The sequence below is a fragment of the Drosophila rhopaloa genome, unplaced genomic scaffold, assembly GCF_018152115.1.
Source record: "Drosophila rhopaloa isolate 14029-0021.01 unplaced genomic scaffold, ASM1815211v1 contig_160, whole genome shotgun sequence".
Lineage (NCBI taxonomy): Eukaryota > Metazoa > Arthropoda > Insecta > Diptera > Drosophilidae > Drosophila > Drosophila rhopaloa.
In genome coordinates, this window is record NW_025335040.1 from 513,312 (window position 1) to 585,400 (window position 72,089).

Genomic DNA, 72,089 nt, shown 5'->3' on the forward strand with positions numbered 1-72,089 from the left:
AGATCGCTCTCATGCTCAGTGCTCTCAATTTGGACACTCTCAATTTATCATTCGCGTTCTCTCTCCCAATCGAAGGTTTGATAAGCTTGATAAGTTTGAGTTTTAAGTTGACCTAAGCAGACCTATATCTCCCGGTTCGCGTTTACACTATTTTGATAAATAAAAATTATATTTTTTTCAAAGTGTTAAGTCCCGAATTTGTTATTATATATATTATTGATCTGGATCGCGTCCTGAGTTGATATAAGCATGTCCGTCTGTCCGTCTGTCTGTTTCTACGCGAACTAGTCCCTGAAACTTTGCACACACCCTTTTGTCCTTTGCACGCTGTATATAAGTCGGAATGGCCGAGATCGGCCGAAAATATGCTGCCATATAACTGAATGGTCGAAAATGCCATAACTTTGGTTTTTGTAAAGTTAGGAAGTTGGGATTTTCCATGGGTTTTATTTTTGGCCAATCAATTTGACCTACCAAATTTCATAAGGATCGGACGATTATATCCTTTAGCAGCCATATAACTGAACGATCAGAAATGCCATAACTTTGGTGTTTTTTAAGTAAGGAAGTTGGAATTTTTATGAGTATTAAGAATGCATCATATGAATAATTTTTGAGAATATAATTTACAGAATATTCTGCAACGCAAACGGCGTTTCCCGGCTCAAAAACGAACTCGTACAGTTCCTAAACAGCCACAATATCAATATCATGCTACTTTCTGAAACCCAACCAAAAAAAAAAAACTTCTTTCAAATCAAAGATATATTTTTAAACACCAAAAACCCACCCAAAGGAAAAAAAAAAAAAAAAAAAAAAAAAAAAAAAAAAAAAAAAAAAAAAAAAAAAAAAAAAAAAAAAAAAAAAAAAAAAAAAAACAAAAAAAAAAAAAAAAAAAAAAAAAAAAACCAACCAAACAAATAAAACCCCAAAAAAAAAAAAAACAAAAATAAAAAAAAAAAAAAATTTAAATAAAAAAAAAAAAAAAAAAAAAAAATTAAGGAAAAAAAAAAAAACCACCCTTAGGTTATGTAATAATAACGCTTTTAATTTTATAAGTTTATGTACGTGTCGTGTTTATTCTGCCAGTCGAATCTGCACTGCTGCAGCCGAAAGCCTGGCTTCATATTTTAATTCGGGTTTTACAAATGTAGTCGCTGAATAGGTAGCGCGACAGCTTAGCGAGATAAGGCAAATATAAAGAGGAGAGCGCAAGAGCGCTGCAGGTTCAGCCATACACCTATGCGCACTAGACTAGGCGCTGGCGGGCTGCTCCGAACATACTCCCCCCGTTGGAGGAAGTAGGGCTCCAACTAAATGGGAATCGATGGGCAGAACGGCTAACTTGGCGACGGCTCTCTTGACTAGACCCGTAGCTGTACGGACCATAGCTACTCTGACGACACCGTCCTCGCCTGGAACGACTCCTTGGATGCACCCCAGCTGCCATTTCAAGGGTGGAAGGTTGTCCTCCTTCAGCAACACGATGCTTCCGACCTTGATGTTGGATGTTTCGACGCGCCACTTACTCCTTTCTTGGAGCAAGGATAAATACTCGCTGCTCCACCGCTTCCAGAATTGCTGCTGCATCTGTGTCACCCTTTGCCATCTGCTGAGGCGGCCTTCTCGGAGATGCGTGATATCAGGCTCAGGAAACCTTGTGTAGCTGGAGCCTTTCAGGAAATGGGCCGGCGTTAGCACCTCAAGACTTTCAGCGTTTTCTGAAATTGGACAGAGTGGACGGGAGTTAAGGATGGCAGAAATCTCATAAGCGAGAGTTCTCAATTCATCGAGGCCCAAGATGGAAGCACCGACGACTCTATAAAAATGAAATTTGGCCGATTTAACAGCCGCCTCCCATAAACCACCGAAATGTGGGGCACGCGGAGGTATGAACTTCCAATCAATCCCATCAGCTAAGCAGGAGGAAGCTATCGCAGCCGTGTGGGGTTCGCTCAGAAATAGATTCTTCAGCTCGGTTAGCTCGCTCTTAGCGCCGACAAAATTCGTCGCATTGTCACTCCAAATAGTGCGCGGAGTGCCTCTCAGGCTGGTGAATCTTCTCAACGCTGCGATGAAAGAATCCGTTGTGAGATCCTGGACGACTTCCAAATGCGTGGCCTTCGTAGAGAAGCAGACAAAGACGGCGATGTAGCACTTGTGAGGCGCCTTGTTGCGGGCCTCTGCCTTATGATAAAATGGTCCACAATAATCCACTCCCGTGGTATGAAATGCTGGGTTAGGCTGAACTCGATTTGCTGGCAGGCTGCCCATAACGTGCTCCCAAGTGACAGGCTTCATCCGAAAACATCTGACGCATTTGTTGATGACGGTAGCCACGAACTTTCGTCCTCCTGCCTTGGTAACTGGATGATCCTTGGGTAACAATATCGGATGCTGAGTATCGTAGTCCAGGCTTGCATTCTGAAGTCTTCCACCAACGCGAAGTAGTCCATCGGAGCCGATTATTGGTCTCAGCGAAATCAGCTTGCTCTTCTGTGGACACGGCCTGTCCTGGCTAAGACATCCATACTCCTTGGCTAAGTGAACCTGTTGGATGCTCCTCAGAAGAAGTACGGTCCCCAAATTGAGCTCCTCAACGGTAACACGGTTCCTTGAAAGTGAAGATTTTGCTCTGCAACTCGAAATGAACCGATAAATATACGCAAATACACGCTGCAACTTATGAAAAGAGTTAAGGAATTTGCAGTTGATCGAAATGTCAGTGCAAACAGTTCCAACTAGCGCTGCGGAACGACGTTCTGGAAGATCCTTAACTGCATTTGGAAGAGAGGGCCATTTTGACGAGCTTTGCAGCAGGAATGGAGGCCCGTTAGCCCACAGGGAGTGCTCCAGCAATTCTCTCGGGGTACAGCCTCGCGATACGACATCCGCCGGATTTAAGCTTGTTGGAACATGGTGCCAAGTCATGCCTTTTGTCATCTCCTGAATTTTCGCGATTCTGTTGGATACAAATACGTTGAAATCCCTCGGAGGCTGCCGAATCCACGCCAGTACGATAGACGAGTCAGACCAGCAATGAAAGTCGCATTCGAAATCGATGGTTTCCTTGACGCTTACGATAAGCTCCGCCAATAAAAGCGCTGCCGACAACTCCAATCTTGGAATTGTCAAAGCCTTTAAATGGGCCACTCTCGACTTGGCGCAGAGCAAATGGACCTTTGCTTTTCCATTGGCCTCTGACCGCAAGTATAAACACGCTCCATAAGCCGCTATGCTAGCATCGCAGAATCCATGCAACTGGATGGAAGCCTGAGGTTGCATTACGAATCGTGAAAATTTCAAGTTTTGGACGATCGATAACTGAGAGGTAAACTTCCCCCATGACGAAAGAATAGGCTCTGGTAATGTGTCATCCCAATCCACGTTAGCATTCCATAGGGATTGCAAAAAGATCTTGGCCTTTGTGACAATCGGTGTTATTAAACCGAGCGGATCATAGAATTTGGCTATTGTTGAAAGTGCAATACGCTTGGTGACTCGATGATTTACAGATAATTGAGAAAAGTTGAACAGAAGTTGGTCAGAAGAAGGATCCCAGGCTAATCCCAGCGCCTTGGTAACAGCTGATCCGTCGTGAAATTGAATTAGCTTCTCCTTATCGCAGTCAGACTCTCCTTCGAGGGCGCGTCCATCATTAGAACACCATTTGCGGATTGGAAAATGGCCTCGCGACAATAGATTTTTCACCTGACGACGAATTTCCCTAACCTCTTCAATTGACTCGCCACCAGAAATTAAATCATCCACGTGGAAGTCCCTACGAACAATTTTTGCTCCAATTGGAAACGAATCCTCCTCATCATAAGAGAGCTGATGCATGGCTCTTATAGCCAAAAAGGCAGCTGGCTTGGTACCATAAGTCACCGTGTTCAGTTTGTAAACACTCAACTCATCCGTGGAATTCTCTCGCCAAACAATACACTGCAAAAAGTCATCCGGGTGCGACACACGCACGCAGCGGTACATCTTGCAGATGTCTCCACAGAGGGCAACTTTAAAAAATCGGAAGCGAAGTAGAATGTTAAAGATTTTTTGCTGAATTGTTGGCCCTGCAAGAAGCAAGTCGTTCAGAGAGCTGCCAGAAGTAGTTCTAGCAGACCCATCAAAGACGACCCGAAGCTTTGTGCTCGTACTTTCCTGCTTATGTACACAATGGTGTGGCAAGAAGAATTGTGGTACTGTTGGATCCTTTGGTGCGAGAGACATGTGGCCTAAGTTGATGTACTCCTGGAGAAAAGCCGAATACTGAGCTTTGAGAACAGGGTTTCTATCTAGCTTAGCTTCCAAACTCCTAAAACGACGACGAGCTAGGCAATAGGAATCACCTAAACTTTCGAATCCCGAAGTGGATAAGAGACGAACAGAGTATTGACCATTCCCAAGTCTAGTGCAGTTTTCCTTGAACAGTTGTTCGCATTGCAAGTCCTCAGGCAACAGTGCTGGCTTTGATGGATTACAATCCTCAATTTCCCAAAATCGCTTTACTATGGCAGCAAGTGCGTCATCCTCAGAATGATCCGTAGTATCCTTGACAATGGCGGCTAAGACAGACTTATGATTTGGAGTAGTCGACATCCCACCAGAAACGATCCAACCAAGTTTGGTGTTTTGGAGTGTTGGCAACATGCTATCCAAATGTATTTGCCCCATAGCAATTATTTCGAAAAACAGACCAGCGCCAATTAACAAGTCGATTCGTTGTGATTGGTTGAAATAAGGGTCAGCGAGCGAAATGTTTTGTGGAATCCTCCATCCTGATGTATTTATGTTGAAATTCGGCTGATAATCAGTGATACTGTGAGTCACAACAGCTGTGAATGACGCACGATAGCCTGCATCCCGTGATTGCGCAAAAATATCCACTGATTTATCAGAGTTCATAGAGGACTCACCGATCCCAGAAATGAGTGTATGCGAATGCCTATATTTCAAATTTAACTGGCTAGCTAGGCGCGTAGTTATGAAGTTTAATTGAGAAGCAGAATCTAAGATTGCTCGACAGGGCATAAATGAACCAACCCTATTTTTTACATAGACAATAGCAGTAGGCAGCAACACGTAATTTATTGGCACAGTATTTGAAGCATTTGGTGGAGGGTGCGATACCTGACGATCAAGTTGTGAGCATGACACCAGTGCTGATGAAGTAGATGGTGATGGCTGAGAGCTCGAGAGTGGGTCTGATGATGGAGGTGGTGCGGATGAGTCAGGGGTCATATGCAATAGTGAGTGGTGTTTCATGCGACAATATCTGCAATGAGTTGATTTACATTGCTGCAAACTATGCCCCTTGCGCAAACAGTTTAGACAAAGGTGCATTTTCTTGGCTTCTCCAAATCGAAGATGCGGGCTCAAATTTAAAAATCGAGAGCACTTTGGCAAATAATGATCTCTCGCATCGCAAAATAGGCATATTGGATGATTTAAGTTAGTAGAAGACGCAATGAGTGCACTTGGGTTATATTTATGCACATTTTTTCCCACCTGATGGCCTGGTGTTTGCGTTACCAAAGCTTGATCCAAATTTTCCATCATCCTGCACCTCCTCTCCAAAAACGACTCCATAGCAGTCCATGAAGATAACTCAGCGATTGGCAAATCCTCTTCCCATTTTTCCCGAGTCCGTTGATCCAGCTTGTGAACGACTATATGAATCAGTAATCCATCCAAAATTTGCTGTGTAGTGGCCAGCGTATGGATTGCCCGAAGATGTGCGTTTAAAGAATCGCTGAGCTCACGAAGACCCTTGGCAGATCCCTTCTCGACACCTTTAAAACCAAATATTGCCTGAACGTGTGGCTGAAAATGTAAAACTTTATTATCAAATCGATTTATGAGCAGATTCAAAGCCTTTTTATAATTGTCATTTGAAGGTTCGAGCGAGCGTATGGTCTCCAGAGCCACGCCGCCTAGACTAGACCGTAAATATTGCAGCTTTTCAATGTCGCTTAGCTCGTCATCATTTCCAATGACCGCGGTAAACTTTGCGAGAAAGTCCGGCCACTTAGCATAAGATCCGTGAAAACGAGCAATCTCCAGGTTGGGTAATCGAGGCTTCCGTGTCCGAAAAGAAAGATCAGCATGGTGGTTGATGACTATAGATGTGGAGTTGGCAGCTGTGCTACCCGACAATTGCAATTTGCGCTGGGCAGCTAAGCCTCTATTGAGCTTCGCCTTCACATCCATAAAAACCTCCGAAAATTCCCATCGCCTATCACTCGAAGTCTCCTTTAAATCCAGCCGTTCCAGCGATGTCTGTGCGGAGTCAAATGACGAATTTAAGGAATTGACCCAGTCCAATCGCGCGAGAAGATCAGCTTCATCCAACTGATCTATAGACTCAGTTGTTAAATACAATTTCATCGCGTTTGTTTGCCGCAGAATTGATTGCACTTTGGCGCGAAAAAATTCGAATCGCGTTTTCTGGAGCAGCCATTTCTTAGTCGCACACAAAAAAAAATAAAAGAAAAATGTCCGAACCGGTTAAGAGGGGTGAATAACCTTTTAACTTTTGCCGCGAAAAATGCGCGGCACCAAGCGTCGTCGAAAACGCAACGGAACTTTGTTGTTGTTGTTCCGCCTTATAACAGCGGACTTGAAATTATGTATATATATGCACTGCACTATGCACTTTTAGAATAGTTAAATGTTATTCTCCTTTTGTTTATAATTTGCAGCACAACACTGTTTTGATTTTTTCACAGCGCGAAATGTACGAAAAGATCAACCGCCTGCCGGCTTTTCACAGCGCGAAATGTAAAACTTAAACGGCCAGCTGTGTGCACTTGTATGTAAGTCCGTGTGTTTGTAATATATTGATTAAACGATATTAAACAATAATAAAACCGAGTTGCAGACGGCAAATAAAACAGCGATCACGTCGGGGTCACCAAAATGTTTGGGGGAAGACAACAAAAATGCCACCCTTAGGTTATGTAATAATAACGCTTTTAATTTTATAAGTTTATGTACGTGTCGTGTTTATTCTGCCAGTCGAATCTGCACTGCTGCAGCCGAAAGCCTGGCTTCATATTTTAATTCGGGTTTTACAAATGTAGTCGCTGAATAGGTAGCGCGACAGCTTAGCGAGATAAGGCAAATATAAAGAGGAGAGCGCAAGAGCGCTGCAGGTTCAGCCATACACCTATGCGCACTAGACTAGGTTGGCGGGCTGCTCCGAACATACTCCCCCGTTGGAGGAAGTAGGGCTCCAACTAAATGGGAATCGATGGGCAGAACGGCTAACTTGGCGACGGCTCTCTTGACTAGACCCGTAGCTGTACGGACCATAGCTACTCTGACGACACCGTCCTCGCCTGGAACGACTCCTTGGATGCACCCCAGCTGCCATTTCAAGGGTGGAAGGTTGTCCTCCTTCAGCAACACGATGCTTCCGACCTTGATGTTGGATGTTTCGACGCGCCACTTACTCCTTTCTTGGAGCAAGGATAAATACTCGCTGCTCCACCGCTTCCAGAATTGCTGCTGCATCTGTGTCACCCTTTGCCATCTGCTGAGGCGGCCTTCTCGGAGATGCGTGATATCAGGCTCAGGAAACCTTGTGTAGCTGGAGCCTTTCAGGAAATGGGCCGGCGTTAGCACCTCAAGACTTTCAGCGTTTTCTGAAATTGGACAAAGTGGACGGGAGTTAAGGATGGCAGAAATCTCATAAGCGAGAGTTCTTAATTTATCGAGGCCCAAGATGGAAGCACCGACGACTCTATAAAAATGAAATTTGGTCGATTTAACAGCCGCCTCTCATAAATCACCGAAATGTGGGGCACGCGGAGGTATGAACTTCCAATCAATCCCATCAGCTAAGCAGGAGGAAGCTATCGAAGCCGTTTGGGGTTCGCTCAGAAATAGATCCTTCAGCTCTGTTAGCTCGCTCTTAGCGCCGACAAAGTTCGTCGCATTGTCACTCCAAATAGTGCGCGGAGGGCCTCTCAGGCTGGTGAATCTTCTCAACGCTGCGATGAAAGAATCCGTTGTGAGATCCTGGACTACTTCCAAATGCGTGGCCTTCGTAGAGAAGCAGACAAAGACGGCGATGTAGCACTTGTGAGGCGCCTTGTTGCGGGCCTCTGCCTTATGATAAAATGGTCCACAATAATCCACTCCCGTGGTATGAAATGCTGGGTTAGGCTGAACTCGATTTGCTGGCAGGCTGCCCATAACGTGCTCCCAAGGGACAGGCTTCATCCGAAAACATCCGACGCATTTGTTGATGACGGTAGCTACGAACTTTCGTCCTCCAATTGGCCAATACCTTTGCCTTAATGTGGCAAGTAACGCTTGCGATCCTGTGTGCAAGTATTTTCTTTGAAAATATACGATTCTTGGTAACTGGTGATCCTAGGGTAACAATATCGGATGCTGAGTATCGTAGTCCAGGTTTGCATTCTGAAGTCTTCCACCAACGCGAAGTAATCCATCGGAGCCGATTATTGGTCTCAGCGAAATCAGCTTGCTCTTCTGTGGACACGGCCTGTCCTGGCTAAGACATCCATACTCCTTGGCTAAGTGAACCTGTTGGATGCTCCTCAGAAGAAGTACGGTCCCCGAATTGAGCTCCTCAACGGTAACACTGTTCCTTGAAGGTGAAGATTTTGCTCTGCAATTCGAAATGAACCGATAAATGTACGCAAATACACGCTGCAACTTATGAAAAGAGTTAAGGAATTTGCAGTTGATCGAAATGTCAGTGCAAACAGTTCCAACTAGCGCTGCGGAACGACGTTCTGGAAGATCCTTAACTGCATTTGGAAGAGAGGGCCATTTTGACGAGCTTTGCAGCAGGAATGGAGGCCCGTTAGCCCACAGGGAGTGCTCCAGCAATTCTCTCGGGGTACAGCCTCGCGATACGACATCCGCCGGATTTAAGCTTGTTGGAACATGGTGCCAAGTCATGCCTTTTGTCATCTCCTGAATTTTCGCGATTCTGTTGGATACAAATACGTTGAAATCCCTCGGAGGCTGCCGAATCCACGCCAGTACGATAGACGAGTCTGACCAGCAATGAAAGTCGCATTCGAAATCGATGGTTTCCTTGACGCTTACGATAAGCTCCGCCAATAAAAGCGCTGCCGACAACTCCAATCTTGGAATTGTCAAAGCCTTTAAAGGGGCCACTCTCGACTTGGCGCAGAGCAAATGGACCTTTGCTTCTCCATTGGCCTCCGACCGCAAGTATAAACACGCTCCATAAGCCGCTATGCTAGCATCGCAGAATCCATGCAACTGGATGGAAGCCTGAGGTTGCATTACGAATCGTGAAAATTTCTAGTTTTGGACGATCGATAACTGAGAGGTCAACTTCTTCCATGACGAAAGAATAGGCTCTGGTAATGTGTCATCCCAATCCACGTTAGCATTCCATAGGGATTGCAAAAAGATCTTGGCCTTTGTGACAATCGGTGTTATTAAACCGAGCGGATCATAGAATTTGGCTATTGTTGAAAGTGCAATACGCTTGGTGACTCTATGATTTACAGATAATTGAGAAAAGTTGAACAGAAGTTGGTCAGAAGAAGGATCCCGGGCTAGTCCCAGCGCCTTGGTAACAGCTGATCCGTCGTGAAATTGAATTAGCTTCTCCTTATCGCAGTCAGACTCTCCTTCGAAGGCGCGTCCATCATTAGAACACCATTTGCGGATTGGAAAATGGCCTCGCGACAATAGATCCTTCACCTGACGACGAATTTCCCTAACCTCTTCAATTGACTCGCCACCAGAGATTAAATCATCAAGTCCCTACGAACAATTTTTGATCCTATTGGAAACGAATCCTCCTCATCATAAGAGAGCTGATGCATGGCTCTTATAGCCAAAAAGGCAGCTGGCTTGGTACCATAAGTCACCGAGTTCAGTTTGTAAACCCTCAACTCATCCGTGGACTTCTCTCGCCAAACAATACACTGCAAAAAGCCATCCGGGTGCGACACACGCACGCAGCGGTACATCTTGCAGATGTCTCCACAGAGGGCAACTTTAAAAAATCGGAAGCGAAGTAGAATGTTAAAGATTTTTTGCTGAATTGTTGGCCCTGCAAGAAGCAAGTCGTTCAGAGAGCTGCCAGAAGTAGTTCTAGCAGACCCGTCAAAGACGACCCGAAGCTTTGTGCTCGTACTTTCCTGCTTATGTACACAATGGTGTGGCAAGAAGAATTGTGGTACTGTTGGATGCTTTGGTGCGAGAGACATGTGGCCTAAGTTTATGTAATCCTGGAGAAATGCCAAATACTGAGCTTTGAGAACAGGGTTTCTATCTAGCTTAGCTTCCAAACTCCTAAAACGACGACGAGCTAGGCAATAGGAATCACCTAAAGTTTCGAATCCCGAAGTGGATAAGAGACGAACAGAGTATTGACCATTCCCAAGTCTAGTGCAGTTTTCCTTGAACAATGGCGGCTAAGACAGACTTATGATTTGGAGTAGTCGCATTGCAAGTCCTCGGGCAACAGTGCTGGCTTTGATGGATTACAATCCTCAATTTCCCAAAATCGCTTTAATATGGCAGCAAGTGCGTCATCCTCAGCGGCTAAGACAGACTTATGATTTGGAGTAGTCGACTGCAGCTTTTCAATGTCGCTTAGCTCGTCATCATTTCCAATGACCGCGGTGAACGTTGCGAGAAAGTCCGGCCACTCAGCATAAGATCCATGAAAACGAGCAATCTCCAGGTTGGGTAATCGAGGCTTCCGTGTCCGAAAAGAAAAATCAGAATGGTGGTTGATGTCTTTTAGATAGATGTGGAGTTGGCAGCTGTGCTACCCGACAATTGCAATTTGCGCTGGGCCGCTAAGCCTCTATTGAGCTTCGCGTTCACATCCATAAAAACCTCCGAAAATTCCCATCGCCTATCACTCGAAGTCTCCTTTAAATCCAGCCGTTCCAGCGATGTCTGTGCGGAGTCAAATGTCGAATTTAAGGAATTGACCCAGTCCAATCGCGCGAGAAGATCAGCTTCATCCAACTGATCTATAGACTCAGTTGTTAAATACAATTTCATCGCGTTTGTTTGCCGCAGAATTTATTGCATTTTGGCGCGAAAAAATTCTATTTCATTTGGCGCGTTATTTTGAGGCCGAACCGCGTTTTCTGGAGCAGCCATTTCTTAGTCGCACACAAATGAAAATAAAAGAAAAATGTCCGAACCGGTTAAGAGGGGTGAATAACCTTTTAACTTTTGCCGCGAATAATGCGCGGCACCAAGCGCCGTCGAAAACGCCACGGAAGTTTGTTGTTGTTGTTCCGCCTTATAACAGCGTCTTGAAATTATGTATATGTATGCACTATGCACTTTTAGAATAGTTAAATGTTGTTCTCCTTTTGTTTATAATTTGCAGCACAACACTGTTTTGATTTTTTCACAGCGCGAAATGTACGAAAAGATCAACCGCCTGCCGGCTTTTCACAGCGCGAAATGCAAAACTTAAACGGCCAGCTGTGTGCACTTGTATGTAAGTCCGTGTGTTTGTGACCGAATGCCCGCAAACGACAGCGAAACCAAAATATATTGTTTAAACGATAAACAGCGATCACGTCGGGGTCACCAAAATGTTTGGGGGAAGACAACAAAAATGCCTTAGGTTATGTAATAATAACGCTTTTAATTTTATAAGTTTATGTTACGTGTCGTGTTTATTCTGCCAGTCGAATCTGCACTGCTGCAGCCGAAAGCCTAGCTTCATATTTTAATTCGGGTTTTACAAATGTAGTCGCTGAATAGGTAGCGCGACAGCTTAGCGAGATAAGGCAAATATAAAGAGGAGAGCGCAAGAGCGCTGCAGGTTCAGCCATACACCTATGCGCACTAGACTAGGCGCTGGCGGGCTGCACCGAACAGTTAGGAAGTTGGGATTTTTATGAGTATTAAGAATGCATCTTATGAATAATTTTTGAGAATATAATTTACAGAATATTCTGCAACGCAAACGGCGTTTCCCGGCACAAAAACGAACTCCTACAGTTCCTAAACAGCCACAATATCGATATCATGCTACTTTCTGTAACCTCTGTCTCCTCTGTCTATCTGAACAGCCGCAGCTTTTGGAACGCCCCCAACATATAACATCAAACAAAACAAACTGGCTGAAGTACAGAAAATATGTAAGTGTACACATCGAACTTGATCCTGAAATTTCCTCTGCATCTGACATTGATAAGTCGCTTAAGCACCTCACGGACGTAATGTCCTCTGCCGCCAAACATTCTACGCCAGAACCCTCATCCACAAACCCGCTAAGAACTGGACGCTCAAGTATCCAGATCGAGTTTCTTCTACTTGAAAAACGTAGACTTCGCAGAGACTGGCAGACTCATCGGTCCCCAGTTACTAAGAAAAGACTTAATGAAGCATCTCGAAAATTGTCGAAGGCCCTCTCTGCCGAAAAGAACCAGGCCCAACGGGCCTACATTGCAAAACTATCCCCGACGGGTAATAAATTCCCACTATGGAGAGCTCATCTAAACATGCAACCACCAATAGATCCCGATTGGCCAATTCGATCACAAACAGGTGCCTGGGCGCGCAGTGACGAAGAAAGACCTAACACCTTTGCCCATCACTTGGAAAACGTATTCAAGCCTCACCCGCCATCCAACCAATTCACTCTACCGAATGTCTCGCAAGCGTCGCCGTCCTCCCCAGTTACCCTTGAACCCAGCACAATACTTAAGGCCATTAAAGAACACATAAACCCAAAAAAAGCTCCTGGTCACGATTTTATTTCTCCAAAAATGATAATTGAATTACCTGCATGCGCAGTCAGATGCATCGCATTTATACTTAACTCAATATTGAAATGGGGCTACTTTCCTGACCAATGGAAAAAGTCTGTCATTACAATGATCCCGAAGCCAGGAAAAGACAAATCCCAGCCTTTCTCGTACCGGCCCATCAGTCTGCTCCCATGTCTATCAAAGCTATTTGAAAAACTGCTTCTTGTTCATCTAGTAACACATCTTCAAAACAACAGAACGATCCCTCTGCACCAATTCGGATTTAGGGAAAAGCATGGAACTATCGAACAGGTAAACTGCTTAACATCTGAAATTCGCACGGCTTTCGAACACAATCAATTGCAGTGCCTCATTTCTGGACGTATCACAAGCATTTGATCGCGTTTGGATTGACGGTCTGGTATACAAAATCAAAACCCTCCTACCGGAAAACACTCACAAGTTGCTTGAGTCATACCTCAGAAACAGAGTTTTCACCGTGAGATGTAAAACCTTTACTTCAACCATCCGTAACATCGAAGCTGGAGTACCCCAAGGAAGTGTGCTTGGACCAATCTTGTACATCCTTTACACGACAGATATTCCAACAAGCCGCCAGACCCTCATCTCAACTTTGCTGACGACACTGCCATTGTCAGCCGCTCGAAATGCCCAAAAACAGCTACAGCCCATTTAAAAGAACACCTGGTACCTGTAGAAAAATGGCTCGCAGACTGGCTTATCAAAGTCAACGAGCAAAAGTGTAGGCACATTACATTTACACTAAACTTGTCGAAATGCCCACCACTGGCGCTAAACAACAAGCCGGTTCCACAAGCAGACGAAGTCACCTATCTCGGCATACACTTAGACAGGAGGCTTACCTGGAGAAAGCATATAGAAGCAAAGAAGACCCATTTAAAACTAAAGGCCAGCAGCCTTCACTGGCTCATGAACTACCGCTCCCCCCTTCCACTCGAATATAAAGTACTACTGTATAACTCGTGCTTAAAGCTGATCTGGACCTACGGTTCCGAGCTCTGGGGAAACGCAAGCAGCAGCAATATAGAAATTATTCAAAGAGTACAATCAAAGACCCTACATACAATAACTGGAGCCCCCTGGTACATCAGCAACGCCAACATCCAGAAAGACCTGGATATAAATCCCGTAAAAGAATAAATTGCTTCCAGAAAAATTAAATATGAGGCCAGATTATCAAATCACCCAAACCTGCTAGCCAGACAACTCAACCGGCTAAGCTATCATTCCCGTCTACAGCGGAATGATTTCCCATCCCTCTTCAATAACATAAATTAAAGTAACATAGATTAAGATTTGAAAACTTATTGTTAGTCTCTTAAGTAATAGAGAAGATCCAATAAATAAGAATAAAGTATAAAAAAATAAGTAAGAATAAGTAATGCGTTATATAACTCCCCCCATCCTAAATTGAATCGTCCCGATTCATTGGAACTGAAGGGTATATTGATTGTAATTGATTAGTCAGTTCGACAATGATATTTTCTTCTAGGGTGTTTTCATTGTCGGGAATATTGGTATTTTCATTTTCGGGTATATTATCTTCTTCATTAATTTCTATATGGGTTTGCCGTGATTTGAATATTAAAAATTTTCTGTATTTAATTATATTTAATTATAAAAGGATTTAGTATGTTAATATTATCGAATGAAAGTTCCGAATTATTTGACATTATATATCGGTTACTAAAAAATCGGTATGTTTACGAGCAGTGATGTATTCCAATATCTTATTTTCTACATTAGTGTAGGTTACATTATTAATTATAGAAGTACCATTAAAAGTTACTAAATACGACCCTTCTAAATGGGTGTCATTGATTACATTTTTTCCGTTTACAAAAATGGCTCCTTCTTGGATTACATCTACATTTTTATTTTTTTCTCTGATTTTTTTACATTTTGTTTTTTTTTCCATTTAATTAATTTGTAAAACACGATCCTTCTGGATTTATTGTGCAGTAATTATTAAACAATTTTTTCTTAAAATTAGACATTACATAATACTTGTTTTTACATTTTGCGACGTGATTGTCGATTAATAATTTTCCATCTTTATGTGAAATTGATCTTGAATTGTATACTTCGCAACGATCGGTAATAATGGGACATTTTATGTATATAATAAAAAGGTCTTGGTGCAAAGCAATTTTAAATTCAGGTATATCCAATAGGTCAGTTATAATTACAGGCTTTTGTTCATGTTTATAAATTTCTTGTAGGTCCTCATTGTTTAAAATTTTAGTGGTTAAAACATCAATTTTTGCAAGTGTAATTGTATCCACTAAATTTGTAAGATCGTAAGTAAGCAAACGTAAACGATATTTTCTAAGTGGATTTTCTTGACTTTGCAGGTTTGAATTCATCAGATAACGTTTTTATTTCTTTAAATATTTTAGAATTAATAACGAATTGATCGTTATTATTTTCTATTAAATCATTGATTTTATTCTGAACAGCTATGAAATCATCATGATCTGGAGTACCAGCTAACCATTTCCAAATAGTGTCTAATTCATTAATTCCTCGCTTTGATCTATTGGGTATAATTTGTGGCTTTTAGTGCAGCATTGGAGGGTAGCGCTTCGCAATGGCTGTCCCAAGTGTGCGATGCTGATATAACCTGGCTCGAGTTTAAGGAATTGTTCATACAACGCTTTAATACTTTAGAAACACCAGCCGCCATGTTTCTACAAATGCTGTCAGAACGACCGACCGATGGCGAGTGTCTCGCACAGCACGCAAGCCGCATGGTTACAGAACTAACGACGAAATAGCATGAAATGGAAAAAGAAGAAATTGCTGTGTCCGTGACTCTCGCATTACTGGCAAGCTTTGATAACCGTGTGCAGCGTTTGAGTTTCACTTCAAATGTTCGAACCAGAGCCGATCTACAGTCCGAATAAAAAGCGTTCACTTTTAATAAAAGGAAAAGTGGCTTTGTGGAGCATCAATCTGAAATTTATCCAAAACGGCAAAAGCAATCTTCGATCGAGTGTCATTTTTGTGGAAAATTAGGCCACAAAGTGTTTGAGTGCAGACTCAAGAAACAACAACATCACCTTGCGAATGACAAAGAGCGACATGTCAGACACGATGAACATCGACGTGAAAAATCAATTGTAACTTGCTACAAGTGCGGAGACAGGGGACACATATCTACCCAATGTACAAAAAAGGAAGCGGATAGGAACAAGACGTTCAACCGGGAAAAACGAGTGGAGCAGTGCAGCGTTGCAGTACCTAAAGGAAGCATGAACCACAGAGGACACAATTTTGAAGTCACCTTTGATTCCGGAGCGGAATGCCCACTAATGAAAGAAAAGCTAAGTACTCAGTTTTCTGGTAAAAGATTCAATAATATTGTTATGTTAAAAGGGATAGGTATTAATGGAATATGTAGTACTGTACAAGTTTTAAGTAACGTTAAGATTGATGACCATTTTATTGGGATTTTGCTTTATGTAATAAGCGATGATCACATGCAAAACGATATCGTCATTGGCCGTGAAATACTTAAGCAGGGTTTTGATATTTTCATTTCATCAAACAAATTTACAATTTCGAGAGCCAAAATAATTAATTTGTGTACCGGTTCTGAGCCAGCCGATATTGATACTGAACTTGACGGAGAAAATAAAATAAAACTTAATTCATTGTTGGCAAATATACTAAAGTTAGAGTTCCAAGAAAAACAGTTCAAAGAAGGCCATACCGATTAAGTCCATGCGAGCGAGATTTAGTTCGAGAGAAAATTGAGGAGCTTTTGAGGTGTAAGATAATAAGACCAAGCTGTTCACCTTATGCAAGCCCCATATTGTTGGTAAAAAAGAAAAATGGTTCGGATAGACTCTGCGTTGGCTATAGAGAGCTAAATTCAAACACAGTTGCTGATAAATACCCGCTCCCACTCATACAGGATCAAATAAATATACTTCAAGGAGTTAATTATTTTACATGTTTAAAAACGCGTCTTCTGTTTTTCAACGCTTAGTAATGCAGGCGCTAGGAGATTTAGCGAAATCTTATGTTATCGTCTATATGGATGATATCATAATAACTGCCACAACACAATGCGACGCGTTTGAAAGATTAGAGATTGTTTTAAATGTTCTGACAGAGGCTGGGCTTTCATTCAACATTACAAAGTGTTCATTTCTGAAAACATCGGTTCAATATCTAGGCTACAGTGTTAGTGCTGGTGAAATTTGTCCAAACCCTCAGAAAATAGTAGCGTTAACTGCCCTTCCCCATCCACAGTCTGTAACATCACTTAGACAATTTATTGGATTAGCATCGTATTTCCGGCAGTTTATAAAGGGCTTTTCACAGTTGATGAAACCGTTATATTTCTTAACTTCAGACAAAAATAAATTTATTTGGAAAACAGAACATGAACAGATACGGAAACAAATTATTTCTATACTTACCGATGAACCAGTCCTTGTTATTTTTGACCCAAATTATCCCATTGAATTACATACAGATGCAAGTGGCAGTGGTTACGGTGCAATTTTATTACACCAAATTAAGAAAAAACCACAGGTAATAGAATATTATAGCAAAAGTACTTCACCTGCAGAGTTCAGATATCACTCGTATGAGTTGGAAACTTTAGCGGTTGTAAACTCAATTAAACATTTTCGACATTATTTGCTGGGCAGGAACTTTACTGTTTATATCGACTGTAACTCATTGAAGGCGTCAAGAAATAAACAAGATTTGACCCCTAGATCACAGCGTTGGTGGGCTTTCTTACAGTCATTTACATTCGAAATTCAGTATAGAGAAGGGAAAAGAATGGCACATGTTGACTTTTTGTCGAGAAATCCTATCTCACCAGGTTCTACTTCTGCTCCAAAAGTAATTGATGAGAAGAGAGTTAACTTGGCCGAAATTTCAGGGAAATTAAGCGGCAAGAGTGACCAGAAGGAATATGTTATTGTTCAAGTTGACGCGTTTACCAAATATGTCTATCTCAGTCACACCCTTAAATTGTACAGTGAGAGTTGCATAAGGGCTGTCAAGACCGCTGTTTCGTTGTTTGGAGTACCAAACCGAATAATAGCTGACCTGGGAAGGTGTTTTACTGGATCAAAGTTTAGTGAATTTTGTTCAGATCAAAAAATAAACTTGCACTTGAATTCCACCAGCGCTAGTCGCGCTAATGGTCAAGTAGAACGAACAATGAGCACGTTGAAAAATATGTTAACGGCGGCTGAAACTGGAACACAGTCTTGCCAGGATGTGCTAGGAGAGGTGCAGCTGGCAATCAATTGTACAACTAATCGTGTGACGAAGGCAAGTCCTCTAGAAATGTTATTGGGAAAAGTAGCACGGCCATTAGGATTACTTCCACCTTGTGACATAGAAAATGATGTAGATTTGTCGAACTTGAGAGCACAAGCTGAAAAAATATGTTAGTTACTGCAGTTTACGATAAAGAACGGTTTGATAAAAGTAAGGCAAAAGTACGTAGATACAATGTTGGAGATTTTGTATTACTTAAAAACGAGGAAAGACAAATAACACAGGTTCTAGAGGGTGACAGGTACATTTTAAAGTCCTTAACTAACAAACGAACTTACAAGTATGCTCACGAAAATTTAATAATGTTGAAAGCGAAAATGAAAATATTAATAATGACGAAGTTGCTGAAGAAAGTGAAGTGCGCCAATAAGGGTGGCAAAAAGATGTAGTACTGCTGGTCAAACGGAAATGACAGAGTACTTGGATTATGTAAATCAAGCTCAGAAATGAAATTTAAAACAAGAAAAGAAAGTAATGAAATGATGAAAAGAAAGAGTATCGTGGCCTGAGTGGACGATAATGAGATTCGAAATATTAATGTAAGCACAAGTGCAGAACAAACTAATGTTTGTCTTGATCATGGCGTGTGGTGCATTAAATATAAGAATGGATAAATTGAGTTAAATAATTGGTTTAAAAAGAAGACTTGATTTGTTAATGAAACCCAAACAGAATGTTAAGATATGTTTTAAGGAGGTCTGATATTATTTTGTGAAATTGGTCATTAATGAGTTTACATAAATTAAGAAAAGAAAATTGGATTTCGTTGTGAAAATATTTGTTTAAGTTATAAAAAAACAAAAGGTTGTTAATAAAGAAAATATATAGAAATAAAAAGGGAGCAAAGGAAAAACTAAAAATGTAGTCGTTTATACACGAGGTCGTGTTAGAGTCAGAATGGCCGTGTCGGCGCATACTAAGAGTGTGTGGATGTTGGTATGAGTGTATGGATATATTTTCGGGAATTTCATCAGAAGGCCTATTTCATCACTATAGGTAATATTGCATTAGCCCCTAATTCTGCTGTGTCATGGTGTTGCTTTAAGAAATTGCGTTTTAGCGGGGCGACAGCGTAGTGTCGCTGTCGCCGAGTGTGGTTCGGTGGTAAGCACAGAAGGAAGTAGGAACGATGCATTTAGTTGCGTTTGGGACTTGAGGTGTGCGAAACCGAAACTCGCTGCGCTATTACGATGACGGACGAGAACAACCCTGCTGCAACGAACCCTGCTGCAACATATATATAATTTTTTTATCCCGTACTCCCTTGTTCCCCGAGTGACTCAGGCCATTAATGACCGATGACCCAATTGGAAGCGGTAAATTATTTGCACCATATACGTACGAGAAGGAAGATCCTCTCACGTGTCTTCCTCTAACACCCTACCGCGAAGTGGCAGACCCCTTCGTATCCTATTAACTCCGACGGTGAGATGGAAGATCCTCTCACTGGCCCCATTAATCCTACATCGTAGCGGAACGGCAGATCCTTCCGATTTTGACTAATCAAACTAGCTTTCAGCCGGCCAACCACGATAGAATCCGGCTGGGGCCTCGCCCGAAGGTCCAGCCCGTGGGATTTTTAGCCCCTCGAACCGCATACTTCGGCCAACCACGATAGAATCCGGCTGCGGCCTCGCCCGAAGGTCCAGCCCGTGAAATTTTTCGTCCCGAAAGGATTTGGTGTTCTGAAGATCCTGGAACACTTTCCCCTATCCCCACTAACCCAGGCGTAGGAGTACGATGGATTTATGCCCGGCGTAAAGATGAGTTAGCCGCTCTAGCACTCGAGTTCGGGTTTAGCGCCGACGGCACCGTAGCAGAAACGCAGAAGGCGTTCACTACACTCGTAAGCACAGGATCGTTTCCAGAGTCGGTGTGGAAACGACTCGCTCAACTACAGGAGCAGTACAGCTCGAGAGCCGTCACTCCGAACCGTCTAGGAGGCGACAAAGGGTTCATGCCGGGAGCCAAGATAACCCAAGTTGACCAGAGTCAGGTTCCATATTTAGCCGGCCATAGCTCTCCCGGAAGACTGACAAGCTATCGAGGAGTCCATCCCGGCACGTCACGAGATTTTATCGCCGCATCACTCGGAAATCATGGCGCGTCGAAGCCGCCAGGGTCAGAAGTTCCACTCATTATCACTCTTCCTCGTCATTTACTAGCCGAGCGGATGCATAAATGGAATCTACGATTCGACGGGGCGTCGGATACGCTGACCTTGATCGCCGAACTTGAAGAGAAGATAGCAACATACGGAATGAACCAGGAGGAAGTACCCCGCGCCATGTCAGAGATTTTGGAAGGTAGGGCAGCACGATGGTTCCGCACAAGCCGCTTACAGACAGCTACGTGGGCAGAGTTTCGCGCCGAGTTCTTAAGTTTCTTCCTGCCCCCACGTTACTTCGAGCGACTAGAGGACGAAATCCGAGCTCACATCCAGGCAGCGGATGAGACATTTAAGGAATATTTGGTCGAGTTGAGGACCAAGATGCAGCAAGCCGGATACCAAAAGGAAGAAGAACTCTATCGGATCTACGAAAATATGGCACATGTATAAGACGCCACGAGTTCGCGACGCTGGAGCAATTAACCCAAATGGCAACGGAATACGAAAGTGTGACTGCAGACCGGGATAGGGCCAACGCCCGTCTGACTCCGAACCCCTTTCGAGGCTACGGGGTACCCGTTCAAGGAGGGAATGCAACTCACCGAATGATCGGACAGCCCCTCTCAAACGTCGACGTACAGCGAGCTGAACTTTTGTTGGGACTGAACACATTGATCGTCGACTGTTGTCGCCGAGATGCCCCGGGAAACGAACAACGTCTTCGCCGAGATGCGGGCGCAGCGGAGACGAACGCAGTAACAGCCCGGCACCAAAAAACCCACCACGGTGGATACGGGAGCGTCGAGGAGCTTTGCGAGTGAAGGGTACCTGAGGAGATGCAAGAGATCATCACACAACCGGATCAAGCGTCAGATGGCCCCATCAGGAGAATTAAAGAACGACGGAGGAGACGGGATCAGGAGGCACGACGGACCGGGAAGGGCCTTGGAGGACTTTCCGGATGAAATCAATGAAGCAGAGGGTGAAGAACCAATGGCGGAAGAGGATGATCTGAGACCCGACCAGCGGGAATTCATCACCCGCGAGTTGGGGCTTTTTTTAGGAGCTTCAAGGTGTATCACACGTTGCGGAGCATCGGATTATAATGCGAGACGATAAACCCTTGAAACAAAGGTACTACCCAAGGAATCCGGCAATGCAGAGCGTGATCGACACCCAAGTGGACGAACTACTCCGCGAAGACGCCATCGAACCTTCGCGGAGTCAAAAAGAAGACGGGTGAATGGCGCATGTGTGTTGATTATAGACAATTGAACGCTCACTCGGTACCCGACGCGTACCCCATCCCCAGGATCAACCACATTCTGGAGAAGCTATGACAAGCCCGATACATTGCGACGCTGGACTTAAAGCACGGTTATTGGCAAATCCCAAGGACAGCCGCCAATTCACGGCCTTCACCGTTCCGGGCAGAGGCCTATACCAGTGGAAGGTCATGCCCTTTGGTCTTCACTCGGCCAGTGCAACCTTTCAACGCGCTTTGGATGGCGTGATTGGTGCGGACATGGAGCCGTTCGCCTTCGCCTATTTGGACGATATCATCGCTATAGGCGCCACGGAGGAACAACATTTGTCCAACCTGGCCGAAGTCTTCGGTAGGCTGCGGAGGGCGAACCTAAAGGTGAATCCAAAGAAGTTTTGCTTTCTTCAGGCGGAGGTTAGTTTACCTAGGCCACGTGATTAGTGCCGAAGGAGTCCAAGCCGACCTGGAGAAAGTGACGGCCATTACCAACCTTAAGTCCCCTACCTGTCTCAAGGAGCTCCGACAGTGGCAAGGCATGGCATCTTGGTATCGCCGGTTCGTCTCTAACTTCGCAACCGTGGTACAACCGATGAAGAAAGGCCGGAAGTGGTCGTGGGGTCCCGAACAACAGAGTGCGCTGGAAGAGGTGAAAAGGAGGATAACCACCGCCCCCGTGTTAGGATGTCCCGACTTCGACAAGACGTTTGTGTTGCAAACTGACGCTAGCGACGTGGGACTAGGAGCAGTCTTGTCGCAAGATATCGAAGGCCAGGAGAGGGTCATCGCGTACGCCAGCCGTCGACTCACGGCCACGGAGGGCAATTATACGACGACGGAAAAAAAATGTCTGGCCATTATATGGGCCATTAGGAAAATGCGGTGCTACTTGGAAGGGTATCGGTTCGAAGTGGTTACCGACCACCTAGTCCTCAAATGGTTGAACTCCATCGAAAGCCCCTCCGGTCGGGTAGCCAGATGGGCGCTGGAGTTGCAACAATTCCAGTTCGACGTGCGGTACCGCCGAGGCAAATTGAACGTGGTGGCGGACGCGTTATCCCGGCAACCCTGTGAAGTCTTGCAACAGATGGCCGAGGTGGAAACACCCTGTAAATGGATCCAAGAGATGCAAGTCAAGATGAGAGAGTACCCCGAGAAGTTCTCAGACTACATGATGGGAAATGAAGAACTGTACCGGAATTTGGGACACAGAGCGGATGACGAGGACTACTTCCCGTGGAAACTGTGTGTTCCTAGTTCAAATAGGGTCCGAGTCCTCCGAGAATGCCACGACGCGCCCACGGCTGGACATCTGGGCCTCCGAAAAACCGTTTTTCGACTATCTCAGAGGTATTTCTGGCCCGGCATGTTTAGAGACGCGAAGCGTTACGTCCAGCGCTGCGAGTCGTGCCAGAAGTTTAAAACCGCCCAGACGAAAGCGGCAGGCAAAATGTTAACCCGCGTAACTAGCGAACCGTTTGACGTCGAAGCACGGAAACACCATGCTCCTCGTATTTCATGACATCTTTTCCAAATGGGTGGAGTTGATCCCGTTACGGAAAGCTACCGCCGTCCAGGTTCAGAAGGCATTCCGGGAACGGATACTGGGCCGGGTCGGCATCCCTCGGAAGTTCGTCTGCGATAATTTACCAGTCACACTTTGAAAGAGTACTTCAGCACGATAGGGGTAGAGGTCAAATATACTGCCCCATACTGTCCACAAGAGACCCTACCGAGAGGACGAATCGGACTGTCAAGACGACGATAGCCCAACTCACCGAGGGAGACCAAAGTTCCTGGGATGAGCTCTTACCGGAAATAGCGCTCGCCATCAACGCAAGCGTAGCGGACTCTACGGGATACAGTCCCGCCTTTCTGACGCAAGGACGCGAACCCAGACTCCTACTACTATGTTATACGACGAGGTCACCCCTGGATCGGCGGTGATATCTAAGGACCCGGTAGGAAAAGCGCTCCAACTCAGAGGAATCTTCGACATTGTCAGACCCAACCTCCAACGTGCTTCCCAAGAGCAAGCACGTCATTACAACCTTCGACGCCGTGAGTGGAGACTGAAGCTCGGTGACAAAGTGTGGGTACGCCAACATCCCCTCTCGAAGGCAGCCGAAGGTTTCGCCGCCAAATTGGCCCCTAAATATGACGGTCCCTACACCGTAATGAGGTTCATATCCCCTAACCTTGTTCTGTTGCGACGCCCCGGAGAAAGACGTTCACGCTCCGCCAACATCAGCCAACTGAAACCCTACTACTCAGAGGACTTCGAGAATGCGGCCGCAGAAGAAGATGACGAGGATACCCAGGGAGGCGACACGAGAGGATACAAGGTCATACGGTAATTTCTAAGCTGAATTGTACTAACACACCCTATGTTATTAGCTAAGTATTCTAAGTCGAGGTTTCACTGCACCGATAGGTAGGGAGCTTAAACAATAAGGGTCTCGTATCTATAAGTTTAGTCTCCGCTTTCAGATGGAAGAAGTCATCGAGTTGTCGGATGGTTCCGACGATACTGAATATTTTCATCACGACCTTTCCGATCGCGACGAGTGGGTCGCGGAAGGATACAGCGGAGGAGATTCGGACACATCGGAAGACGAAGAGGGAGAGATCGCAGAGGACCAGGTTACTGACGATGGCCAAGGTGAAGAAGACACACACGGCGGCGCTGAGTCTTCCGATGACCAGGACCCTGGGGTACAGGTAGGTCGCGGTTTGCGGGCATGTGGAGCCCTACACCCGGCGAGACACGACGACCCGATCGACCTTCGGCAGCGTTTAACGTCGAGGACGACTCCAGCAACGCGAGCGACAACGACGAACGCGACGAGCCTCAGGATTACACGAGAGGTCGTCGCTCACAGGGGCCAGGGCATTACGCACCGCGAGAAGACGACGAACAGCCGTGGACCAGGCGAGATCCTCGAGGCGGTCACCCGCGATACACTGAGTCCCACCAACGTCCCTCCATTGAACACTCGTGTCATCGCACGGTAGAAGACCAAGTCAGCCGCTGGGAAGGGCATGTCGCGATGATGCGCATCGAGGTCAAGTCGGTCGTGTTTAAGACACCCTGGATACACGCCGAAGGTCCTTACGTAGACGAACCTCCATCACCCCCGCTGCCCCCCGCTCTGGATTGGGACGCGACGTTCCGTCCCCAGGCAGAGGTCCCGACGTCCCCCCGTGCTCGCCGAAGAAGACCCGCACGCAGGAAACGCAGACATCCCCGACTTGCTGGCAGCGTTCGTCGAAGCAGACCCGTGCCCAGTCTGTCCAGACGTCGCCAACTTACCGACAACGCTCGCCGAGGGAGACTCGCGTCCAGGCGGCCCAGACATCCCCGGTTGGACTACGGCGCTCACCACGGAAGACCGGAGGGCAGGAGGCGAAGCGTTGCCGCGTGAGTTCACACCCCGGGACTCACCACGTGAAGTGTTTTACGGAGTGCGAGTTGGCGACCGACAGCGAGGACGGGGTAGAGGATCGCCCCCTGTTCCGTCGAGTATTCCAGAACTCGGAGGCAGCGGAGGCCAGTACGGCAGACCCGGACCCGACGGACGAGGCCGAGGAGGACAACGTTGCGGTCCAATCGACGTCACATCAATCCCCGATCTGCGCACCTCCAGGAGCACCACTGACCGAATGGGAGGACGGAGTTCTCGATCAGGTCTTGACCGAGATCCAGGGGACCGGTTGGGACGGGTCGTTCATGGAGGGGTTGACCTCATCCATATCGACTCCGATAGTACCTCGAGACGAGTTAGCCCCGTTTCCTGAAGGTTGGACTGGGACAGGCGAACTGCGACGATTGCCGGCATCGGCCATTAGTCTGATCGCGGAGAGTGTGGCCGAAGAAGCCGGACGAGGACACCGCGTTCGCTTCGCCGTCAAGGGCTAGGCCGCCACAATATAGATTTAAGCAATAGTTGTCTAAGTTTCACATTTTTATCATTAGTATGTTAAAGATATAAAATGAAGTATTATGATTTAGTAATGGCCAAGCGATCATATGGATTTTTGGGTATAAAACCAAAATAGGTCAAGTTTGGTTCCGCACCACCCGCCCGAGGTAGCAACCATAGAGAAAAATACTGGAAAATAGAGAAAATAGAGAAAATACCAAACCAACCTGGGTAGGAAAGGTCTAAAAGTATGAGAGGGTCTCTCGGCACTTGGACTTCGAAGCGATCGGTCGCGCACGCGGACAAAAATAAGCAAAGAAACACGTGTGAAAGAAAACGCGGTCGGTAGGAAATAAGGTTAGTGAATCAGTGTAATCGGCGCAGTGAAACGCAGGGACAATTTAACACAACGAATAAAACTGAGTGAACTCGTACGAAAATAAACGTCAAGTCGGATTGTTATATATATTATTTTTTTATCCCGTACTCCTTTGTTCCCCGAGTGATTCAGGCCATTAATGACCGATGACCAAATTATTTGCACCATATTCGTACCCGGTATTTCATCCACTTACCTACCTGTGTAGTGTGGCGGAAGATCCCCTCACTCTCCTACTTAATTCCCTCTCCCCCCCTCACGAAGTGGTAGATCCCTTCGTGTCCCATTAACCCCCACGACGAGACGGAAGATCCTCTGACGTGTCTTCCTTCGTGTCCTACTAACCCCCGCGGCAAGACGGAAGATCCTCTCACGCATCCTCCCCTAATACCCCACCGCGAAGTGGCAGGTCCCTTCGTATCCTATTAACTCCGACGGTGAGACGGAAGATCCTCTCACTGGCCCCATTAATCCTACATCGTAGCGGAATGGCAGATCCTTCCGATTTTGACTAATCAAACTAGCTTTCAGCCGGCCAACCACGATAGAATCCGGCTGCGGCCTCGCCCGAAGGTCCAGCCCGAGAGATTTTTAGCCCCTCGAACATACTTCGGCCAACCACGATAGAATCCGGTTGCGGCCTCGCCCGAAGGTCCAGTCCGTGGAATTTTTCGTCCCAAGCGAACTGTTCGGAGCAGCCCGCCAGCGCCTAGCCTAGTGCGTAAAGGTGTATGGCTGAACCTGCAGCGCTCTTGCGCTCTCCTCTTTATATTTGCCCTATCTCGCTAAGCTGTCGCGCTACCTATTCAGCGACTACATTTGTAAAACCCGAATTAAAATATGAAGCTAGGCTTTCGGCTGTAGCAGTGCAGATTCGACTGGCAGAATAAACACGACACGTAACATCCCTAAAGATTATAAAATGAAAGACCGATTTTACGGCCACAGCCCAAACCGTAAGAGCAAGAGCAGCCAAATTTTTTCACAGTATTCCATTGGGGGCGTGGGCGCCCACTAATATCCGATATGTCCCCCCAGTGGCCCCAAACAGCTCTAACATCCATTATTCTGAGCAAAAAGTTGATGTATTTAAGCTTAACTTCTAAAGTGGTTGAAATTTCGATATTTTTCCGAATTTTAGATTTTGAAAAGGCCTAATTAGAAACCTAAAAGAAATTTCGATATCCCCCATAATTTGGGGGCTACATTTAAAATTAACTTTTTAAAAAATCTAAACCGCTGCTCCGATCAAGATGATTTTTCGCTCAATAGTTATTCTATGGCCCAAATGCTTAAGTTTAATTTTTCAAGTTTTTAACATTTTTTTAAAGTATTTTTAACGAATTTATTTAGATTTTCTAAGTTATTGCGTTGCATTTTGCGGGAGCCTGCCGAGAGAGCGAAACCCAGAGAGCGGATGCCAAGAGAGCGACGGCCGAGAGAGCAACAGCCAAAAAAACTGACGAGGGGGAGGGGTAGTGCTGTATGGAAAGGGGAGGGGAATGAGGCAATTTAAGTTAAATTTGTTTTGGATTTTAAAAACTTAAACTGCTGCTCCGATCAATATGATTTTCGATCAATAGTCAGTCCTGTGGATCAAATGCTTAGGTTTTATTTTTCATTTTGTAGCAGAAGTAAGAGCCTTATTTAATTTCCACCATGGAAAAAAATAGAAAATTAATTCAAATTCTGTAAGCAAAGCCAAAATGTTTCCAAGTTAAATATTCTGTCTCTCTCTCTCTCTGACACTGTAAAGTAATCATATTAATTAACATTATTAAACCTAGAAAGATTCAGTGGAATAGGTCTAATTGGAGATACCACATTAAAAAAAACGCGCCAATTTCTCTACCTCAGGGGTGGTGTGGAAATGGGAATTTCTTGACAACCGTACTCGAAACTTATTTTAAGCGAACGAAGTCGCGCCGGGTACAGCTAGTAAACTTATAAAATTAAAAGCGTTATTATTACATAACCTAAGGGTGGCATTTTTGTTGTCTTCCCCCAAACATTTGGTCTGCAACTCGGTTTTATTATTGTTTAATATCGTTTAAACAATATATTTTGGTTTCGCTGTCGTTTGCGGGCATTCGGTCACAAACACACGGACTTACGTACATACAAGTGCACACAGCTGGCCGTTTAAGTTTTACATTTCGCGCTGTGAAAAGCCGGCACGCGGTTGATCCTTTCGTACATTTCGCGCTGTGAAAAAATCAAAACAGTGTTGTGCTGCAAATTATAAACAAAAGGAGAACAACATTTAACTATTCTAAAAGTACATAGTGCATACATATACATAATTTCAAGTCCGCTGTTATAAGGCGGAACAACAACAACAAAAATCCGTTGCGTTTTCGACGACGCTTGGAGCCGCGCATTTTTCGCGGCAAAAGTTAAAAGGTTATTCACCCCTCTTAACCGGTTCGGACATTTTTCTTTTATTTTCTTTTGTGTGCGACTAAGAAATGGCTGCTCCAGAAAACGCGGTTCGGCCTCAAAATAACGCGCCAAATGAAATAGAATTTTTTCGCGCCAAAGTGCAATCCATTCTGCGGCAAACAAACGCGATGAAATTGTATTTAACAACTGAGTCTATAGATCAGTTGGATGAAGCTGATCTTCTCGCGCGATTGGACTGGGTCAATTCCTTAAATTCGACATTTGACTCCGCACAGACATCGCTGGAACGGCTGGATTTAAAGGAGACTTCGAGTGATAGGCGATGGGAATTTTCGGAGGTTTTTATGGATGTGAACGCGAAGCTCAATAGAGGCTTAGCGGCCCAGCGCAAATTGCAATTGTCGGGTAGCACAGCTGCCAACTCCACATCTATAGACATCAACCACCATTCTGATTTTTCTTTTCGGACACGGAAGCCTCGATTACCCAACCTGGAGATTGCTCGTTTTCATGGATCTTATGCTGAGTGGCCGGACTTTCTCGCAACGTTCACCGCGGTCATTGGAAATGATGACGAGCTAAGCGACATTGAAAAGCTGCAATATTTACGGTCTAGTCTAGGCGGCGTGGCTCTGGAGACCATTCGTTCGCTCGAACCTTTAAATGACAATTATAAAAAGGCTTTGAATCTGCTCATAAATCGATTTGATAATAAAGTTTTACATTTTTAGGCACACGTTCAGGCAATATTTGGTTTAAAAGGTGTCGAGAAGGGATCTGCCAAGGGTCTTCGTGAGCTCAGCGATTCTATGAACGCACATCTTCGGGCAATCCATACGCTGGCCACAACGCAGCAAATTTTGGATGGATTACTGATTCATATCGTCGTTCACAAGCTGGATCAACGGACTCGGGAAAAATGGGAAGAGGATTTGCCAATCGCTGAGTTATCTTCATGGACTGCTATGGAGTCGTTTTTGGAGAGGAGGTGCAGGATGATGGAAAACTTGGATCAAGCTTTGGTAACGCAAACACCAGGCCATCAGGTGGGAAAAAATGTGCATAAATATAACCCAAGTGCACTCATTGCGTCTTCTACTAACTTAAATCATCCAATATGCCTATTTTGCGATGCGAGAGATCATTATTTGCCAAAGTGCTCTCGATTTTTAAATTTGAGCCCGAATCTTCGATTTAGAGAAGCCAAGAAAATGCACCTTTGTCTAAACTGTTTGCGCAAGGGGCATAGTTTGCAGCAATGTAAATCAACTCATTGCAGATATTGTCGCATGAAGCACCACTCACTATTACATATGACCCCTGACTCATCCGCACCACCTCCATCATCAGACCCACTCTCGAGCTCTCAGCCATCACCATCTACTTCATCAGCACAGGTGTCATGCTCACCACTTGATCGTCAGGTATCGCACCCTCCACCAAGTGCTTCAAATACTGTGCCAATAAATTACGTGTTGCTGCCTACTGCTATTGTCTATGTAAAAAAATAGGGTTGGTTCATTTATGCCCTGTCGAGCAATCTTAGATTCCGCTTCTCAATTAAACTTCATAACTAAGCGCCTAGCTAGCCAGTTAAATTGGAAATATAGGCATTCGCATACATTCATTTCTGGGATCGGTGAGTCCTCTGATAAATTAGTGGATATTTTTGCGCAATCACGGGATGCAGGCTATCGTGCGGCATTCACAGCTGTTGTGACTCACAGTATCACTGATTATCAGCCGAATTTCAACATAAATACATCAGGATGGAGGATTCCACAAAACATTTCGCTCGCTGACCCTTATTTCAACCAATCACAACGAATCGACTTGTTAATTGGCGCTGGTCTGTTTTTCGAAATAATTGCTATGGGGCAAATACATTTGGATAGCATGTTGCCAACACTCCAAAACACCAAACTTGGTTGGATCATTTCTGGTGGGATGTCGACTACTCCAAATCATAAGTCTGTCTTAGCCGCCATTGTCAAGGATATTACGGATCATTCTGAGGATGACGCACTTGCTGCCATAGTAAAGCGATTTTGGGAAATTGAGGATTGTAATCCATCAAAGCCAGCACTGTTGCCCGAGGACTTGCAATGCGAACAACTGTTGCCACATTAAGGCAAAGGTATTGGCCAATTGGAGGACGAAAGTTCGTAGCTACCGTCATCAACAAATGCGTCAGATGTTTTCGGATGAGGCCTGTCACTTGGGAGCACGTTATGGGCAGCCTGCCAGAAAATCGAGTCCAGCCTAACCCAGCTTTTTATACCACGGGAGTGGATTATTGTGGACCGTTTTATCATAAGGCAGAGGCCCGCAACAAGGCTCCTCACAAGAGCTACATCGCCGTCTTCGTCTGCTTCTCTACGAAGGCCACGCATTTGGAAGTCGTCCAGGATCTCAAAACGGATTCTTTCATCGCAGCGTTGAGAAGATTCACCAGCCTGAGAGGCACTCCGCGCACTATTTGGAGTGACAATGCGACGAATTTTGTCGGCGCTAAGGGCGAGCTAACCGAGCTGAGGAATCTATTTCTGAGCGAACCCCACACGGCTGCGATAGCTTCCTCCTGCTTAGCTGATGGGATTGATTGGAAGTTCATACCTCCGCGTGCCCCACATTTCGGTGGTTTATGGGAGGCGGCTGTTAAATTGGCCAAATTTCATTTTTATAGAGTCGTCGGTGCTTCCATCTTGGGCCTCGGTGAATTGAGAACTCCCGTCCACTCTGTCCAATTTCAGAAAACGCTGAAAGTCTTGAGGTGCTAACGCCAGCCCATTTCCTGAAAGGCTCCAGCTACACAAGGTTTCCTGAGCCTGATATCACGCATCTCCGAGAAGGCCGCCTCAGCAGATGGCAAAGGGTGACACAGATGCAGCAGCAATTCTGGAAGCGGTGGAACAGCGAGTATTTATCCTTGCTCCAAGAAAGGAGTAAGTGGCGCGTCGAAACTTCCAACATCAAGGTCGGAAGCATCGTGTTGCTGAAGGAGGACAACCTTCCACCCTTGAAATGGCAGCTGGGGTGCATCCAAGGAGTCGTTCCAGGCGAGGACGGTGTCGTCAGGGTAGCTATGGTCCGTACAGTTACGGGTCTAGTCGAGAGAGCCGTCGCCAATATAGCCGTTCTGCCCATCGAATCCCATTTAGTTGGAGCCCTACCTCCTCCAACGGGGGGAGTATGTTCGGAGCAGCCCGCCAGCGCCTAGCCTAGTGCGCATAGGTGTATGGCTGAACCTGCAGCGCTCTTGCGCTCTCCTCTTTATATTTGCCTTATCTCGCTAAGCTGTCGCGCTACCTCTTCAGCGACTACATTTGTAAAACCCTAATTAAAATATGAAGCCAGGCTTTCGGCTGCAGCAGTGCAGATTCGACTGGCAGAATAAACACGACACGTAACATAAACTTATAAAATTAAAAGCGTTATTATTACATAACCTAAGGGCGGCATTTTTGTTGTCTTCCCCCAAACACGAACATTATTCTCTAGCCCTATGTCTCAGTGACTTTACAAATTTCTTGTAAAAGGACCTCTGGATCCGACTGAGAGTTATATGCTGGCCAGAGAGCATCCTTACAACTTTCAATAAAAGAATACCATCTCTTCATTTCAATATTTGGGTTTTTTTGAGAAATGGAAAGTGATAAAGGTTGATGATCTGTATAGATCTCAATGTTATTAACTCCATATAAATAATTCCGTAAATTTTTAAATGCCCAAACTATGGCTAAAAGTTTCTTTTTATTAGTAGCATATAATTGTTCAGTTTTGGATAAAGTTTTAGAAATAAAAGTAATTGGTTTTCCTTCTTGAGAGAGAACAGCTCCAATTGCTAAATCAGATGCGTTAGTGGTTAAAGTAATTTTTTTATTATAACCGGTTTGTACTTGTGAGGCACCGTAAAAGCTGCCCCACATCCAGCGGGTAAAAATGTACATATTCCCACAAATATTGGTAGATAATAAGATAGTAATGGTAAGATAATAATTTAAGATGTACATATTGGTAGATAATAAGAAAACTAGTACTAAGTTAGGATAGGCCACGGAGGCAGGCAAGAAGCCAAAAGAGCCGTTAAGTTCAAAACTTCGGCCGTTAGCCAGTAGTTCAAACAGGCGTTATTTAGTGTGCTAATTAGGATCTCAGCTGATCAGGCGCTCTACTCAGCGAGTTAGGCGATCTACACACGATCGGATTAGGCGACCTACGCACGGTTCCAGTGTTGAGAAGCGAGAACCCGGCTGGCTATATAAGCCCGGCGGCTGCCAGTCCAGGTCTCTTTTCATTCGCCACCAGTCAAAGCACAAGCATCGAAGCAGAGGAAACCACGCAAAAGGACACGCAGGACACCAAGGACCCGCAGGACATCAAGGATCAGGACGAAGGACCCTAGTGAGTAGAGTGCGAGAGAGATAGGGAGAGACAGGGAAAGAAAATAGTGCGGCTAGGGAAAATATACAGATAGAAAAGAGGAAGAAAAGCCCACAAAGATAACCAAGAAAATAAAACGAAAACACGGACAATAAGAACAGCGAACATACACCGAGTTGGATCTATTTCTTCCCGGACCCTCAGAGCCCTGATCCGCGTGTGCTAAAACAGTGGCCTAAACCAAGCTGGTTGCGTTTTCGAGAAGATTCCTCTGCGCAACTGGACCTTGGTGGCAGCCACGTGCACAGACGTGAAGGCGTGCAAGTACGGGTTTTCTTTCCGCTTGCATAGCTTTCCGTCTCGATTCCGGTCGACGCATCCAAGCCCCCAAGTAACCCAAACCCGACCCGCGTGTGCCAAACTGTGGCCCAAGCCAAGCCGGTTGCGTTTTCGAGAAGATTCCTCTGCGCAACTGGACTTGGGTGGCAACCACGTGCACAGACGTAAAGGCGTGCAAGTACGGGTTTTTCTCTCCGCTTGCATAGCTTTCCGTCTCGGTTTCGACCGACGCACACCCATCCCGAACAGTGGGAGCCTGTCCCAGAACTGGGAACGCTGACTTCTGTCCATGTTTAGAGACGATTCCTCTGCGTGGGCGTGAAACAGCGCCCCAGGCGGCGGGAGTTGACACAGTGGTACGGGCCAATTCCCCCACTGTACCTCCTCCGACACGCACGTGACGGCTTTCACTCGTTCGCGTCTGGCCCAAATCCGAGTCCCAAATGCCTGATCTGACCCATCAATAAGGCTCACCGCGCGCATCGGCGACTGCGTCCAGATTGCTCGCCTCAACTCGTCCCCGCTTATTTACAAATTCGATTGTAAAGGATCCTGGGGAGACTGAGCTCCATCCCAGCCGTAGAATCATCCTTACAGTCTGGCCCCCGAACAGGGACGAGCGGAAGACGAGCCGGAGTCCACCAAATTTATGGCCTAAAGACCCATAAGACGCCGCTGGCCGTCGCCGAGCCGCCCGGCCACCCAGAGCGCCCGGCATCGCCACAAAACCACCCCGGCACGCGTGCCGATCACGCCAGCATACATAAATCCTGGCCAGACATCGCTTAGGCCACCAAGGGGCACCGCGCACACCAGCAGCGACGCTAGGAGCTATTTTTTTTCGCCGCAAACAAGGGCGTCGCACACGTCCGACACACGCCAGCTCAGCAAAACAGACAGGGTCGTTACACGCGCCAAGCACAAGAAAAACCAGTGTCGCAAAAACCCCGCAAACACGCACGCCAATAGGAAAACAATTTTTGATACGCACACGACTGCCGCCATAGTTTTGGTTGGGGCTCTCTCTCCTCTATTTGCAACGGGGGACTTTTATCGTTCCGTTTAAACGTGGCCGTCACCAACGACACCACCGATCCTCGCCAAACCTCGGTTCGGCCGCACAGCGCCGTCGCCAGCCCTTGTCCCGGCCATCGACTCCGCGGATCCTCGCCGGATTGGGGTCCAGACCGCTCAACGTCGCTCCAAGGTGGTCGAGAAGCCTCACCGACGCAGCGCAGCGCCGCCAGCCCCGTTCCGCCCATCGAAGCCACTGATCCCTGCCGGATTTGTGGGCGAGGCGACTCAGCGCCACCCACGTGGTCAAGCATCGCCACCGACGCAGCGCCGCCACCGACGCATAGCCATCACCTACGCAGCGCAGCTTTGTCAGCCCTCGTTTCGGCCAACGACGCCGCTGATCCCCACCGGATTCCGGCCAAGCTGCCCAGCATCGCCGCCAACGTGGTCGCTGGCCATCAACGTCACTAAGCCGCACCGGATTTCAGCCAGGCCGCTCAACGTCGCTCCAAGGTGGTCGTGGACCACCACCGACGCAGTGCAGCTTTGCTAGGCCTCGTTCCGGCCGCTTCGTGCCACCGCCAACGTGGTCGCTGGCCATCAACGCCGTTCAACATCGCCACTATGCCTCGTTTCGGCCACTCTACGTCGCCGCCAACGTGGTCGTTGCACACCGACGCCAAGGATAAAGGAACTGGACATCAAAGACCACCCGGAAACTCACGCCGGACGACAACCTGGAGGAATTAGTCGTAGCAACCGGATGTGGGGAAAAGCCGGCCACCATGGGCGTTCGCTGGATCTCATATCGCCGAAAAGAGGAACTGGAGGGACTCCTCAAGGAGTTCGGATTAGAAACGGCAGGAACGGTAGCCGAGCTGCGAACACGACTAGCCGACTTTATCGGGAAGACAGAGCATGGCCAGGCTACGCTGTCTCGACTCGCACAGCTAGAAGCCCTCTATCCCGAGGCACCATCCGCGAAGGAAGTGCAATCACGGTCCACGTCCCCAATGCCGGAAGCAGGGGGCATGAAGCTGATCGTACCCGGGCGGTCATCCTCACCAGGACGCATGACCACCAGCGCGGAAGCCCAGAACGCAACCACGGCCTCCACTGACCGCGCACCGCGCGATGCCATATCCGCAGCAGTACTGACCGAGAAGCTACGGAGCTGGGGAATCCTCTTCGACGGACAAACGGACCCGGTCCATTTCGTGGAACGAGTCGAGGAAGGAGCAGCCGCCTACAACGTCCGGATCAGCGACGTACCCAGAGCCATCTCCGGATTACTATCTGGAAGAGCGGAAGGCTGGTACCGAGCCTATCGCATGCACTCCGTGCCATGGCTTCTATTTAAGACCGAGTTTTTGGAGTTCTTCCTGCCTCCGAGGTACTTTCAAAGGTTGTAGGACACGATCCGCACCTGGTATCAACAGCCGCAGGAGCCATTCAAGAACTTTCTTGTGGACCTGAGACTCATGATGCAACGCGCGAAGTACACTCTGGCAGACGAGCTCGAAAGGATATATGAGAACTTGTTGCCAGAATATCAGCTCTTTATCCGTCGCCACGAGTTCTCCACCCTCGAAACGCTGACACAGCTCGCCACCGCATACGAGAGCACACGGGATCGGGACTCGATCCGTCACGCCGCCCTCGCCCACTTCGCCACCATGGGGTCGGACCAAGCACATAGGTCACCATCATACCATAGGACTACGACTGCAAGAGAACCCAACGCCGTCCCCCTGCCCATCGGGGTTACGAATCACATGATCTCCGACGAGGACAGCCGGCCGGTGGACATTCAGCGTGCCGGCCGCCGCTGCGCAGAGGTAGGCCACTTCGCCAAAGAGTGCACTCGGCCGCCCCGCCTATTCTGTTGGGATTGCGGACGCAGAGGCGTGCGGACAGTAAACTGTTGTCGGCAGTCGGGAAACGGACAGCACCCCCGCTCGAATTGGGAGCGACCGGGGACAGCCAGCACACTTCCCAACCCGTAAAGCCACCACTTCGACTGAAGGACGGGCGGATAGTAGCGACGATTAGCATCAACGGACGACCATTCCTGGCCACGCTAGACACTGGAGCGTCGCGCAGCTTCGTAAGCGAGCGAGTGGCCCAAACTCTGGCCACCACCACCAACAGGAAGGCAGTGCGAACACGGATCTCCTTGGCTGACGGCTCCTCTCAAGAAGTCACCAAAGCCGTGTGGGCACGCGTCAAACTGGACCAGCAAGAGGCCGAGCTACCCCTCCTGGTGTTAACCACGATCCTGGACGACGTTATCCTAGGGATCGATTTCTTGTGCGTCATCCAGGCGTCCCTGATCTGTGGTCGCATTTGCTTGCGACTCTTTCCGGCGCCCCCTCGAGATGCAACGACGGCAACCGAGCCCGAGACACTGCCTGCAGACCCGACAGCCACGAACCCACCCCGAGCGGGTGTCGTAATCGGTGGACACCCACGGGATCCACTCCAGCAGTCAAGTGACGCCACAACGTCAGCGGGCTCTCGAGCCATGTCATCGTCGTCCAGGGCCTCCACGGCCACCTCATCGCCATCGTCATCGTCGCCAAGGGCCACCACTGCCACATCGTCGTCACCGTCATCATCGCCAAGGGCCACCACGGCCACATCGTCGTCACCGTCATCATCGCCAAGGGCCACCACGGCCACATCGTCGTCACCGTCATCATCTCGGAAACTATAAAAGCTAGAAGATTGGCATTTTGCATTCAGATTCTAGGAGTTCCTACGCAGCGCAAGTTTGTTTCAAAAAGGTGCCACGCCCCCTTTAACGCCCACAATCGCTAATATACGATTTTAAAAATTTTAATATTTCGGAAAAGTAAAAATGCAGTTTTATTGTGTTTATCAATACCTATCGAAATGTAGAAGAAATTTTTCAAATCGGACCATTCGTTAAAAAGTTATGCGTGATCAAAATTTCTATCTCCATCTCCCTCGCACTCCCTTTACCTGAGTAACGGGTATCTGATAGTCGGGGTACCCGACTATAGCGTTCTCTCTTGTTTTATATTGTTAATTAACTCTTTGTCGAATACTTCTGCGACGGCGTGTTCAGGATATTTATTTCCCAAACTTTTAATTTTGTCGGATATTTCTACGACTGCGTGTTCAGGATTTTTGTATCCCAAACTATTTTCACTTTGATTGCCCACTTCAAAATCGGATCTGACTTGAGTCTCTTTATCAAAATATCTTTATACCCTTGCAGAGGGTATTATAATTTTGGTCAAAAGTGTGCAACGCAGTGAAGGAGACATCTCCGACCCTATAAAGTTTATAAATTCATGATCGGGATCGTGTCCTGAGTTGATATAAGCATGTCCGTCTGTCTGTTTCTACGCAAACTAGTCTCTCAGTTTGTAACGATCCTGCTGTGCTGAGATAGTTCAACGGGACCAGGTGTTCGTTCCAACATTTTTATTTATGTCAGGAGTGGTTGCTGTAAGAGTTGGACCCGGTTCCCAGAGTATGACACGTACGGGGTTAGGTGAAATTAAAGGGTATTACGTTTATTCAACATTAATTTTACAGAGTTTAAGACAAAGATAGTGCGACGAGTAGTTGCGCAGCGGTTGGCGTCCTGTGGGCGAGAAAGACGGGCTTTGGGTGGCGCCGGAAAGTATGCTCCGGTAGATATGGTTGTGCCTGAGCGGGTGCCTCAGCCCCTCTGGACTAGGCCAGGATATGTTTCCCTTTACGTCTAGGTAGGTACGTCCCGAGACCACTGAGGTGTGCCAGGGTTTCGATTTCTTGGTTTTTGAATCTTTTAGTCTAACTATCACCGGTGAACAGAAGTTGTCTACTACCCACGACCCGTCGTAGTTTGGCGCTAGTTTAAACTTTTCCGCGGCGTTTGATAGGTAATGTGTTTTGCACCAGACTAGCTGTCCCACACTTGGTTTCCATTCTCTCTTTCGTAGATCGTAATGGAATTTTTGTGTTTCGCATCCTCTTCCATATTCTGGATTGCTTCACTTCTGTTCCCTCGTAGTCGTTTCCACCTCGCTGCTACTGTTTCTGTTGCTATTCCCGATCCATTAGTAACCTTGTCGAATAGAGCTCCCGGAAGTCGGAGATTCCTTCCATACAGTAATTGTGCTGGACTAAATCCCGTTGACTCGGATGTGCTGCTGTTATATGCTTCCATTAGCTCGGGCAGATTCTTGTCCCACCTGGTTTGTTTCTCCTCTGCCATTTGTGATATCATGGTTTTGATGGTTCGGTTCGTCCTTTCGGTTGGGTTCTGTTGTGGCGTATATGGTGCGGTGAATTGTTGCTGTATTCCCCACTGTTCCATAGCGGTCTTTGTTTTCTTTCCAGTAAACTGGACCCCATTGTCGGATATCAGTCTCTTTGGTGCTCCAACTCTTGCGATTATCCTTTCCCGAAATAGTTTCAGGAGGCCTCTGCCGTTGCCTGCCCTACCGCCGCTACTTCGGTCTATTTCGAGAATTTATCGACTATCACTACTAGTGTGGTGTTTCCATGCTTTGTGCGTGGTAGTGGTCCGACGAAGTCTACGCATAAGGTTTCCCATGGTGCTTCGGTGATCTTAATTAGCATTTTACCCGCGGATTTTTGTTGAGACAACTTGTATCGTTGGCAGCTCTCACAAGCCTTTACTATTTTTTCAAGTCCATCCGCATTCTGGGCCAAAAATATCTCTCCTTAATCCTTTTCAAAGTCTTGAATGTTCCCAGGTGTCCCGCCGTTTGAAATTCGCTCTTTGAGATGCATAGTTTCCATGGTTGCAGGTCTCTTTCGCTTCCTCCTTTTTTGTACAGTCTTTCCCCTTCGATCTTAAATTCCCCGTTGCCTGGGTCCTTTTTTACCTCCTCGTATGCTTCCTTCACCTAATCGGTTTGACTGCTTGCGGTTTTTACTTCCACTGCTGGTGCTCTGGACAAGGCGTCTGCTACTGCGTTCAACTTATCTTTTCGGTATCTGACCTCGAATTGGAATGGTTGTAATCCGAGTGCCCATCTGGCTACCCTCCCTGAGAGGCTTTCTATCGAATTCAACCACTTCAGCTCCAAATGGTCCGTTACCACTACAAATCGGTAGCCCTCCAGGTACATTTTGTATTTATTGATGCACCAGTAGATTGCTAGGCACTCTTTTTCCGTGGCACTATAATTTTTTTCTTCCTTACTCAACTTTCTACTTGGGTACGAGATCACATGTTCCTCTTCGTCATCCTCCTGGGTTAGTACTGCTCCTATTCCCAAGTAACTTGCAGCCGTTTGCAGTTCGAACTGTTTTGTAAAGTCCGGGCAAGCAAGTACCGGTGCTATCGTTAAGCTTTCCTTTACCCGTTCGAACGCTTCTTGATGTTGGGTCCGCCATTCGAATTTTTTTGCTTTCTTTACCAGTTCTTGTAGTGCACTTGCTTTTTCGGTGAATCCAGGGATGAATTTCCTGTTCCATGATTCCATACCTAAGAAACTGTATACCTCCTTTGTGCTTTTCGGTGTTGGTAATTCCCCTATGGCTGCCACCTTTTCTGGGTCCGTTCTGATGCCCTTGTCGGTCACGATGGGTCCCAAGTATTTTAGCTCGATTTGGAAAAAATTGCACTTTTCCGCATTTATCTTTAAATTTGCGTTTTGTAGCCGTCTAAACACCTACCTTAATTTCTCCAAGTGTTCTTTTTTGTTCCTTCCAATGACCACGAATTCGTCCAGGAACGCGAACGCGAACGTCTCCATTTCTGGCCCTATGACCGTATCTAATGCTCTTTGGAATGTAGCCGGAGCGGTTGTGAGCCCAAACGGCATCACCTTCCACTGGAATAAACCCCGTCCCGGTACGGTGAACGCTGTATGTTGTCGACTGTGATCCTCCAGTGGTATCTGCCAATACCCGGATTTTAGCTCCAGCGTGCTGATGAATTTTGCCTCTCTTAGCTGATTTAAGATAAAGTCCATTCTTGGTACTGGATAAGCATCCTTTTCGGTTCGTTCGTGCAGTAGCCGATAGTCCACACACATTATCCACTCGTTGTTTTTATTTTTTACCAGCACCACCGAATTGCCGGCAATTCATCCACTTGTTCGTTGATTATAGCTTCCTGCTTTGGTTTTCGTGGGTAGTATCTTTGTTTTACTGGCCTATCGACCTCCGCTTCTGTGATGTGGAATTCCAGATTGCGGCATTGAATCCTTGTCTGTGTCCATTCCCAGTAATATTCCTCCTGTAACCTGGTTTAAAATCAGGAAATCCAACTCGAATTCTTCTCCGGGGAATTGTTTTCTGGCTGTGAAGTCTCCCTCCGATTTTTGTTTTGATCCGTTTGCCATTCTTATTTCTGTCCTCGCTTTCCTCCATCTTCCATGTTTTCTCAACTCATTGTATCTTCTCCTACTGACCACGCTACGTGACGCTCCCGTATCTACCACCCCTTTCGCTTTTACCGCTTCGATTTTTATTATGGCCAATATCTGGAATCCGTCACACCTTAATTGGTCCCATGTAGCTGGTATGTGTTCGGACCCCCGGCTTTTCCGGTCATGGCTTTGCAACACTCCGTTGTTCTTGTTCCGTTTCTGCCGCATACCCAACAGAACAATCTCAGCCGGTTTGTGCACGCTCTAGTGGCATGCCCTGTTTCTCCGCATCTCATACAGATATCTGATGTTAAGTTCTGGTCCATTGTTACCACCGGTCGGTTGGTTCCTTCCATTGCCTCTATTTCTTCTACTTCTTCGGCTAGCTTCAGGAATTCCGTCAATGTTTTGACTAGACGGTCATAGTATAGAGTTTTATTTTGCTTCTGCAATTTTTGTAGATATGGTCCAACCTTGATTCTTCCAAATACTCTGTGAGTCTCATCAACTTCCTGAGGTTCATTGCTTATTCCCTTGTTAGTTCCGCATCTCGCTGTCGCAGCTGCGCAATTTGTGTCTCTACCTGTTCCTGGTATCTGGGTGGTAGGAAATATTCCAATAGTTCCTTCAGTTCCTCACATGTACTTATCTGACTCGGTGTGGTGTTCCACCAGTCTACTGCTACTCCCTCCAGGATGAAGGGCATCGTCTGAATCAGAGCGTCTTTGTCTATCCCGTAGCATTTGGCCCACTCCTCCATTTTGCTGAGGAATTCTATGGGATTGGTTGTTTCCTGGTAGCGTATCCCCCAGCTCCGCACTCAGTTCAAGATTTTCTCCTCTATTTTCCGTTCCTTTTTGTCCGTCATGCCTTTACGTCTGACCGCGTTGGTGTTTTGAATTGCTTCACCAGTAAGTCGATCTGGATTGCTACCGTGTTGAGTTTCTCTGTTGGTGTTTTGCTTTATTCCGTCGACCCTTTCTCCTTCCTGTGTTTCTCCGTCAATTCTCCTAGCCTCCGCCTGATCTTCTCTGTGTGATCTGGATTCCTTACGAATGCTGATAATATCTGTCTCAGTTCCTCCACTTTTCCCGTTGCGTCCAATCCGAATTCGTCTGCGTACTCGATTAGCTCCGCCTTTATTGCTAGGTACACCCAGGTCGACATAACTCCCTACCGGCGTCTTCCTCTTTACAACCACTTTAACCTGTCTCGGGCGCCATGTAACGATCCTTCTGTGGTGAGATAGTTCAACAGTGTTCAGGTGTTCGTTCCAACATTTTTATTTATTTCAGGAGTGGTTGCTATAAGAGTTGGACCGGGTTCCCAGAGTATGACACGTACGGGGTTAGGTGAAATTAAAGGCTATTACGTTTATTCAACTTAAATTTTTTATTCGTACGTCGGCGTTGTCGTCTAGCGTGGTCGTGAGCCGCTACTGGTCGTCCTTCGATAGTTGCGCAGCCGTTCGCGTCCTGTGGGCGAGAAAGACGGGCTTTGGGTGGCGCCGGAAAGTATGCTCCGGTAGATATGGTTGTGCCGGAGCGGGTGCCTCAGCTACGTGGCACCGCTGGACTAGGCCAGGATATGTTTTCCCTTACGTCTAGGTAGGTACGTCCCGAGACCACTGAGTCTGCCAGGGTGAGAGAAGGTGTGAAGTCCACTTAGGTTTTCCAGGTAATGAGAGAGAAGCTTGAAGGCGACTTAGGTCTTCCAGGGTATGTGCGAATGTTTGGAGGCCACTGCGGTCTTCCAGGTTATGAGAGAGAGGTTTGGAGGCCACTTAGGTCTTCCAGGTTATGAGAGAAAAATTGGAGGCCACTTAGGTCTTCCAGGTTATGAGACGAGTCGCACCCCACTTTGGGTCTGCGAAGGTTAGCCCGGCGAGCCGAGTGGGACCCGAGCGGGTGATCGACTCGGTAAATCGAGTGATGGCTCGAGATTGGAGTCGGCTGCCACTGATGGTGGCTTCGTCCCTCGAAGTCGGGAGTGGGTGGTGGCATCCCCAAGATCGTCTAACACTGATGACGGTCGGTCTTTCTGGGAGTGGGTAAAATTAGGAAGGGAAAGGTTAGCTAACTACAATGTATTTGGACGGGGTACTAGACCCTATCCTAACAAAGATACTTCACAATCAACTCCCAGAGAGGTTGCTCACACCCAAGCGTAAGGCTCACCTTCTCCGATCGCTGTCGGCTGCAGAGTGAGTTAAAGGGGAAAGTGGTGCCCATTTTTTTTACCCGTTGGCCCCGAATAGTGTGGTCGTACAACGGAAAAATCCCGTGCCATGCGACCTAGCGCGTGTGGCCAGATGGTCGGTGGTCAGTGTGCCCAGCTCTTCCTTTTGACTTTCCCTTCATGCTTTTATTATCTAAACTTCATGTTTTTCTCTTAACCTAGGCTTATTATTATATTATATTATTATTATTGTATTTATTTCCTAATGTTTGTGTATTTATATTGTGCGCTCTGGAGCGTCACAAGTTTTAAAGATATCGAATTGAAACTTCGCACAGACCCTTCGTTCCTTGGCACGCAGTTCATAAGTCGGAACGGCCGGGATCGGCCGAGTATATCATATAGCTGTCATATAACTGAACGATCGGAAATGCCATAACTTTGGTGTTTTTAAAGTTAGGAAGGGATTTTTAATGGGTTTTATATTTGGCCAATCAATCCGACCTACCAAATTTCATAAGGATCGGCCGACTATATCTTATAGTCGCCATATAACTGATTGATCGGAAATGTCATAACTTTGGTGTTTGTCAAGTTAGGAAGTTGGGATTTTTTATGGGTTTTATTATACCCGTTACTCGTAGAGTAAAAGGGTATATTGTATTCGTGCAAAAGTATGTAACAGATCCGACCCTATAAAGTATATATATTCTTGTTCAGGATCACTAGCCGAGTCGATCTAGCCATGTCCGTCTGTCCGTCTGTCTGTCTGTCTGTCCGTCTGTCTGTCCGTCTGTCTGTCCGTCTGTCTGTCCGTCTGTCTGTCCGTCTGTCTGTCCGTCTGTCTGTCCGTCTGTCTGTCCGTCTGTCCGTGTGAACGCTGAGATCTCGGAAACTATAAAAGCTAGAAGATTGGCATTTTGCATGTAGATTTTAGGAGTTCCTACGCAGCGCAAGTTTGTTTCAAAATGGTGCCACGCCCCCTCTGACACCCACTAGCCACAAGCTGTGGCCACAGTTTTGATGCTATTATGAAAATTTTAATTGATATGTATTTGTTTCGTCAATACCTATCGATTGGCCTAATTAAAGTTTGCCACGCCCACTCTAACGCCCAAAAACCCATTAAACCCACTTTACCTGACACCACAGAAGGACTTCTTAAGTTCGGTTTGACCACAACCTAGCAGCTTTTTAGCAAAGTAAAAATTATTCATGTACCCCAATACCCTCTTCCCATAATGTCCATCCGTTCGAAACGGATGGGATTTTTTACAAATGTAAAATTCCGATTTCCAAACAGAACATTCACCGTCTACTATCCGATAACAACTGATCTGAACAGCTGTGGCTAATCATTCTAGTATGTTGCATTTTACAAAACATTTTAAATGAGCACAACAGAGCTATAAATGATACTTGGCAACATACAGACCTTCGCGAACAACCGAATTTGACTAGTATGTCCGCATATTTTGGACAGCAAACAGAAACAAATTAAAAAGGCTATTGCCCAATATTGTCTAAATGGTAACAAATAAAGTTTATAAAATATAAATATGTTTATTTTTTTGTTGCATTAAAATTTAATATATCTTTTAATTTGTAATGTGAAAGATAGCAGACAGACAAGCTCAATTCCAATCGGATTTGTAGGAGCTGTTGAGGAAATCAAAGAATTCGAAAAATATAGAAAAAATAATTCTTTGCTTTTCTCAACAGTTCCAACAAATCCGATTGGAATTGATCTTGGCTGTCTGTCATCCTTGACATGATCTCAGGTTGTGGTCGCTGGACCCCCCAGCCTTTCTCGAGCCATCAGAAGTTCGGCATTGGGGTTCATCTTTGGGCGCTTTGCAGTGCTGCCTGAACGTTGACCTCCGCTGCAGATGGAGGCTTTTATGTCATCGGGGTCCACATCTAAGACCTCCACAAAGTATTTCCGTATGAACGCTGAGATCTCGGAAACTATAAAAGCTAAAAAGATTGGCATTTTGCATGTAGATTTTAGGAGTTCCTACGCAGCGCAAGTTTGTTTCAAAATTGTGCCACGCCCCTCTGACGCCCACAAGCCACAAGCTGTGGCCACAGTTTTGATGCTATTATGAAAATTTTAATTGATATGTATTTGTTTCGTCAATACCTATCGATTGGCCTAATAAAAAGTTTGCCACGCCCACTCTAACGCCCAAAAACCCATTAAACGCTTAAGCGTGGCTAGCGCCTACATTTCTACATGGGGTAGATGGCGTAATACAATAGCGCCATCTAACGGATGACTTTGGAACAGCTGGCCAAGGTGCTCAACAGAGTTAACGTTAATTCTCGATAAGGATTTCTATTAAAGGAAATTGAGGATGAATTTCCTGTACCATGATTCCATACCTAAGAAACTGTATACCTCCTTTGTGCTTTTCGGTGTTGGTAATTCCCCTATGGCTGCCACCTTTTCTGGGTCCGTTCTGATGCCCTTGTCGGTCACGATGGGTCCCAAGTATTTTAGCTCGATTTGGAAAAAATTGCACTTTTCCGCATTTATCTTTAAGTTTGCGTTTTGTAGCCGTCTAAACACCTACCTTAATTTCTCCAAGTGTTCTTTTTTGTTCCTTCCAATGACCACGATGTCGTCCAGGAACGCGAACGCGAACGGCTCCATTTCTGGCCCTATGACCGTATCTAATGCTCTTTGGAATGTAGCCGGAGCGGTTGTGAGCCCAAACGGCATCACCTTCCACTGGAATAAACCCCGTCCCGGTACGGTGAACGCTGTATGTTGTCGACTGTGATCCTCCATTGGTATCTGCCAATACCCGGATTTTAGCTCCAGCGTGCTGATGAATTTTGCCTCTCTTAGCTGATTTAAGATAAAGTCCATTCTTGGTACTGGATAAGCATCCTTTTCGGTTCGTTCGTGCAGTAGCCGATAGTCCACACACATTCGTTGTTTTTCTTTTTTACCACCACCACCGAATTGCCAGCAATTCATACACTTGTTCGTTGATTATAGCTTGCTGCTTTGGTTTTCGTGGGTAGTATCTTTGTTTTACTGGCCTATCGACCTCCGCTTCTGTGATGTGGAATTCCAGATTGCGGCATTGAATCCTTGTCTGTGTCCATTCCCAGTAATATTCCTCCTGTAACCTGGTTTAAAATCAGGAAATCCAACTCGAATTCTTCTCCGGGGAATTGTTTTCTGGCTGTGAAGTCTCCCTCCGATTTTTGTTTTGATCCGTTTGCAATTCTTATTTCTGTCCTCGCTTTCCTCCATCTTCCATGTTTTCTCAACTCATTGTATCTTCTCCTACTGACCACGCTACGTGACGCTCCCGTATCTACCACCCCTTTCGCTTTTACCGCTTCGATTTTTATTATGGCCAATATCTGGAATCCGTCACACCTTAATTGGTCCCATGTAGCTGGTATGTGTTCGGACCCCCGGCTTTTCCGGTCATGGCTTTGCAACACTCCGTTGTTCTTGTTCCGTTTCTGCCGCATACCCAACAGAACAATCTCAGCCGGTTTGTGCACGCTCTAGTGGCATGCCCTGTTTCTCCGCATCTCATACAGATATCTGATGTTAAGATCTGGTCCATTGTTACCACCGGTCGGTTGGTTCCTTCCATTGCCTCTATTTCTTCTACTTCTTCAGCTAGCTTCAGGAATTCCGTCAATGTTTTGACTAGACGGTCATAGTATAGAGTTTTATTTTGCTTCTGCAATTTTTGTAGATATGGTCCAACCTTGATTCTTCCAAATACTCTGTGAGTCTCATCAACTTCCTGAGGTTCATTGCTTATTCCCTTGTTAGTTCCGCATCTCGCTGTCGCAGCTGCGCAAATTGTGTCTCTACCTGTTCCTGGTAACTGGGTGGTAGGAAATATTCCAATAGTTCCTTCAGTTCCTCACATGTACTTATCTGACTCGGTGTGGTGTTCCACCAGTCTACTGCTACTCCCTCCAGGATGAAGGGCATCGTCTGAATCAGAGCGTCTTTGTCTATCCCGTAGCCTTTGGCCCACTCCTCCATTTTGCTGAGGAATTCTATGGGATTGGTTGTTTCCTGGTAGCGTATCCCCCAGCTCCGCACTCAGTTCAAGATTTGCACCTCTATTTTCCGTCCTTTTTGTCCGTCATGCCTTTACGTCTGACCGCGTTGGTGTTTTGAATTGCTTCACCAGTAAGTCGATCTGGTTTGCTACCGTGTTGAGTTCCTCTGTTGGTGTTTTGCTTTATTCCGTCGACCCTTTTTCCTTCCTGTGTTTCTCCGTCAATTCTCCTAGCCTCTCCTCTGTGTGGTCTGGATTCCTTACGAATGCTGATAATATCTGTCTCAGTTCCTCCACTTTTCCCGTTGCGTCCAATCCGAATTCGTCTGCGTACTCGATTAGCTCCGCCTTTATTGCTAGGTACACCCAGGTCGACATAACTCTCTACCGGCGTCTTCCTCTTTACAACCACTTTAACCTGTCTCGGGCGCCATGTAACGATCCTTCTGTGGTGAGATAGTTCAACAGTGTTCAGGTGTTCGTTCCAACATTTTTATTTATTTCAGGAGTGGTTGCTATAAGAGTTGGACCGGGTTCCCAGAGTATGACACGTACGGGGTTAGGTGAAATTAAAGGCTATTACGTTTATTCAACTTAAATTTTACGGATTTTAAGACATAGATAGTGCGACGAGGGGGTTTGTACGTCGGCGTTGTCGTCTAGCGTGGTCGTGAGCCGCTACTGGTCGTCCTTCGGTTGCGCAGCCGTTCGCGTCCTGTGGGCGAGAAAGACGGGCTTTGGGTGGCGCCGGAAAGTATGCTCCGGTAGATATGGTTGTGCCGGAGCGGATGACTCAGCTACGTGTGCAGTCCACTTAGGTTTTCCAGGTAATGAGAGAGAAGCTTGAAGACGACTTAGGTCTTCCAGGGTATGTGAGAATGTTTGGAGGCCGCTTCCGTCTTCCAGGGTATGTGAGAATGTTTGGAGGCCGCTGCGGTCTTCCAGGTTATGAGAGAGAGGTTTGGAGGCCACTTAGGTCTTTCAGGTTATGAGAGAAAGTTTGGAGGCCACTTAGGTCACCCTGGTTATGAGACGAGTCGCACCCCACTTTGGGTCTGCGAAGGTTAGCCCGGCGAGCCGAGTGGGACCCGAGCGGGTGATCGACTCGGTAAGCCGAGTGATGGCTTGAGATTGGAGTCGGCTGCCACTGAAGGTGGCTTCGTCCCTCGAAGTCGGGAGTGGGTGGTGGAATCCCCAAGATCCGACACTGATGACGGTCGGTCTTTCTGGGAGTGGGTAAAGTTAGGAAGGGGAAGGTTAGCTAACTACAATGTATTTGGACGGGGTACCAAGAAAATTGGTATTGGCGACACATTTAAGCTTTATCAGGATAATGACCCGAAGCATAAGGGTCATAAAGTTAAGCCTTGGTTGCATTATCCCATTGAGAATTTGTGGAATGATAAAGATAAAACCGAATATTAAACCAACGCAAAGGTTAATCTTTTTTTTGGGCTTATGTATGACCATTATATATGTACCTTTATTTTAAAAGGAAATAATATAAGCCTTAATAGACCATTTCAAAATTTTTCTTATGACTTTATTCGAGTTTGAAGTTAAAAAAAAACCTAATATTAATTTTATTCACAGTATGTTTGACGAAGGCGTTTTCGCGGTCGCCAAATTCTTTTAGCTGGGCTCCTCGTCCTAACATACAAATATGCAGGGTACTATATACAAACAAGCTTAAGCAAATAAAAGTATTCTCGGAAAAAACGAGAGCCGTACATCGGGTGAAACGATCTGCTCGTAAGTTTAGGCCATCCTTATTAAGTCATGTCCGCCTGACAGTCCGACCGTTTGTCCTTCTGGATGAACGTCGAGTTCTAGGAAACTATAAGAGCTAGACATTTGGGATGCACCATTAAGATTCTAGGTTTATTTCAAAATGTGGCCACGCCTACTTTAACGGCCACAAATTAACAAACTTTAGATATTTAGTTAATATCTATCAACACTCTAAAATCGCTCCATTACTTTACATGTTATAGAACATTTTAACTGGTAACTATGGCGTCATTGCATATTTGAAAACGGGATTCATATATTTGAGAGAGCGGAAGAAACCGAGAAATTTGGTAGAGTGGCGGTGTGCTGCTCGTTCTCAGCTAATGTAGTTTGTACTTCAGATCGGCAGATGAAGCGTTTTTTAAATTTGCGAATTGCAAAACAGCTGTGGCCATTTTTTTTAATTGGTTAGCGTAATATCATCTTATTTTGTTTTTTTTATTTCCACTCAATATTTGGCCTATCGCTTAACTATAGTAGGCAACTTTCACCACTAACCTCAAGAAACCATTACAAAGAAAATTTGGCTAACGAAGGCAGGACAATATAAATTAAAATTTTTGTCATTTTTATACCCTTGCAAAGGGTATTATAATTTTGGTCAAAAGTGTGCAACGCAGTGAAGGAGACATCTCCGACCCTATAAAGTATATAAATTCTTGATCGGGATCGCGTCCTGAGTTGATATAAGCATGTCCGTCTGTCTGTTTCTACGCAAACTAGTCTCTCAGTTTGTAACGATCCTGCTGTGCTGAGATAGTTCAACGGGCCCAGGTGTTCGTTCCAAAATTTTTATTTATGTCAGGAGTGGTTGCTGTAAGAGTTGGACCCGGTTCCCAGAGTATGTCACGTACGGGGTTAGGTGAAATTAAAGGGTATTACGTTTATTCAACATTAATTTTACAGAGTTTAAGACAAAGACAGTGCGACGAGGCGTTGTCGTGGTCGTGAGCGCTAATGGTTGTCCTTCGGTAGTTGCGCAGCGGTGGGCGTCCTGTGGGCGAGAAAGACGGGCTTTGGGTGGCGCCGGAAAGTATGCTCCGGTAGATATGGTTGTGCCGGAGCGGGTGCCTCAGCCCCTCTGGACTAGGCCAGGATATGTTTCCCCTTACGTCTAGGTAGGTACGTCCCGAGACCACTGAGGCCAGGGTTTCGATTTCTTGGTTTTTGAATCTTTTAGTCTAACTATCACCGGTGAACAGAAGTTGTCTACTACCCACGACCCGTCGTAGTTTGGCGCTAGTTTCGCCTTAAACTTTTCCGCGGAGTTTGATAGGTAATGTGTTTTGCACCAGACTAGCTGTCCCACACTTGGTTTCCATTCTCTCTTTCGTAGATCGTAATGGAATTTTTGTGTTTCGCAGCCTCTTCCATATTCTGGATTGCTTCACTTCTGTTCCCTCGTAGTCGTTTCCACCTCGCTGCTACTGTTTCTGTTGCTATTCCCGATCCATTAGTAACCTTGTCGAATAGAGCTCCCGGAAGTCGGAGATTCCTTCCATACAGTAATTGTGCTGGACTAAATCCCGTTGACTCGGATGTGCTGCTGTTATATGCTACCATTAGCTCGGGCAGATTCTTGTCCCACCTGGTTTGTTTCTCCTCTGCCATTTGTGATATCATGGTTTTGATGGTTCGGTTCGTCCTTTCGGTTGGGTTCTGTTGTGGCGTATATGGTGCGGTGAATTGTTGCTGTATTCCCCACTGTTCCATAGCGGTCTTTGTTTTCTTTCCAGTAAACTGGACCCCATTGTCGGATATCAGTCTCTTTGGTGCTCCAACTCTTGCGATTATCCTTTCCCGAAATAGTTTCAGGAAGGCCTCTGCCGTTGCCTGCCCTACCGCCGCTACTTCGGTCTATTTCGAGAATTTATCGACTATCACTACTAGTGTGGTGTTTCCATGCTTTGTGCGTGGTAGTGGTCCGACGAAGTCTACGCATAAGGTTTCCCATGGTGCTTCGGTGATCTTAACTAGCATTTTACCCGCGGATTTTTGTTGAGTCAACTTGTATCGTTGGCAGCTCTCACAAGCCTTTACTATTTTTTTCAAGTCCATCCGCATTCTGGGCCAAAAATATCTCTCCTTAATCCTTTTCAAAGTCTTGAATGTTCCCAGGTGTCCCGCCGTTTGAATTTCGCTCTTCGAGATGCATAGTTTCCATGGTTGCAGGTCTCTTTCCCTACCGCCTTTTTTGTACAGTCTTTCCGCTTCGATCTTAAATTCCCCGTTGCCTGGGTCCTTTTTTACCTCCTCGTATGCTTCCTTCACCCAATCGGTTTGACTGCTTGCGGTTTTTACTTCCACTGCTGGTGCTCTGGACAAGGCGTCTGCTACTGCGTTCAACTTATCTTTTCGGTATCTGACCTCGAATTGGAATGGTTGTAATCCGAGTGCCCATCTGGCTACCCTCCCTGAGAGGCTTTCTATCGAATTCAACCATTTCAGCTCCAAATGGTCCGTTACCACTACAAATTGGTAGCCCTCCAGGTACATTTTGTATTTATTAATGCTCCAGTAGATTGCTAGGCACTCTTTTTCCGTGGCACTATAATTTTTTTCTTCCTTACTCAACTTTCTACTTGGGTACGAGATCACATGTTCCTCTTCGTCATTCTCCTGGGTTAGTACTGCTCCTATTCCCAAGTAACTTGCAGCCGTTTGCAGTTCGAACTGTTTTGTAAAGTCCGGGCAAGCAAGTACCGGTGCTATCGTTAAGCTTTCCTTTACCCGTTCGAACGCTTCTTGATGTTGGGTCCGCCATTCGAATTTTTTTGCTTTCTTTACCAGTTCTTGTAGTGCACTTGCTTTTTCGGTGAATCCAGGGATGAATTTCCTGTTCCATAATTCCATACCTAAGAAACTGTATACCTCCTTTGTGCTTTTCGGTGTTGGTAATTCCCCTATGGCTGCCACCTTTTCTGGGTCCGTTCTGATGCCATTTTAGCTCGATTTGGAAAAAATTGCACTTTTCCGCATTTATCTTTAAGTTTGCGTTTTGTAGCCGTCTAAACACCTACCTTAATTTCTCCAAGTGTTCTTTTTTGTTCCTTCCAATGACCACGAATTCGTCCAGGAACGCGAACGCGAACGGCTCCATTTCTGGCCCTATGACCGTATCTAATGCTCTTTGGAATGTAGCCGGAGCGGTTGTGAGCCCAAACGGCATCACCTTCCACTGGAATAAACCCCGTCCCGGTACGGTGAACGCTGTATGTTGTCGACTGTGATCCTCCATTGGTATCTGCCAATACCCGGATTTTAGCTCCAGCGTGCTGATGAATTTTGCCTCTCTTAGCTGATTTAAGATAAAGTCCATTCTTGGTACTGGATAAGCATCCTTTTCGGTTCGTTCGTGCAGTAGCCGATAGTCCACACACATTATCCACTCGTTGTTTTTCTTTTTTACCAGCACCACCGAATTGCCAGCAATTCATCCACTTGTTCGTTGATTATAGCTTCCTGCTTTGGTTTTCGTGGGTAGTATCTTTGTTTTACTGGCCTATCGACCTCCGCTTCTGTGATGTGGAATTCCAGATTGCGGCATTGAATCCTTGTCAATGTCCATTCCCAGTAATATTCCTCCTGTAACCTGGTTTAAAATCAGGAAATCCAACTCGAATTCTTCTCCGGGGAATTGTTTTCTGGCTGTGAAGTCTCCCTCCGATTTTTGTTTTGATCCGTTTGCCATTCTTATTTCTGTCCTCGCTTTCCTCCATCTTCCATGTTTTCTCAACTCATTGTATCTTCTCCTACTGACCACGCTACGTGACGCTCCCGTATCTACCACCCCTTTCGCTTTTACCGCTTCGATTTTTATTATGGCCAATATCTGGAATCCGTCACACCTTAATTGGTCCCATGTAGCTGGTATGTGTTCGGACCCCCGGCTTTTCCGGTCATGGCTTTGCAACACTCCGTTGTTCTTCTTCCGTTTCTGCCGCATACCCAACAGAACAATCTCAGCCGGTTTGTGCACGCTCTAGTGGCATGCCCTGTTTCTCCGCATCTCATACAGATATCTGATGTTAAGTTCTGGTCCATTGTTACCACCGGTCGGTTGGTTCCTTCCATCGCCTCTATTTCTTCTACTTCTTCGGCTAGCTTCAGGAATTCCGTCAATGTTTTGACTAGACGGTCATAGTATAGAGTTTTATTTTGCTTCTGCAATTTTTGTAGATATGGTCCAACCTTGATTCTTCCAAATACTCTGTGAGTCTCATCAACTTCCTGAGGTTCATTGCTTATTCCCTTGTTAGTTCCGCATCTCGCTGTCGCAGCTGCGCAATTTGTGTCTCTACCTGTTCCTGGTATCTGGGTGGTAGGAAATATTCCAATAGTTCCTTCAGTTCCTCACATGTACTTATCTGACTCGGTGTGGTGTTCCACCAGTCTACTGCTACTCCCTCCAGGATGAAGGGCATCGTCTGAATCAGAGCGTCTTTGTCTATCCCGTAGCCTTTGGCCCACTCCTCCATTTTGCTGAGGAATTCTATGGGATTGGTTGTTTCCTGGTAGCGAATCCCCAGCTCCGCACTCAGTTCAAGATTTTACCTCTATTTTCCGTCCTTTTGTCCGTCATGCCTTTACGTCTGACCGCGTTGGTGTTTTGAATTGCTTCACCAGTAAGTCGATCTGGTTTGCTACTTCCTCTGTTGGTGTTTTGCTTTATTCCGTCGACCCTTTTTCCTTCCTGTGTTTCTCCGTCAATTCTCCTAGCCTCTCCTCTGTGTGGTCTGGATTCCTTACGAATGCTGATAATATCTGTCTCAGTTCCTCCACTTTTCCCGTTGCGTCCAATCCGAATTCGTCTGCGTACCGATTAGCTCCGCCTTTATTGCTAGGTACACCCAGGTCGACATAACTCTCTACCGGCGTCTTCCCTTTACAACCACTTTAACCTGTCTCGGGCGCCATGTAACGATCCTTCTGTGGTGAGATAGTTCAACAGTGTTCAGGTGTTCGTTCCAACATTTTTATTTATTTCAGGAGTGGTTGCTATAAGAGTTGGACCGGGTTCCGAGTATGACACGTACGGGGTTAGGTGAAATTAAAGGCTATTACGTTTATTCAACTTAAATTTTTTCGTACGTCGGCGTTGTCGTCTAGCGTGGTCGTGAGCCGCTACTGGTCGTCCTTCGATAGTTGCGCAGCCGTTCGCGTCCTGTGGGCGAGAAAGACGGGCTTTGGGTGGCGCCGGAAAGTATGCTCCGGTAGATATGGTTGTGCCGGAGCGGGTGCCTCAGCTACGTGGCACCGCTGGACTAGGCCAGGATATGTTTTCCCTTACGTCTAGGTAGGTACGTCCCGAGACCACTGAGTCTGCCAGGGTGAGAGAAGGTGTGAAGTCCACTTAGGTTTTCCAGGTAATGAGAGAGAAGCTTGAAGGCGACTTAGGTCTTCCAGGGTATGTGCGAATGTTTGGAGGCCACTGCGGTCTTCCAGGTTATGAGAGAGAGGTTTGGAGGCCACTTAGGTCTTCCAGGTTATGAGAGAAAAATTGGAGGCCACTTAGGTCATCCAGGTTATGAGACGAGTCGCACCCCACTTTGGGTCTGCGAAGGTTAGCCCGGCGAGCCGAGTGGGACCCGAGCGGGTGATCGACTCGGTAAATCGAGTGATGGCTCGAGATTGGAGTCGGCTGCCACTGATGGTGGCTTCGTCCCTCGAAGTCGGGAGTGGGTGGTGGCATCCCCAAGATCGTCTAACACTGATGACGGTCGGTCTTTCTGGGAGTGGGTAAAATTAGGAAGGGGAAGGTTAGCCAACTACAATGTATTTGGACGGGGTACTAGACCCTATCCTAACAAAGATACTTTACAATCAACTCCCAGAGAGGTTGGTCACACCCAAGCGTAAGGCTCACCTTCTCCGATCGCTGTCGGCTGCAGAGTGAGTTAAAGGGGAAACAGGTGCCCATTTTTTTTACCCGTTGGCCCCGAATAGTGTGGTCGTACAACGGAAAAATCCCGTGCCATGCGACCTAGCGCGTGTGGCCAGATGGTCGGTGGTCAGTGTGCCCAGCTCTTCCTTTTGACTTTCCCTTCATGCTTTTATTATCTAAACTTCATGTTTTTCTCTTAACCTAGGCTTACTATTATATTATATTATTATTATTATTGTATTTATTTCCTAATGTTTGTGTACTTATATTGTGCGCTCTGGAGCGTCACAAGTTTTAAAGATATCGAATTGAAACTTCGCACAGACCCTTCGTTCCTTGGCACGCAGTTCATAAGTCGGAACGGCCGGGATCGGCCGAGTATATCATATAGCTGTCATATAACTGAACGATCGGAAATGCCATAACTTTGGTGTTTTTAAAGTTAGGAAGGGATTTTTAATGGGTTTTATATTTGGCCAATCAATCCGACCTACCAAATTTCATAAGGATCGGCCGACTATATCTTATAGTCGCCATATAACTGATTGATCGGAAATGTCATAACTTTGGTGTTTGTCAAGTTAGGAAGTTGGGATTTTTTATGGGTTTTATTATACCCGTTACTCGTAGAGTAAAAGGGTATATTGTATTCGTGCAAAAGTATGTAACAGATTCGACCCTATAAAGTATATATATTCTTGTTCAGGATCACTAGCCGAGTCGATCTAGCCATGTCCGTCTGTCTGTCTGTCTGTCTGTCCGTCTGTCTGTCCGTCTGTCTGTCCGTCTGTCTGTCCGTCTGTCTGTCCGTCTGTCTGTCCGTCTGTCTGTCCGTCTGTCTGTCCGTCTGTCTGTCCGTGTGAACGCTGAGATCTCGGAAACTATAAAAGCTAGAAGATTGGCATTTTGCATGTAGATTTTAGGAGTTCCTACGCAGCGCAAGTTTGTTTCAAAATGGTGCCACGCCCCCTCTGACACCCACAAGCCACAAGCTGTGGCCACAGTTTTGATGCTATTATGAAAATTTTAATTGATATATATTTGTTTCGTCAATACCTATCGATTGGCCTAATTAAAGTTTGCCACGCCCACTCTAACGCCCAAAAACCCATTAAACCCACTTTACCTGACACCACAGAAGGACTTCTTAAGTTCGGTTTGACCACAACCTAGCAGCGTTTTAGCAAAGTAAAAATTATTCATGTACCCCAATACCCTCTTCCCATAATGTCCATCCGTTCGAAACGGATGGGATTTTTACAAATGTAAAATTCCGATTTCCAAACAGAACATTCACCGTCTACTATCCGATAACAACTGATCTGAGCAGCTGTGGCTAATCATTCTAGTATGTTGCATTTACAAAACATTTTAAATGAGCACAACAGAGCTATAAATGATACTTGGCAACATACAGACCTTCGCGAACAACCGAATTTGACTAATATGTCCGCATATTTTGGACAGCAAACAGAAAAAAATTAAAAAGGCTATTGCCCAATATTGTCTAAATGGTAACAAATAAAGTTTATAAAATATAAATATGTTTATTTTTTTGTTGCATTAAAATTTAATATATCTTTTAATTTGTAATGTGAAAGATAGCAGACAGCCAAGCTCAATTCCAATCGGATTTGTAGGAGCTGTTGAGGAAATCAAAGAATTCGAAAAATATAGAATAAGTAATTCTTTGCTTTTCTCAACAGTTCCAACAAATTCGATTGGAATTGATCTTGGCTGTCTGTCATCCTTGACATGATCTCAGGTTGTGGTCGCTGGACCCCCAGCCTTTTCGAGCCATCGAAGTTCGGCATTGGGGTACATCTTTGGGCGCTTTGCAGTGCTGCCTGAACGTTGACCTCCGCTGCAGATGGAGGCTTTTATGTCATCGGGGTCCACATCTAAGACCTCCACAAAGTATTTCCGTATGAACGCTGAGATCTCGGAAACTATAAAAGCTAAAAGATTGGCATTTTGCATGTAGATTTTAGGAGTTCCTACGCAGCGCAAGTTTGTTTCAAAATTGTGCCACGCCCCCTCTGACGCCCACAAGCCACAAGCTGTGGCCACAGTTTTGATGGTATTATGAAAATTTTAATTGATATGTATTTGTTTCGTCAATACCTATCGATTGGCCTAATAAAAGTTTGCCACGCCCACTCTAACGCCCAAAAACCCATTAAACGCTTAAGCCTGGCTAGCGCCTACATTTCTACATGGGGTAGATGGCGTAATACAATAGCGCCATCTAACGGATGACTTTGGAACAGCTGGCCAAGGTGCTCAACAGAGTCAACGTTAATTCTCGATAAGGATTTCTATTAAAGGAAATTGCGATGGTTTTCATTTGTCAAAACCGAACTATATCCCAAGAACTATGCAAATCAAATCAAGTTATCCAAATTGGAGGTCTGAGTCAAACAATGGCGTATGTGTGTATGTATGTAAGCATACATATGTATTTACATTGTACACAGTTGCAATTGCCCGGCAATTATAATATTAAGTTGTTTAGCTGAGTAACGGGTATCTAATAGTTGAGGCACTCGACTATAGCGTTCTCTCTTGTTTTTTATATATTTCTTATTTTTAATCTGTTGGGTCAAAACCCGATTGCATAATTATTGAAATTAATCTTTATCATTTTTATATGTAAGTTTACATATCCTGATCTAGAAAGGTTAAAACGATGTAGCCTACATTATCATAAATATAAGAATAGCAACCTATGTAAAACTGCTCTTAAATTGTAAACTTGCCACCAGAAAGTTGTACTGCACAAAGCAGCCAAAGTATCATTAAAAGGTTTACTCTTTTCACTAACTTAACTTAGTTAAATTCGGCCAAAAAAGACCTATTTTCATTGATTTTTTTACTCAATACGGTTAATGTCAGATCAATTATTTTATAACCATATTAAAGTACAACATTTAAACTACGTTTTCACAAATTTTCATAAAAAAAAAATCAATATAAAGGTTTTGCGGTGAACAGCAGAACTCGTTACTGGATCATCAGAAATTCAATTTTTGGATTTTTAGTAACACTTTAAAATCACGTTGATTTTAGCCTAAAAATTCGATATATTTGTTATTATAAAATTAAAAATAATAAAAACTCGACGTCAGTACCTGCGGATTTAGGTACAGAAATTGTGTGCAAAATTTCATTTTCAATTTAGTAGATTTTGCAGGATCGTGTTCACCGACTTTGAAGTTGCAGCTTTTCAGGAGAGCGTTTTTAAAGTTTTGGACATCGAAAAATCGCATACAAAACGAGCTAACTCACCTAAGTTCAACTGCCCATTACTTCGGAAGTTTTACTGGGATGAATCAAAAATTTTAAAGCAAATATTCTTCAAATGTTGTGCATTCAAAAAAAAAATTTAAAAAAAAGAGTCAAAAAAAATGTAAATACCATACCCCTCTTATGCAAATTGAATAGCAGCGTGTATATGCTCAAAGAAATCTTTCTCGATTTTGATATTTTGAGACTCCCAGCTTGAAATTATTTGAGGTAAGACTATCATTCTGTTGTTAGGTTACCATATCGGTTCGTTGAAAACTAGAGGAGCTGTACATCCGCACTAAAGCACCGTCATTAACGAAACACAGCAAACAAATTAAAAATTGCGATGTTCTACTAGCTATAAAACTTTCTGCGGGGCCACATTTCGAGCAAGAAGTTGCTCTGGATCATCCGCATAGAAATCGCTACGGGGTAGTTTAGTGGCATTGTCAACTCATCAAATCAAAGTCAAGAGTTGTTCAACCAGAAAACCTTTTTTTTTTCTAGCGATAGTAGAACTTTGTAGAGCACTTGGGCTATTTTCTTTTATTTGACGTAGAGTCCCACGTCTTTCCACACGCCGATTGGAAGGCAGCCGTTTGTTGTACGACACGATTTGCTATAAGATAGACGCAAGACTTGCAAATATAGATAAATGTCCGGGGAAAAGTGCGGCAGTCAGTCAAAATGTTAGTTTACAGGAATATGTCAATGATATTTCTAGATATTTAATTGCCCAATCAAGACTCACCGTGATTAATGCTTAAAGTTTCTATAATTATTTAAGCCAGTTCTCGCTGGACCCGAAACAATTTTATAAATTTTTTAACACCAATCGTAAATATAATTCTTATCATTCTACGCTATCGTTTTAAAATATGACGACAATCACAGACAATAACTTATTTCCTTGCCCCTTTGTTTATTATTATTATTATAATTATATTTTACCGCTCTCTTTCTGCAAAACTAACTTGGTTGTCCGGACTCGGTATTCTCTTGTGGCGGTATAGGTATATTTTGAGGGTAATGTGGATTCAGTTACTGAATTGTGTGGATTCATAATTACTGAATCCACAGCGGACAAATCGAAATGCTTAAAAGCCCCTGGTTGCACACACTCCGGTGCGGATGGTTCGGATACCGATTTTTTTAGCTGCGGATCTGAGCAACCTTTGAGGGGTTACTGCGATCGGCTTCTGATCCGCGGGGTGATCTGCGAGATCAGCGAGGGAGCCTGAAATAAATGCAGGAAATGTACATTTAAAAACAACACCAAAAACAACAATCCGGTATAAACAGAATCGCGCACTACCCAATCGCAGACTCCGAAACACCAATCTTACTTCAGGCTGTCCGTCCGTACGCAAGCTAGTCAGGGCTTCCAGTTTAGCTATTTAGTTGCTAACTTTTAAACAAATTTTCAACTTTTTTTTTCGTTTGCTATTAGCAACAAATGTGCCAATAAAGCTAGTTTTACTCGTTTCAGGAGCGGCAGATGGTCAAGATTTGAGATTACACGAAAAAGTCTATTATAGTCAGAACATAATACTCTGAAAGGCTCATGCAAGGCATAGTTAGAATATAATTTCTAGTTAATCTACTTGGCACAGAAAAGTTTAGCCGACTTACCAAGTCGGGGCAGTCAATATCACCATTTATAAGGTTATAAATGAAGATAGTACCAAGCATCGTTCTACGGTTGGCTAGGGAGGGTAGATTAATCAACAGAAATCTACTAGAATAAGAAGGTAAGTTAAGATTTGCACCCCAGTTTAAGCGCCGTAAAGCAAAAAGAAGAAAGTTTTTTGTACAGATTCAATACGACCAATATGTATGGACTCCAGACGGGAGACCCATATCTTATTTAGTTAAATAAGGATCATCGAATTTTTTCGACCGCCTTTTAATAAATCCCAGCACTCCTCTGCCTTTATTAACCATGGACGATTAGAAAATTTTAGTTTAAAGTCCAAGAGAACGCCAAGATCAAATAGCGTCGTTTTGTAGGTTATGTCAAGACCTTTCAATCGATATATAGCATTGCCCGATACCGATATCTTTGCAAAAAGCTGCCAAATTAAAAAACCAACAAGAGAAGAAAGCTAACTTCGGGCGGAGCCGAAGTTGATATACCCTTGCAGAATATTCTGTAAATTATATTCTCCAAAATGATTAATTTATTTGCATTCTTAATACTCATTAAAAATCCCAACTTCCTAACTTTGCAAACACCAAAGTATGGCATTTCCAATCAATCAGTTATATGGCGGCTATAGGATATAGTCGGCCGATCCTTATGAAATTTGATAGGTAGGATTGATTGGCCAAAAATAAAACCCATAGAATATCCCAACATCCTTACTTTAAAAACACCAAATAGTCGGCCGATCCTTATGAAATTTGATAGGTAGGATTGATTGGCCAAAAATAAAACCCATAGAATATCCCAACATCCTAACTTTAAAAACACCAAAGCTTTTCCGAACGTTCAGTTATATGGCAGCTATATGATATAGTCGCCCGATCCGGCTCGTTCCGACTTATATACTACCTGCAATAGAAAGACAACTTTTCGGAAAGTTTCAAGCAGATAGCTTTCAAACTGAGGGACTAGTTTGCGTAGAAACGACCGGACGGACAGAAGGACATGGCTAGATCGACTCTTCTGGTGATGCTGATCAAGAATACTTTACTTTATATGGTCGGAAATGTCTCCTTCACTGCGTTGCAAACTTTTGACTGAAATTATAATACCCTCGCAAGGGTATTAAAAAGTTTCTTTTAATTTTTATACTCTTGCAGAGGGTATTATAATTTTGGTCAAAAGTGTGCAACGCAGTGAAGGAGACATCTCCGACCCTATAAAGTATATATAAATTAATTAATTATTTATCCCACGGGTCGTCCCTCGCAGTTGCAGCTTATCCAGGGGGGTGCGGGTGGCAAGGTTCGTCGCTGTGGTGGTTGGCCGGCTGGCCGTAGAATTCTCCAAGATGAGTTACGAAGATTATGTTGGAAGGGTGACTGCCCTTCTTTACCTGCTGGCCTAGGGACTCAGACAGTTTTTCAATAATAAGAATTTAACGACGGTAGTCGGAGTATAATTTGTATGAGCGACAGCTCTTTATTCATATAAAGTCAAATCTAAACTGAAACTTAAAGCTAACAAAAAAGAGACTCATAGCGGCCACTCCAATGGGTAGTTTTTGCCGGCTATGCACGAGCTTCCGGCCAGACGCTGTGTCAGCAATTTGGCCGGAGCGAGCCTTCGGACGATCGGTCATTGCCGTCGCCCGGTTAACTTAGTTAACTACTCCCCCTCAGAATTAAGGCCGCCCTCGGCCGACCCTATTTGGGCAATCACCTGCCTTAGTTGGGCCGTGGATCTCTGGCCTGGGTGACTCGCCGATAAGTGAGACCGACGCAGATCAACGCGCAGCAGATCGCTCCTGCGATTAGCATTATCTGGTGTGAACGATAGCCGTTGATATCTTCCCCGAATATGTTTAATATGTTCCAAGTTACGTTCACTCAAGCGGTGAAGGTATGGAAGGCTGAGAATGTTGTGCTCCAGAGTGATGTTCAGGGAAGGCGAGCTAGCCACTCCTGGTACCCTTTTCCGGGCCACGTCGTGATTGACGTAACGGGTTTCGTTAACCATGGCACTCTCAATGAAGGTGATGAGGTGAGTTCCTCGTAAGTGGACGTAAGTGCCGTTGTCCACCCTCACACGAGCTGGACGATCGTTTATGATGATAATGCCTTCATCTACGTGGGTGATGGGGTGCAAATCGCTATGCTGGATATCGCAGTGCGCAATACCCCCAGCGTGGAGTTCTTGGGCGCATGATCTTCTCAGCGCCAGTTGACAAAATGTGGCTCCAGGTGACACGGAGCAGTTTTTGACTGTGTGAATCTCTCCGTCGCAATCTGCTATGACCTTGTCCTCCAGCCTGAGTACTGTGTCATGGTGTGACACGGGAAAAACTGTGATCTTGACACATGCTGACTTAATTTTTGGAAATTTAATAATAAAATGTAAAATGTTAACGGATTGTAATATTTTGACAGACGCAACGGACAGTATATCTCTAATGGGGGTATCTGTGGGCTCCTCTATCCACACACTTTCCAGGTCTGCATGATCTAATATGCTGGGGCTAACTATATTGATTTTGGCTAGAGCTATTGCTAGCAATAAATTCTGCAGCTCCATCGCAATCATCCTATTCCGAGATAATAACATCTCGTATAGGTGTCCCGTATCAACTTGGGATTTTTTAGCCGACCTCAGAATTTGGTTGACAGTGGTGGTAATACTATTGATTTGTTCCTGTACTTTATTGTTAATATTTATCTGTCTATTGTTTGCATTGATAAGTTGAAATTCAGTAAGTTTAATGTTTTCGAGGTCCTCCGCGTCTGGCGTTCCCGCCACTACTTTTAACGCCGCTCCCAAGAAGTCTAAACTCCTGGCTACCCTATGGTCGATGCTCAGTGATTTGAGAAGGTCACGTAGGTGACCGACATCTACGATCAAAAGCTTTTGCATGTGGGACTGGGGAAACATGTTAATCATGCCACCAGTTTCCTCCACCACGCGCCTATACTGTGAGAGATTTGCTGAGTGTCTCAAGAATGCGAATTCTTCCCTTACTAAAATTCGTCCATCAATAATGGGAATGTACTTGGTTTGCGAGTAGTCCGTGACGTGCGCCGATGTCAGGGCAAAAAGGAATAGCAGAGGTATGGGTTTAAACCTGTAATTTTGGATTTGTTGTAGTATTTTATAAAATTTGGGTAGCCCACCACCAAACATATGAGATAAAGGGTAAATGAGTTATGAGTACAAATAATGGTAATAAAACATGATAAGGACAAAAACTTATGCCAAGTGGCTAGAGATAAAAAATGGAAAAAATAGTAAAAAATTATCAAGCGAATGACAACATGTTTGTGTCTCGCCTACCTAAGGTTGTCCTTGTGGACCACCCTCCCCTTAATGAGGACTGTGGTCCCCATGTCCGCTTCCACAGTTTTTTCTTCGCATAACGGTGAAAGCTTGTTGCCTAGTCTCCTGTTGGATTTCACTAGGACTTTGTCGCCGACATTGAACACTCGGTTTTGTCGGGCGGTATTTTCCCTGCTTCTTAGCTTATTTTGGGCAAGTCTTATCTTATCCTGTATTTCGCAATGCGGGTCACTTGCTTGTGTGACTACCACGTCGGCCGGTCTCCTATCGATGACCGAATGGATAGACTTGTTGTACTTAGACGTAGCCAGCAAGATCAACTCTACAGTGTCGCTAATGCCTTTGTCGATTTTAAGGCATCTGGCAAGCTCCACCAGAGTGCTGTGGAATCGCTCCACTTGTCCGTTCGAGACGCTGTGGAGTGGCGGTGCATTTGAAATGCATGGCCCGAATAGTGTGCGAGTTCAATGATGGTTCATTGTCGCAGTAAATGACTCTGGCTTTAGGGAAGACGTTAAGAAGTTGTAGTAAAGCCGGTTTGAGATCCTCTATTGTTCTAGAGGGAATTGGTTGGACCATTGCAAACTTTGAAAATTTGTCAATGCATGTGAGGAAGTATTACTTATCAGTGGAGAAAATGTCTAGGTGTAGCATTTCTCCCACATGCAGTACTGGCGTTTCGCCGAGTTCGTGTTTTTTGGGATGCCTGTCATATTTTGCTTTAGCGCAGGTCTTGCAGTTAGTGACGATTTCATTCGCTAACTTGGTCATTTTCGGGAAAAAGTATTCCGAAAGTACCTGCTTGACATTCTCCTGTGCAGATCTGTGAGCCCTATTATGCTCAGTGGTGAGGATTTCTCGTCTCTCAGCGACTGCGAAAATATATGTAATACGGTTTTTACAGTGCCAGAATTTGGTGGCTGGGAATTGTTGGACCAATTCATCCTGTATCATTGCCAGCGTATGCAGATCGCAATGAATGGCGTTTACGCCTTTGGGGACTATAACGTCCGCGAGCTCCCCAAGCAGTGACTCCTTGCATATGAAGTCAATGCTGTGCCGTCTCTTGTTTCCGAAGAGCACGAAGCTGCGTTTAGACGGAAAGCGTGCTTCCTCCAGAGTTATCTGGTTCTGAAAGCAATTCAATGGCTTATCCGTTGTTTCGATGGTGTGTGTGAGCGACACTTCAGTGTGAATAGTGGCCGCACACGAATAAGCTTCTTCCGCCTCCACAACGTTAAGTTGCTGTCTGAGAAAACGAGGGCATCCGCAACGAGATTCTCTTTGCCGGGCTTATAAAACATTTTGGAGCCGGACTCGTCGATGCGAGCTTTCCATCGTCGTCGATGGTTCTTTGGAATATGCTGGCAGCATTCTTCAAACCAAACGGTAGCCGGCGAAACTCGTACTTTCCTCCGTTAACGGAAAAGGAAGTTTTTTCACGGTCACGCTCTGCCAGAGTGATCTGGTGGTAGCCAGACTTCAAATCGAGTGTTGTGAAGTATTTGGCTTTGCCTAAATTCCCTAGTATCATAGAGATATTTGGCATAGGATAGCGATCAGGTATCGTCCTCTCGTTCAATTTGCGAAAGTCCAATACGAGCCGCATTTTGCGGTTGCCCGCTTCGTCAGTGCCCTTATTGTCTACTACCCATATTGGGTTGTTGTAGGGGGACTTTGACTTTTGTATTATGCCGTTTTTTAGCAACTCTTGGATTTCGTTATTGACAAAATCAGCTGCCCCCATTGGGTATGGGTAAAGTTTGGCATAAATGGGCTCCTCACTAACCGTCCTGATGGTAGCTACCACCGACGTGTTGTAAGGTAGAGCCTCGTTGCGTTTGCAAAGGCTTTTTTTCGTTCGCCGAGCATTTTTATAAAGGCCTCTCTAGCTAGAGGCGGGGCGTCTGAGCAATCAATGTTGGTAAAATTGACGTCGGGGCACGATTGGAATTCTAACTGTTCTACTTCGGAGCCCCATTTGAGGTGGCCGGAAGCTAGACAAAGCGATGCCCCTGCCTGTTTTAACAGGTCAAGGCCAATTATGGCATCGAAGGAGGACAAATCTGGTAATATGAAGAACGTGGCCTTCAAGTTGAATAGGGAGACAAAGCACTTCCTAGTGATGGTGGTGACGCCATGGATAGAATGTATCGTAAATGGCGATTCTACCGGGCGGATGCCTTTCAATCCTTCGTATGGACGGATGAAATTTTTTGATGCGACCGTATCTACCAAAAGCTTGATTTCTACTTCTGCTACTCTTCGTCTGATGACGGGTAGCAGGGATTTTCCCTAAAAAATTAATAACGTCCGAATCATATTCATGAATGGCGTCATCATTGATTTCCTGGACCGGCCTGAGGCTGCGGCGGTGTATTTGTCCTCGGTTTCGCCCTCGCTCTGCGCAACGTGGTTAACTCTCTGCCTCTTGTGCGGGCCAGATCGATCGGACACGGCCGGTTTCTGTTTTGGTAAGCCGGCGCTTGAGATGGCTTGAACATCCTGGACAGCGAAGGGTCGATGTCCATGGGCTCGGGAGTATTCTCATGAGGCCTATCACCGCGTGGAGCAGAGTGGACCTGAGCTTTGTGCTGCTTTGTGAAATACGGATTCTTGCTAGCACCTGTTTGCGAATTGTTTTGAGGAGTGGCCTGTTGGCGCTCCTGCGTCCTTGGATATTGTTTTTTTCTTTATCCTCCTGGCTTCTTGCAAACGAAGCCGCGAAGGAATACCTCTCGTGGTTTGCCTCCACTTCTTGGGCCAAAGCAAGCGCTGTTGGCATGTCCTTCGGCTTTGCCGAGAAGAGGACATCTGTGAGGCTGCGTTTTAATCCCGAGATGAATACTCGAAGGGCATCATCCCGGAATTTTTCGCATAGGACCCTTGCCGCCGAGGCATCGTGCGACATGGTGGCTTTGTTTGTGAGGAGAGTCAATTTTTTCTCGACCTCATCATAATATTGTAGCAGAGAGAGATTTCCCTGCCTGAGGGTGCCCATCTCTTGCTCTATGACATGCATCGGTCGCTTGTCACTGTATGTGAAATCGAGGCGATTTATAATCGCATCAAAATTCAGTACAGTGCCAAACGAAGATAGCACGGCATCAGCAGGGCCCCTAATTTTGCTCCTAATAATAATTACCGCCTGGTAATGGCGTGAGCTATTTACATAATTTCTAAATATATAATACGCAGCTACTGCCGCTTGCCGCCAAAAGACATATGTCTCTTGTGCCCCCGTAAATTCGGGAAGGCATTTAACGGCGTCTAAGGGCTCGTTGCATTGAACATCGCCTGAGATGTCAATCGGTTCATAAACTTTAATCTGGGGGTTTCCATCTGGGCGGGTGATATCCGCGCCCTGCCACCTGCCTAGCTAAGTTCTCTATAGTTCGGCGCATTTCATTCTCCCTGCGCTGGTCCTCGCCGGCCTTTTCTATTAGGGCGTTGATAATAGCCGCCTGGATGACAGCCTGGAGCTGATCCGCGTTTATGGACATGTTTGTATTGGGAGCGGCACTGGTAGCCGCCTGCCTCGGTGTAGAAGTAATTAGAAGTCTCTCAGAGTCTGACTCTGAGTCGCTATTTTGTTTGGTATCCCTATAATCTAGGAATGACATGGGCAGCAATGTTAAATTCCATCTACCAAGAGTTGCATGCCTAAGCAGCTTTACATAAAAAAAATTGTACAGCAAAGGGGCCGTGGCAGCTGGGCTGCCGCTATGGTAAACAAAGAAGCGAAGCTAACAGAGCCGAAATGTGAATGCGCGGTGTCGGGTTCGCGTACCGGCGCGGAGCGGGGAAGCAGTAAAAAACAAAAAAACCCCAAGATTGTTGCAAAGCTAATACAGAGAATTTTAAGTATAAGCAAAAAACACAACGACACAAAAGGGCTAAATTAAATGCCCACAATTGGATGTGACAGCTCTGTCGCCAATAAAATTATTTAAATAAATTAACTATTTATTTATTTCCCAGCGGCGCTCTTGCGCCGAGGCCGAGATATTTAATACTATATTTATATTTTATGTGTCTGATATATTTATATTTTTTTTTAGCAATTAAAAATGCAAACAACACACAGAAGCAAATATAATAATAACGCATATAATTTCACACTTTAAAATTCCACAATGTCATCAAATAATGAGTATGTTAATTAAAATTGTATTTATTTTTTTAAATTATGGACAAATTATGGAAGCGGAGCTGCAGAAAGTATTCTGGCAGTGATTTACTTGTTTTATTTATTCGAGCTGCAGAAGAATATTCTGGCCGCGATTTATTTCTTTTATTTATTATAAGTTACACACAAATGCAGATACCGGGAAGTATAAGGACTGAGGTGCTCACTTACATGATCCCTATTATACCGCTGTGGGTACTTTTGCGTTGAGCGCCAATTAATTAATTATTTATCCCACGGGTCGTCCCTCGCAGTTGCAGCTTATCCAGGGGGGTGCGGGTGGCAAGGTTCGTCGCTGTGGTGGTTGGCCGGCTGGCCGTAGAATTCTCCAAGATGAGTTACGAAGATTATGTTGGAAGGGTGACTGCCCTTCTTTACCTGCTGGCCTAGGGACTCAGACAGTTTTTCAATAATAAGAATTTAACGACGGTAGTCGGAGTATAATTTGTATGAGCGACAGCTCTTTATTCATATAAAGTCAAATCTAAACTGAAACTTAAAGCTAACAAAAAAGAGACTCATAGCGGCCACTCCAATGGGTAGTCTTTGCCGGCTATGCACGAGCTTCCGGCCAGACGCTGTGTCAGCAATTTGGCCGGAGCGAGCCTTCGGACGATCGGTCATTGCCGTCGCCCGGTTAACTTAGTTAACTTATATTCTTGATCAGGATCACGTCCTGAGTTGATATAAGCACGTCCGTCTGTCCGTCAGTCTGTTTCTACGCAATCTAGTCTCTTAGTTTTAAAGATATCGAATTGAAACTTTGCACACACCCTTATTTCCTTTGCACGCAGCATATAAGTCGAAACGGCCGGGATCAGCCGACTATATCCTAAAGCTGCCATATAACTGAACGATCGGAAATGCCATAACTTTGGTGATTGTAATGTTAGGAAGTTGGGATTTTCTAAGGGTTTATTTTTGGCCAATCAATCCGACCTACCAAATTTCATGAGGATCCTACAGCTGCCCTATAACTGAACGATTGGAAATGCCATAACTTTGGTGTTTTTAAAGTTAGGAATTAAAGTTAGAATTAGCAATTTCTGGCAAATTTTTTTTTTCAAAATCTAGTAATTTTTGCTTGGGAGTTCCTGGCAGCACTGAATCTAGTCCCTCAGTTCTAAAGCCATTTGTATAAAGGTATATACTCGTAGCTCCCATAGACACAATCGGGAAAAACAGGAAATAAAATTACGGTTTTACTTTCATAACTTTGATTTGGTGGTGCTGTTATCGTATGACTTAACTTTAGGGTGCACTCGTTTTCTTTGAGGCTTTTCGGATACCTCCGTCAAATATTACAGTGCCTAACGCCCGGTGTTATAAGAGCTATCTGACTCGTTGTGCAGTCCAGTTTTCACAAAATTCAAAACAGTTTTATAAATTATTAAACACTAAGCGTAAATTTGCCTTTTACCCAGAATCGCTATCATTTGAAAATTATACGGCAAACACTAGTCAAGCAATTGACAGTCTGTTTGCCAATTTTTCCAAACAACATATCCAGTTTCATCCCTTCCAAGTCAAAAAAACTTAATTTTTTGTCCAAAACTACCTTTTCTTGGATCTCCAAAAAGTAAAACCAGTCTATTAACCGGGTTTTCGACGGAGTTCCAGTCTGCGTGCTCAGATACTGCGCTGAAACCCTTACACAAATTTTTTACTTTATTTTTGGGAAATGTCACTTTCCACTTGTGTATTTTCTTGGAGTCATTCCCTTCATAAGAAGGGAATTAAATAAAAAAAGCAATAAGTTTTTCGCCATCAAATTTTTTTGCCATCCAAAAGCTTTTCAAAACGATATTATACCCCATGTCAACATGGATTTTAAACGCCAATGTCTCAATATCTTTAATTTGATCCGAGTTACTCCAGTCATCCCAAAAACGAGCCCCCTTAACGACCTTCCTCTAATCTTGACAAAGTCGCGTGTCCTTATGTACGCAGATAACGTTAAGTTATGCATGCAACATACCGAATTTTCCCGCAGTTCAGACGTACAATCCGATCTAAACGTTTTAAAACATGGTGTTGTGAAAATGTTTTGTGAAAATGTAATGACATTTTAAGGGTGAACCCACAATATACCACGTATACGCTGGGTGGCTATGCGTTGAGCAGGATCATTCATGTTGATAACCTTGGCGTCCATCTGGACCCAAAATTTAAGTTTTCTTACCTTAACTGCAAGCCTTACATTACCTTCTTACTCTAGTACACTTATTCTAATTTATTTACCATCGTTATCCAAATCTAGAACGTAGTGCCAAGCATCGTTAGAATTACCAGGAACTATATTCCTTTTACTTTAGACCACTGTAGGTACTTGTACTTTAACTTTACTTGAGTCTTGAGAGTGTCGAATAATGAATATAATAGACTAAAACCATATTATTTGTGAAACTTGCTGCATTCATTTTATCTCATTAAGCACGAATTAGTATTAGTATTGTGATAGTATAGATACATATAATGCCCACTGTACTATATAGATTAAGATATTCCCCGTTAGATCTAAGCATTATACTGTCATCCCTTTCCAGCATGAACACATGTTAAGAGATAAAATGTAAGTTGATTTCCAGGATAATAATAAACCCAAAAAATAAGTTTTGAATGTTTGATTTATTCAATTGAGACTGATTTTATTCGACTTATTAATACTCTGACCTAAGCTGTGGGTTGTGCCGGCGGCGTAGACGTCACGGAAGTAACCGCGGAGGTCGCGTAATTCTGATTATCTGCAAAATCGGCATTATCGTTTTGCTTAGGGTCTGCTAACCGGATGCGTATGTTTATACCCTTGCAGAGGGTATTATAATTTCAGTTAAAAGTTTGCAACGCAGAGAAGGAGGCATTTCCGACCCTATAAAGTATATATATTCTTAATCAGCATCGCCAGGAGAGTCGATCTAGCCATGTCCGTCTGTCAGTCTGTCCGTCCGTCTGTCCGTTCGTCCGTCCGTTTCAACGCAAACTAGTCCCTCAGTTTTAAAGATATCTGCTTGAAACTTTCCCAAAACTTGTCTTTCTATTAGAGGTAGTATATAAGTCGGAACGAGCCGGATCGGGCGACTATATCTTATAGCTCCCATAGGAACAATCGGAAAAATTTGTTTTTTTAAAATATAACTTGTTTTAATGTTTTTTTTTTGTTCTTCAGGATTTGTTAATATTTAAATACTATGGAATTACGGTTTTAATTTTATTAAAATCGGATGACAGTATCATATAGCTCTCATAATGAACAATCGGAACAATTATAGGAAATAAATGACAAAAAAAAATTACTTTGATGTTTAATAATTTAAAAGCCACGCCCACTCTAACGCCCAAAAACCCATTAAACGCTTAAGCCTGGCCTACTTTCCGCCTTTCATGGCCCGAGGTACCAATGTCTTGGGGTAGATGGCGCAATACAATAGCGCCATCTAACGGATGACTTTGGAACAGCTGGCCAAGGTGCTCAACAGAGTCAACGTTAATTCTCGATAAGGATTTCTATTAAAGGAAATTGCTATGGTTTTCATTTGTCATGCAAGTTAGCCAAATTGAAGGTCTGAGTCAAACAATGGCGTATGTGTGTATGCTGGTGCAGGACTGGTGCTGCCTGCGCTAAAGCAGCGCTGGTGCTGATGCTCGTGCTGTAAAGCTGAGATCGCCGAATTCAAATTGATAATTTTAACTTTTTGTCCTTTTTTCCTGTGGTCACTCTAATTCACATTATCTTAACGCAAAATCTAAAGTATAGCTGGGTAACGGGTATCTAATAGTCGAGGCACTCGACTATAGCGTTATCTCTTGTTTATATTAAAGTTTGATACCCCACAACTGGTTAAGGGTTTCTCTGATAGTTATACCCGTTACTCGTAGAGTAAAAGGGTATATTGTATTCGTGCAAAAGTATGTAACAGCTAGAAGGAAGCGTTTCCGACCCTATAAAGTATATATATTCTTGATCAGGATCACTAGCCGAGTCGATTTAGCCATGTTCGTCTGTCCGTCTGTCTGTCCGTCTGTCTGTCTGTCTGTCTGTCCGTATGAACCCTGAGATCTCGGAAACTATAAAAGCTAGAAGATTGGCATTTTGCATGTAGATTTTAGAAGTTCCTACGCAGCGCAAGTTTGTTTCAAAATAGTGCCACGCCCCCTTTAACGCCCACAAACGCTTATATACGATTTTAAAAATTTAAATATTTCGGAAAAGTAAAAACGCAGTTTTATTGTGCTTATCAATACCTATCGAAATGTATTAAATTTTTCAAATCGGACCATTCGTTAACAAGTTATGCGTGATCAAAGTTTCTATCTCCATCTCCCTCGCACTCCCTTTAGCTGAGTAACGGGTATCTGATAGTCGGGGCACCCGACTATAGCGTTCTCTCTTGTTTTATTTTATATTTATTTGTAACCCTACATACTACAACTTTTACAAATATTGACGAACACAATGCAGGTAATGAATAATACAGATAATAAGGCTTATGCAAAGGTAGGTATTAGGTTACTGAATATTAAGTAACGCCCCTACAGAAAGTCACCTTAAATTAAACAACCTATCGTAGAAACCCTTAACATTTACATTTATGAATCAAGGGCAGGTATATACAACCCGATAGTTTGATTTCATATTGCAACCCGGTCTACCTAAACTTTTCCAATTCTTGATTTACATCATACAGGTCAAAAGGTCAGGTAACTAATGTACACGTACACGTCCTTTAATTGCATAATCAAAGTAGTAACCTGCACTTTTCTGCACTACAGGATTCTTCGTGAGAAAAAGGGTTGACCTTTGTGTTGTCAACAGGTAAAATACCAGCCTTTATATGGACACGTATGCCTAATCCATGGATTAGTCTGTAAATAACAGTCGCCGTTTAACAACCTGATTCTGTGTAAGCCAATATTACTTGTATTGTGATACAATTGATAATTGGTAAGTTTACGTTAATTTGTTAAAACTGTCCGAAATTTCTGTCTCCCTTTGCTCTCTCCCTTTGCTGTTTTAATACACATTATATTTTTCCACAATTTAATAATAACAATTGCAGTATTTTGTCTATCTATCAGAAAATTATAAAATTATGTATGTATCAACCGTAAACCAAATACGGGGCTTAAGATTGAAGCGTACATAAATTTATCATAGTATTACCCACAATTTCAAAATTCGCTGAATTTAAAATTTTAATAACGAACACGTATAATCCCTTTATATTTTTATTTATACGATTTTTAAACAGCAAAATAAAGAGAATGCCACGCGTATCTTCTTTATCTCAGGAACAACGCCGCCAAGCCGCACTAAGGCGCAGCCGAGCCCCATATCGTCAAAATGCACCGCAGATAAGGACCCGGAATGCCTTGCATATTGCCGAGACCCGCGCAAGTAATTTGGAACTAGCTGAGGAAGCACGCAAGTTATCCAACCCGTGAAACGGTTCCACTTATGGAACT

The 72,089-nt window shown here is 44.9% G+C and overlaps 3 protein-coding genes and 1 pseudogene across 3 annotated transcripts; 1 reads left to right on the top strand and 3 right to left on the bottom strand.

The window, feature by feature from the left end:
• Positions 1 to 1,254: 1,254 nt before the first annotated feature.
• Positions 1,255 to 3,990, bottom strand: LOC123037360. The gene has a single exon (XM_044457502.1). It carries the CDS (start codon positions 3,988 to 3,990, stop codon positions 1,255 to 1,257), a length of 2,736 nt encoding a protein of 911 aa, XP_044313437.1.
• A 3,192-nt stretch (positions 3,991 to 7,182) lies between these two features.
• LOC123037361 lies at positions 7,183 to 8,199 on the bottom strand. The gene is made up of 2 exons (XM_044457503.1): positions 7,794 to 8,199; positions 7,183 to 7,646 (listed from the first exon to the last, which is right to left on the bottom strand). Exons 1-2 carry the CDS (start codon positions 8,197 to 8,199, stop codon positions 7,183 to 7,185), a joined length of 870 nt encoding a protein of 289 aa, XP_044313438.1.
• Positions 8,200 to 8,379: 180 nt separating this feature from the next.
• On the bottom strand, positions 8,380 to 9,288 carry LOC123037362. The gene has a single exon (XM_044457504.1). It carries the CDS (start codon positions 9,286 to 9,288, stop codon positions 8,380 to 8,382), a length of 909 nt encoding a protein of 302 aa, XP_044313439.1.
• A 1,396-nt stretch (positions 9,289 to 10,684) lies between these two features.
• On the top strand, positions 10,685 to 20,658 carry LOC123037363 (annotated as a pseudogene).
• Positions 20,659 to 72,089: the final 51,431 nt, after the last annotated feature.

Coding starts and splice junctions, on each gene's coding strand:
- LOC123037360 (XM_044457502.1), bottom strand. CDS start 3,990: ATGTACCGCTGCGTGCGTGTGTCGCACCCGGATGACTTTTTGCAGTGT.
- LOC123037361 (XM_044457503.1), bottom strand. CDS start 8,199: ATGGGCAGCCTGCCAGCAAATCGAGTTCAGCCTAACCCAGCATTTCAT. Junction 7,647..7,793: donor TCCGCGTGCCCCACATTTCG/GTGATTTATGAG, acceptor GTCCAATTTCAG/AAAACGCTGAAAGTCTTGAG.
- LOC123037362 (XM_044457504.1), bottom strand. CDS start 9,288: ATGCAACCTCAGGCTTCCATCCAGTTGCATGGATTCTGCGATGCTAGC.